Here is a 53632-nt window from a genome sequence, read left to right as displayed (position 1 = left end):
GCTGCCGGCAATTGACTTGAGGACCTTGTTTCTACTTTTGACTGTATCGCAATGTGGCTGAAGATTTGGTAGCAGATATCTTCAAATTTCTTGCAGCGAAATAAGAGGCAAGTTCGTTGAGGTAGATGTTTAAACTATCGCAGATGTCATCAATGGGTAGGGGGCCTGATGCCATGATCGTGCAATCGTCTGCATATGATGCGATCTCTATGCCATCTGAAGGGGGTGGATTAGAGGATAGGTAGAGGTTAAACAGTGCCGGAGATATCATCCCCCCTTGGGGAACTCGCGGTTTCACTCTACAGTGTTTCGATGTCTTATCTCTAAATTCCACAAATGACTGGCGACCACACAGATAATTCGCGACCCAGCGTTTCGGGCCAGGCTGAAGGGACGTATTTGGGATGTCCTCAAAGAATTTGGCATGGCTGACCGTGTCGAACGCCTTCAATAGGTCTTTGAGAGGTGACTGAAGTTTGTATAGGTCGGATGGATAGAGGTAGAATTTTGAAATTTGAATTGAAAGACGTCTGGTACAAAAAAATGAGGGTGAAATGAAAAAATAGAAAATTGGTACTGTTAACGAGAGAAAACATTCGTTTAGTACCGCAGTTGGTACAATTTGGTACTTTCTTTACAGATGGAGCTAGAGGTTTGATATTTGGCATGCAGGTACAACTAGGAAAAATATGATGAGTGACTATGACTATAAATGGTACCAACTTGATATCAATATTGTATCAAATTGCAGATGGAGTTTGAGGTCTGATATTTGCCAGATAGGTAGAACTAGAAAAAATATGGGATGGGTGACTATGACTATGAATGGTACCAATATTGGTATCAAATTGGTACCATTCATAGTCATAGTCATTTGGTACTTTCTGTGCAGATGGAGCTTGTGGTCCGAGATTTTAAAAGAAACTTAGAAATATATGATGGGTGACTATATGATTTTTCAACTATTTGAACATTTTGGTACCTAAATTGGTACTATGTGGTACTTTCTTTATAGAGCTAGAGGTCCGAAATTTGACATGCAGGTACATCAAAGGAATAAATGATGGATGAATAAATGATTCCAAATCCGTACATAATGGTACCAAAATTGGTACCATTTGATACTTTCTTTGCTGATGGAGTTAGAGGTCTGAAATTTGACATGTAGGTAAAACTTAGAAATGTATAATGGGCGACTACATGATTTTTCAACAATTCGAACATTTTGGTACCAAAATTGGTACTATTTGGTACTTTCTTTACAAATAGAGCTAGACATCCGAAATTTGACATGTAGGTACATCAAAGGGATAAATGATGAATGAATAAATGATCTACTCAAAATCCGTACATTTTGGTACCAAAACTGTTACCATTTGGTACATTCTTCATAGATGGAGCTACAGGTTTGGCATGTTGGTACAACTGAGAAATAAAGGATTGGCGACTACATGATTTTTCAACAATTCGAATATTTTGGTACCAAAATTGGTACTTTTGGTACTTTCTTTATAGATAGACCTAGAGGTCCGAAATTTGACATGTAGGTACATCAAAGGAATAAATTATCTATTCAAAATCCGTACATTTTGGTACCAAAATTGGTACCGTTTAGTATTTACTTTGCTGATGGAGCTAGATGCCTGAGATTCGGCATGTAGGTGCAACTAAGAAATATATGATGGGTTACGAAATGTTCAATTAAAAATTCGTACATTTTGGAACCGTTTGGTACTTTCTGTTCAGATGGAGCTAGAGGTCTGAAATTTGGTATATAGTTATAACTGAGAAATACATGATCGGTGGCTAAATGATCTATTGCCCATTCGCATAGTTTGGTACCAAAATTGGTACCATTTGGTACTTTCTTCTTCATAGATGATGCAAGAGGTCTGAAATTAGGGATTTAGATACAACTGAGAAATATATAATTGGGGAGATTTTACAAATGGAGCTAGAAGTCTGAAGGTTTGGCATGCAGGCACAGGAGGAGCTAGAGGTCTCAAATTTCGCATGAAGGTACAACAGAAAATATATAATGGATAACTAAATGATCCATTCGTACCTTTTTGGTACCAAAAAGTACAAAATGGTACGAAATAGCTTTTCTTCACCTACAGCCAATGGGGACTGCTAAAACTAAGCAATTTGACAAACATTATCGCAGTATGACAAAAATACGACATGTGGAAGAAAACATTCTAATTGAGGTATATTTGTTACCTTTAAATAATATATTGGGCAACTAGAATATATTGTTTTTCCTATATTTAGGTATTAAAATGTACAAAATAGTACATTCCTCATGAATAGAGCTCAAATTTGGGATTTCTTTATACCTTGACAGTTTATATTGGGCTACTTTATGATTTTCCCGATGTTTTGTTATTCTTGGTACTATTTGGTACTTTCTTTAAAGAAGGAGACAGATATATGAAATTTTATGCGCAACTATTACAAAACTTCATAATCTTATAAACTGAGTGACTACCTAGGTTTTTGGAAAGTCCTACTCTAAAAAGGGGGTATCAATAAGGGGGGTCGCGAAGCGTACAACCGGAATGCTAGTTCAATAAAAGTACGACCAACCAATGTTTGGCCCTTAAAGCCTTCTTACCTAATATGATTGGAAAGACTTCTAACCAAAGACGAAACGTGAGTGGTGAGTTTCTTGTGTTCTCCGGTTTTTTTTTTCTATTGCAAAAATCTTCGATCATAAGCTCGTCTCGAAAGTACATCAAATTTTTACAAATATAAAATTTTCAAAGGAATGGAAATTCCCCCTATTTTTCAGTTGTTTGACAATGTAAACATTCAAAATGCCGATACACTGATGTTTGCTTTTTGCAACCTCTTTTGTAATTTACTTAGTTTTTTCTGTTATATTCGAAAAGGGTAATTCGGTTTCACAATTTTATATTCGATTGTCTGCTACTTCGTCACCTCACATACTTTTAGGAGTTTCAAATACTTAAAGCTTTTGCATATGGTTTTGTTCAAAAAATATAATCTTCATAAGGGATATTTTTTTATTAACAATAACCAATTAAATATTTTCTATAGTTTACAATAGAATTTAGACATGTTCGCAATTATTTTGCTCCTGGATCACCGCCTGCTCCTGCATCACCGCCTGCTCCTGCACCACCGCCTGCTCCTCCATTACCGCCTGCAGCTGGTGCTTGGGTTGTTGTTGATGGTGTTCGGAAGGGGCATAAAGGTGATCGAAGTAGACAGGCGAAAAATAAAAAGGTTCCTTCCGCTGTAGGTGCACTTAAGAGCAACATGCTGGTGATGCCCATCATAAGTACAAAAAACTTGGATGACAGCATATCGAGTTTAAAACGTCCTGAACTGTTTACAGTTAAAGTTGATGTTTTCTCAGTGGACTGGGGAAAAGTTTGATTGACTGATATCAGCGACGATTTGAGAACTATTTATATGGGCCATAAGCTAAAATATTTTGTTGCAGTGTTTGCGCACACATTCCATATATATAAATAACCTTGAAATAAGACAGTTGTTTAATTAAAAGTTGTTAATTTACACGAAAGATGATTAATATCTTACATAAATAGATTTTGTATTGCAATTAGTAGCAGAGTTGGGAGAGTGATAATAAATTTTGCTTAAAAAAAATTATAAAAAAAATATTAAAGAACTTTTCACAGTGAAATAAATATTCAAAGAAAAAAAAATATCTCAAAAAATTTTCACAGTGAAAATTTTGGAAAATTTACTAACGAAATTGTTCACAGTGAAAATTCACTATAGAAATTGTTCACAGTGAAAATTTACTGAAGAAATTGTTCACAGTGAAAATTTACTAAAGAAATTGTTCACAGTGAAAATTTACTAAAGAAATTGTTCAAAGTGAAAATTTACTACAGAAATTGTTCACAGTCAAAATTTACGAAAGAAATTGTTCACAGTGAAAATTTACGAAAGAAATTGTTCACAGTGAAAATTTACGAAAGAAATTGTTCACAGTGAATTTGTACTAAAGAAATTGTTCTCAGTGAAAATTTACTAAAGAAATTTTTCACAGTAAAAATTTACTAAAGAAATTGTTCACAGTAAAAATTTACTAAATAAATTGTTCACAGTGAAAATTCACTAAAGAAATTGTTCACAGTGAAAATTTACTGAAGAAATTGTTCACAGTGAAAATTTACTAAAGAAATTGTTCACAGTGAAAATTTACCAAAGAAATTGTTCAAAGTGAAAATTTACTAAGGTATTAGTTTACAGTGAAAATTAACTAAAGAAATTGTTCACAGTGAAAATTTACTGAAGAAATTGTTCACAGTGAAAATTTACTAAAGAAATTGTTCACAGTGAAAATTTACTAAAGAAATTGTTCACAGTGAAAATTTACTAAAGAAATTGTTCACAGTGAAAATTTACTAAAGAAATTGTTCACAGTGAAAATTTACTAAAGAAATTGTTCACAGTGAAAATTTACTAAAGAAATTGTTCACAGTGAAAATTTACTAAAGAAATTGTTCACAGTGAAAATTTACTAAAGAAATTGTTCACAGTGAAAATTTACTAAAGAAATTGTTCACAGTGAAAATTTACTAAAGAAATTGTTCACAGTGAAAATTTACTAAAGAAATTGTTCACAGTGAAAATTTACTAAAGAAATTGTTCACAGTGAAAATTTACTAAAGAAATTGTTCACAGTGAAAATTTGCTAAGGGATTAGTTTATAGTGAAAATTAACTAAAGAAATTGCTCATAGTGCAAATTTACTAAAGAAATTGTTCAGAGTGAAAATTTACTAAGGAAATTGTTCACAGTGAAAATTTACTAAAGAAATTGTTCACAGTGAAAATTTAACAAAGAAATTGTTCGCAACGAAAATTTACTAAGGGATTAGTTTACAGTGAAAATTAACTAAAGAAATTGTTCACAGTGAAAATTTACTAAAGAAATTGTTTACAGTGAAAATTTACTAAAGAAATTGTTCACAGTGAAAATTTACTAAAGAAATTGTTCACAGTGAAAATTTACTAAGGAAATTGTTCACAGTGAAAATTTACTAAGGAAATTGTTCACAATGAAAATTTACTAAAGAAATTGTTCACAGTGAAAATTTACTAAGGAAATTGTTCACAGTGAAAATTTACTAAGGAAATTGTTCAAAGTGAAAATTTACTAAAGAAAATATTCACAGTGGAAACTTTTTAAAAAAAATTTTACTGTGAAAATTTACTAAAGAAATTGTTCACGGTGAAAATTTACTAAAGAAATTGTTCACCGTAAAAATTTACTGAAGGATTTGTTCACAGTGAAAATTTACTAAACAAATTGTTCACAGTGAAAATTCACTAAAGATATTTTCACGGTGAAAATTTACTAAAGATATTTTCACTGTGAAAATTTACTAAAGATATTTTCGCCGTGAAAATTTACTAAAGATGTTTTCACTGTGAAAATTTACTAAAGATATTTTCACTGTGAAAATTTACTAAAGAAATTGTTCACAGCGAAAATTTACTAAAGATATTTTCACAGAGAAAAATTTACTAAAGAAATTTTCAGATTAAAACGTTGCTATGGAAATTTTCACAGTGAAAATTTACTAGAGAAATTGTTCACAGTGAAATTTGTTAAAGAAAATTTCTCATTGAAAATTTACAAATTAAAATCCTAGAATAGTTTATATCGAAAATCTCACGGTTTTCCCTCAAAGGCCTATGTTTTCCTTACTGTTTTCTTGGATTATTATGGCGCTTTATGATTTTTTGCACCATGGTTGTACAATAAATTTGAGGTATAATCATCGACTTGGTGGCCACTAACGACGTGCTTAAATTCCTAAAGTTCTAGGGCAACATTTTATGAAAACATCATCACCATAATACACCATGGCCAAAAGATCGGTTTTACCGGACTTTAGACCCCCTTAACATGTTAAGATTAATGTGGGGAGATCCGATAGTATTAAGGTCCTCTAAAATTAAATAAATAAGTGATCATTTTAAAAATCTTTTAATCTATGTTTTATTCAAGATTTCTGTTTTGATGCTTTCAAATATGAAAATTGATTCAAGCATCGTCTATCTTTCGCCCATCATCATCATCATCATTGGTGCAGCGGTAGTTGTAGTTGTTGTAGTGATAAAAGGACATAGTGGAGATTGTAGAAGACAGGCAATCGCAAGAAATGTCCCTTCTGCAGTTGGAGCATTTAACAGGATGCTGGAAAGTACGGTTAGTATAATGAAGAATGACTTGGAAAACAGCATCGCGATACAGAACTGTAACTTCGATTAGCTCTTAGAGATGATCGATATAAAAACTGAATGCTGCAGCATAATCGAAGGCTTTTATATGAATTTTCATTCATGGCAGTCGCATAAGTTCGGACTGCCAATTAGGCCAAGTAAGTTAAAACAGTTGTTATGCATTGCATGTTGCATCTCTTCATAAACTATGTTATGTCAATGTTTTTATTGGAATTGTTTGAAAATTCCAATGTAAGTTATTTCACGCCTAGAATTAGCGTAAAACTTTGCTAGCTTGCAAAAAATGTAAATATTGGATTATGATGCCAATTTTGCAAAAAAATATAAATGACATAAAAAAGTTTTGTTAAATACAAAACATACATACAATTAAAAATTCAATAGATGACAAGTTAAAAAGTTAAATATAATGCAGAAAGCACCAGCACCATATTTTGCCACAATGATAAATTAAAGGTCATGTGACTGTCACCACAATGCACAACCAGGAATCAAATCGATTTTGTAGCGATTTTCAGCAGGCTTTTATATATTTCTTTAGTAAATTTTCACTGTGAAAAATTTCTTTAGTAAATTTTCATTACGAAAATTTCTTTGGTAAAATTTCACTGTGAAAAATTTCTTTAGTAAATTTTCACTGCGAAAAATTTCTTTAGTAAATTTTCACTGTGAAAAATTTCTTTAGTTAATTTTCACTGTGAACAATTTTCTAAGTAAATCTTCACTGTGACCAATTTCTATAGTAAATTTTAACTGTGAACACTTTCTTTAGTAAATTTTCACTGGGAAAAAGTCTTAAGTAAATTTTCACTGTGAACGATTTCTTTAGTAAATTTTCACTGTGAACAATTTCTTAAGTAAATTTTCACTGTGTACAATTTCTGTAGTAAATTTTCACTGTGAACAATTTCTTTAGTAAATTTTCACTGACGACAATTTCTTTAGTAAATTTTCACTGTGAACAATTTCTTTAGTAAATTTTCACTGTGAACAATTTCTTTAGTAAATTTTCACTGTGAACAATTTCTTTAGTAAATTTTCACTGTGAACAATTTCTTTAGTAAATTTTCACTGTGAACAATTTCTTTAGTAAATTTTCACTGTGAACAATTTCTTTAGTAAATTTTCACTGTGAACAATTTCTTTAGTAAATTTTCACTGTGAACAATTTCTTTAGTAAATTTTCACTGTGAACAATTTCTTTAGTAAATTTTCACTGTGAACAATTTCTTTAGTAAATTTTCACTGTGAACAATTTCTTTAGTAAATTTTCACTGTGAACAATTTCTTTGGTAAATTTTCACTGTGAACAATTTTTTTAGTAAATTTTCACTGTGAAAAATTTCCTTTGTAAATTTTCACTGCGAAAAATTTCTTTAGTACATTTTCACGGTGAACAATTTCTTTAGTAAATTTTCACTGTGAACAATTTTCTAAGTAAATCTTCACTGTGAACAATTTCTATAGTAAATTTTAACTGTGAACACTTTCTTTAGTAAATTTTCACTGGGAAAATGTCTTAAGTAAATTTTCACTGTGAACGATTTCTTTAGTAAATTTTCACTGTGAACTATTTCTTTAGTAAATTTTCACTGTGAACAATTTCTTTAGTAAATTTTCACTGTGAACAATTTCTTTAGTAAATTTTTACTGTGAACAATTTCTTTAGTAAATTTTCACTGTGAACAATTTCTTTAGTAAATTTTCACTGTGAACAATTTCTTTAGTAAATTTTCACTGTGAACAATTTCTTTAGTAAATTTTCACTGTGAACAATTTCTTTAGTAAATTTTCACTGTGAAAAATTTCTTTAGTTAATTTTCACTGCGAAAAATTTCTTTAGTAAATTTTCACTGTGAACAATTTCCTAAGTAAATCTTCACTGTGAACAATTTCTATAGTAAATTTTAACTGTGAACAATTTCTTTAGTAAATTTTCACTGTGAACAATTTCCTTAATATATTTTCACTGTGAACAATTTCTTTAGTAAATTTTCACTGTGAACTATTTCTTTATTAAATTTTCACTGTGAACTATTTCTTTAGTAAATTTTCACTGTGAACTATTTCTTTAGAAAATTTTCACTGTGAACTATTTCTTTAGTATATTTTCACTGTGAAAATGTCTTTAGTAAATTTTCACTGTGAACAATTTCTTTAGTAAATTTTCGCTGTGAAAGTGTCTTTAGTAAATTTTCACTGTGAAAATGTCTTTAGTAAATTTTCACTGTGAAAATGTGTTTAGTAAATTTTCAATGTGAAAATGTCTTTAGTAAATTTTCATTGTGAAAATGTTTTTAGTAAATTTTCACTGTGAAAATGTCTTTAATAAATTTTCATTGTGAAAATGTCTTTAGCAATTTTTCACTGTGAAAATGTCTTTAGTAAATTTTCACTGTGAAAATGTGTTTAGTAAATTTTCACTGTGAAAATGTCTTCAGTAAATTTTCACTGTGAACGATTTCTTTAGTAAATTTTCACTGTGAACAATTTCTTTAGCAAATTTTCACTGTGACCAATTTCTTTAGTAAATTTTCACTGTGAACAATTTCTTTAGTAAATTTTCACTGTGAACAATTTCTTTAGTAAATTTTCACTGTGAACAATTTTTTTAGTAAATTTTCACTGTGAACAATTTCTTTAGTAAATTTTCACTGTGAACAATTTCTTTAGTAAATTTTCACTGTGAACAATTTCTTTAGTAAATTTTCACTGTGAACAATTTCTTTAGTAAATTTTCACTGTGAACAATTTCTTTAGTAAATTTTCACTGTGAACAATTTCTTTAGTAAATTTTCACTGTGAACAATTTCTTTAGTAATTTTCACTGTGAACAATTTCTTTAGTAAATTTTCACTGTCAACAATTTCTTTAGTAAATTTTCCTGTGAACAATTTCTTTAGTAAATTTTCACTGTGAACAATTTCTTTAGTAAATTTTCACTGTGAACAATTTCTTTAGTAAATTTTCACTGTGAACAATTTCTTTAGTAAATTTTCACTGTGAACAATTTCTTTAGTAAATTTTCACTGTGAACAATTTTTTTAGTAAATTTTCACTGTGAACAATTTCTTTAGTAAATTTTCACTGTGAACAATTTCTTTAGTAAATTTTCACTGTGAACAATTTCTTTAGTAAATTTTCACTGTGAACAATTTCTTTAGTAAATTTTCACTGTGAACAATTTCTTTAGTAAATTTTCACTGTGAACAATTTCTTTAGTAAATTTTCACAGTGAACAATTTCTTTAGTAAATTTTCACTGTGAACAATTTCTTTAGTAAATTTTCACTGTGAACAATTTCTTTGGTAAATTTTCACTGTGAACAATTTCTTTAGTAAATTTTCACTGTGAACAATTTCTTTAGTAAATTTTCACTGTGAACAATTTCTTTAGTACATTTTCACTGTGAACAATTTCTTTAGTAAATTTTCACTATGAACAATTTCTTTAGTAAATTTTCACTGTGAACAATTTCTTTAGTAAATTTTCACAGTGAACAATTTCTTTAGTAAATTTTCACTGTGAACAATTTCTTTAGTAAATTTTCACTGTGAACAATTTCTTTAGTAAATTTTCACTGTGAACAATTTCTTTAGTAAATTTTCACTGTGAACAATTTCTTTAGTAAATTTTCACTGTGAACAATTTCTGTAGTAAATTTTCACTGTGAACAATTTCTTTAGTAAATTTTCACTGTGAACAATTTCTTTAGTAATTTTTCACTGCGAACAACTTCTTTAGTAAATTTTAACTGTGAACAATTTCTTTAGTAAATTTTCACTGTGAACAATTTCTTTAGTAAATTTTCACTGTGAACAATTTCTTTAGTAAATTTTCACTGTGAACAATTTCTTTAGTAAATTTTCACTGTGAACAATTTCTTTAGTAAATTTTCACTGTGAACAATTTCTTTAGTAAATTTTCACTGTGAACAATTTCTTTAGTAAATTTTCACTGTGAACAATTTCTTTAGTAAATTTTCACTGTGAACAATTTCTTTAGTAAATTTTCACTGTGAACAATTTCTTTAGTAAATTTTCACTGTGAACAATTTCTTTAGTAAATTTTCACTGTGAACAATTTCTTTAGTAAATTTTCACTGTGAACAATTTCTTTAGTAAATTTTCACTGTGAACAATTTCTTTAGTAAATTTTCACTGTGAACAATTTCTTTCTTTAGTAATTTTTCACTGTGAACAATTTCTTTAGTAAATTTTCACTGTGAACAATTTCTTTAGTAAATTTTCACTGTGAACAATTTCTTTAGTAAATTTTCACTGTGAACAATTTCTTTAGTAAATTTTCACTGTGAACAATTTCTTTAGTAAATTTTCACTGTGAACAATTTCTTTAGTAAATTTTCACTGTGAACAATTTCTTTAGTAAATTTTCACTGTGAACAATTTCTTTAGTAAATTTTCACTGTGAACAATTTCTTTAGTAAATTTTCACTGTGAACAATTTCTTTAGTAAATTTTCACTGTGAACAATTTCTTTAGTAAATTTTCACTGTGAACAATTTCTTTAGTAAATTTTCACTGTGAACAATTTCTTTAGTAAATTTTCACTGTGAACAATTTCTTTAGTAAATTTTCACTGTGAACAATTTCTTTAGTAAATTTTCACTGTGAACAATTTCTTTAGTAAATTTTCACTGTGAACAATTTCTTTAGTAAATTTTCACTGTGAACAATTTCTTTAGTAAATTTTCACTGTGAACAATTTCTTTAGTAAATTTTCACTGTGAACAATTTCTTTAGTAAATTTTTACTGTGAACAATTTCTTTAGTAAATTTTCACTGTGAAAATGTCTTAAGTAAATTTTCACTGTGAACAATGTCTTTAGTAAATTTTTCACTGTGAAAATGTCTTTAGTAAATTTTCACTGTGAAAATGTCTTTAGTAAATTTTCACTGTGAAAATGTCTTTAGTAAATTTTCACTGTGAACAATTTCTTTTGTAAATTTTCACTGTGAACAATCTCTTTAGTAAATTTTCACTGTGAACAATCTCTTTAGTAAATTTTCACTGTGAACAATTTCTTTAGTAAATTTTCACTGTTAAAATGTCTTTAGGTAAATTTTCACCCAATTTTACCCACCACCGAGGATGGGGGTATATTCATTTTCCAACATATGGTAATATCCATTTCCAACCCTACAAAGTTCATCTATTCTTTATCGTCGTAAACATCTTCAAAAATTGATATATTGAGGTGGAAATGTGCACAGGTTCTTTTTTTAACCATAGGCCGGTTAAGTTCGAAGTTGGGCTATATCGAACTATATTTGGATATAACCCCCATATATACCGATTTGGCGATTCACGGTATTAGACCCATTAAAGCTACATTTGTTACACGATTTCGCTAAAATTTGATTCAGCGAGTTGTTTTAGGTCTCTCGACCTCTTGCTCAATACGGCCCAGATCGGTTAAAATTTAAATATAGTTGCCATATAGAGCGATATCTCGATTTAAATTTTTAGGCCTATGAATGGCGCATTTGTTGTCCGATTTTGCTGAATTTTGCGACAGTGAGTTATGTTAGACTCCTCGACATCCCTGTCCAATACGGCCCAGATCGATTTAGATTTGGTGATAGCTGCCATATATAAAGATCCCCCGGTATATGGTTTTGGGCCCATAAAAGGTGAATTTATTAACCGAATTTGCTGAAATTAGTCACAATGAGTTGCGTTGAGTCTCTCGACATTCCTATTGAGTGTGGTTAAGATTGGTCTTTATTTCAATGTAACTGTCATATAGACCAATCTCTCTGTTTAAGGTCTTGGGCCCAGAACATGCGTATTTACTGTCCAATTTCTTTGAAATATGGTACATTTAGTTATGTTAGGCCCTTCGACGTCTCTGTTCAATACGGCCCAGACCAATTCAGATTTGGATGCAGCTGCCATATACACCGATATCCCGATTAAAGGCTTTTAGGAACCTAAAAGATGAATTTGTTAACCGATTTCCCTGAAATTTAGCACAATGAGTTTTGTTAGGCCGTTGAACATTCGTATTCGAGTATGGTCAAGATCGGGGTATATTTGGATATAGCTGCCATGTATACCGATCCCCGATTTCAGTTATTGCGACAATTTCGCTCAAACTGGAAACTGGACTGGCTGTGTTTGGCTCTTCGACATATGTGTTCAATATACTCCACATCGGTCTATATTTGGATATAGCGGTCATTTACATATACCGATCTCCCATTTCACGTTAACAGATATAACAGAATAACAAACACATTTGACATTTTAACTTTGTACTATTTGGTTGCTTATATTTTATGCTCTAACTCAAATTTCAACATCTATAAACTTAAATTTCAGTGGTATATTTGGAACATTTATAAGGTAACTTTTAAAAGCTTTTTCGGTGGAATAATTAAACTCCACATTGAAGTTTCTTATGAGTCGTGCTATAGCCAAATGAATTTCCATTTCCAAAACCCGTCGACCAATACAGCTGCGTGATCCATAGCCAAAGGGCAAGAAAACAAATGGATCACTGACTCTTAGAGCGTGGGGACTTTCCATGGTTCCATCATTCCTTTCCATTTCCTTTGTGGTTCTTAGCCAACGTTCTGGCAGATATTCATTCGCTCGGAGGAAATATTTATCATCCCGCAATAGCGAAGTATAAATGGTGTAGACCAGTGTTCCCTTGGGCACTCGATATCCGCTCAAGACAATATTCTCGAATTGACCACGCGCATTGCCCACCAGCAAAGGATACATTCGCATAGCTTCCCTAATGCAGGCTCTAACGTAGGGCATATTTTTGATATTCGACTCAGTAAAATCGGAGTTTTTATATGGCAGGATAGTCATGACCTCTTCACGTAATTTTGCTTGTTTTTCAGGATTTTTGGCCAAACACAATAGAATGCCAGCGAGTGCAGAAGCAGCCTGTAAATATGAAAAAAAAAAAATAAATTTGATTTGATTCTCTTTCGAGACGAGCTTAATGATCGAAGATTTTTTGCAATGGATCCATTCGTAGGAAAAGACTTTCGATCATTGAGATCATCGCGAAAGAGAAACCAATAAAAAATTCGGAAATAAAGTGACTTGAATAAAAATAAATTTTTCTTGGTTTGTTTTTCGAGACGACCTGAATGATGGGAGATTTTTCTTTGCAATTTTTTTTTTTATAGAGATATAGCAATTCTAAAATAGTCAGAAGCTACTGAAACTAGAATAACTCTCCTAGTTTCAGTAAAGAGCTTAACCACATCAGTAATTTCCCTATTGTACCTCAAACCAAAGTTTGTTATCTGTCAGTGACCTTTCCGTTACTGATTTTAAATTAGCTCCACACTCTATGGGGATAGAGTGTGTGAATAAAATGTCTTAATTCACTCACCGTATCCACTCCAGCCATTAGCATATCGATGGCCATCACAACCGCTACTCTCCTATCGATTTTGATTAATTTCTCAATAACACTTTTTTCATTTTCAGGTTTCTCTTTGATGCCATTTCTACGATCTTCCTCGATTCGAGCTATTGCCTCATCAATAAATGCGGTGGTTATATCAGTGATACTATCGAGAGCCGACATCAATTTCTTGAATGTAGCCGTCTGATAATATTTCCAAGTGGATGGCCCAAACTCGTAAACCATGGCATAGGTAAATAATATGGTCAACGAGGTAAGTAATTCCTTAGCACTTTCATTATCAGAGTGTTTGCGAAGCAGACCCAATTGCTTATCAAGGGCCACAACGGAGACAGATTCCAAAGTGAAACGATTGATGTAATCTTCGAAATTATGGGGAACCTCAAGACTATTAGGGTCGCGTATGTCACGAATTCTGTAGAATCATAAACACTTTATTAGAGAAATATTAATTGAGAGATTGATATTACCTTGCCACCAATTCTTTATTGACTGCTGACATTTTTCGAAAATACCAACGAACATTTCGCGGCTGCATTAGTACAGGATTAACAATGGTACGAAAATTGCCCCACTTTTCACCTTGTCTATAAAAAATAAAAAAAAATCAAGAAAAAACAAGTAAAAGCGTGCTAAGTTCGGCGGGCCCGAATCTTACATACCCTCCACCATAGATTGCATTTGTCGAGTTCTTTCTAACTGAATTGAATGTTGTAGACCACAGTAGAAGTATATGTGTAAAATTTCAGCCAAATCGAATAAGAATTGGGCCTTTAAGGGGCTCAATAAGTCAAATAGGGAGATCGGTTTATAGGGGAGCTGTATCAGGCTAAAGACCGATTCAAACTATATTTTGCTCGTATGTTGGAGGTCATGAAAGAAGCCGTTGTACAAAACTTCAGCCAAATCGGAAAATAATTAGGCCTTCTTGAAGCTCAAGAAGTCAAAATGCCAGACCGATTTAAACCATATTTGGCACAGTTGTTGGAAGTCATAACAAAACAACTCGTGCAAAATTTCAGCCCAATCGGATAAGAATTGCGCCCTCTAGTGGGTAAAGAAGTCCAGATTCAAGATCGGTGTATATGACAGCTATATCAGATTATGGACCGATTTGAACCATACTTGGCGCAGTTATTGGAAGTCATAATGAAACAAGTCATGCAAAATTTCAGCCAAATCGGACAAGAACTGCGCCCTATAGAGGCTCACGAAGTCAAGACCCCAGATCGGTGTATATGACAGCTATATCAAGTTATGAATCGATTTAAACCATACTTAGCACAGTTGTTGGAAGTCATAACAAAACACCTCGCACAAAACGTCAGTCAAATCGGACGATAATTGCGCCCTCTAGAGGCTTAAGAAGTCAAGACCCTAGATCGGTTTATATGGCAGCTGTATCAGGTTATGTAACGATCTGAACCGTACTAAAAACAGTTGTTGGAAGTTATAACAAAACAACTCGCGCAAAAGTCAGTCAAATCGGACGATAATTGCGCCCTCTAGATGCTTAAGCAGCCTCTAGAGGGCGCTGGTTATCAGGTTATGAAGCGATTTGAGCCAAACTTAGCGCAGTTGTTGGAAGTAAAAGCAAAACACCATGTAAAAAATTACAACTAAATCGGATAAGAATTACTCCCTCTAAAAGCTCAAGAAGTCAAGGCCGAAGATCGGTTTATATGGCAGCTATATCAGGTTATGAACTGATTTGAACCATACTTAGCACAGTTGTTGAAAGTAAAAGCAAAACACCATGTGCAAAATTACAGCAAAATCGAATAAGAATTGCTCCCTCTAAAAGCTTGAGAAGTCAAGGCTGAAGATCGGTTTATATGGCAGCTATACCACGACCGATTTCGAACATACTTCACATAGTTGTTGGAAGCAAAACCAAAACACCACGTGCAAAATCAAGAAGTCAAGATCCTAGATCGGTTTATATGCCAGCTATATCAGGTTATGTACCGATTTGCGCTATGCATAGCACTTAGCTTGGTTGAAAGTCATAACAAAACACCTCGCGCAAAATTTCAGCCAAATCGGATAAGAATTTCCCCCTCTAAAAGCTCAAGAGTTCAAGACCCAAGACACAGTTGGTGAAAGTGATACAAAAACACCACGATCAAATTTTCAGCCAAATCGGACGTGAATGGCGCCCTCTAGAGGCTCAAGAAATCATCACCCAAGATCGGTTTATATGGCAGCTATATCAAAACATGGACTGATATGGCCCATTTACAATCCCAATGTAAATAAGCCGAACTGTCGATTTTGGAATGAAGATCAGCCAGAAGCATTGCAAGAGCTACCAATGTATCCAGATAAGGTCACAGTTTGGTGCGGTTTATGGGCTGGTGGCATCATTGGACCGTATTTCTTCAAAGAAGATGCAAATCGTAACGCAACTGTGAATGGTGAGCCCTACCGCGAGATGGTATACAACTTTTTTTTTGCCCAAAATGCAAGAGCTTGACTAGCATGACATTTGGTTTCAAAAAGACGGCGCCGCATGCCACACATCATGCGTAACTATGGACTTATCGAGAGGCGAGATCGTTGAATATTTTATATCACGTTCGTGGCCTGTCAATTGGCCACCGAGATTATGCGATTTAACGCCTTTAGACTATTTACTATGTTAAAGCTCATGTCTATACAGACAAGCCCGCTTCAATTGGCGCATTGGTAAACAACAATGAAGCATTTATTCGTGAGATACCGGCCGAAACCTCGGAAAGAGTATGCCAAAATTGGATTAAGTGGATGAACCATTTGTGGCACAGTCAGGATCAACATTTTGCAAGAAATAATCTTCAAACATTGTAGCGCCGAGGTTAGCATGTCCGCCTATGATGCCGAACGTCTGGGTTCGAATCCTGGCGAGACCATCAGAAAAAGTTTTCAGCGATGGTTTACCCCTCCTAATGCTGGCAACATTTGTGAGGTACTATGCCTTGTTAAACGTCTCTCCGAAGAGGTGTCGCACTGCGGCACGCCTTTGGGACTCGACTATAAAAAGGAGGCCCCTTATCATTGAGCTTAAAACTTGACTCGGACTGCACTCATTGATATGTGAGAAGTTTGCCCCGGTTCCTTAGTGGAATGTTCATGGGCAAAATTTGCAATCTTTAAACATTTAATTATATGGACCATTCTATCGGTTCAGATAAAGATTTCATGAATTTATCTGATTTGTTTTTTTTTTTTGAAAAACTTGCCTATAGCTCTGAAAAATAACCCTTTATGTCATAAATTTCTTAAATTTCGTTCGTGATTTTATTTATAACATAAATTTTAGATTAGCTTTTTAACGGCTTCCTTTTCATAGCTTCTAAATTGTATGCAAATAAGTCTGTCTGATTTTTATTTATTTGTTGTTTTTGCGTTTACGTCATTATACCCCACACCACTACTATGATACAGGGTATTATAACTTAGTGAATTAGTTTGTAACACCCAAAAGGAAGAGAGATAGACCCATTGAAAAGTAAACCGATCGACTCAGAATCACTTTCTTGATTCGATTTAGCTATGTCCGTCTGTCTGCTTGTCTGTCCGTCTGTCCATGTTAATTTGTGTACAAACTACAGGTCGCAGTTTTCATTCGATCGTCTTCAAATTTGGTATGGGCGTGTCTTTCGGCCTAGAGACGAAGCCTATTGAAATTGGAAAAAATCGGTTCAGATTTGGATATAGCTCCCGCATATATGTTCGTCCGATTTGCAGTAATACTACAATAAAATGGTCATTTTTAAACCGATTTTCTCGAAATTTGGCAGGAAGGATTTTCTTATGACTCTCGACATTACACGTGAATTTCATAAAAATCGGTTCAGATTTGGATATAGCTTCCATATATATGTTCGTCCGATTTGCAGTAATAATGCAATAAAATGGTCATTTGTTAACCGATTTTCTCGAAATTTGGTATGGGCGTTTCTTTCGGCATAGAGACGAAGCCTATCGAAATTGGAAAAAATCGGTTCAGATTTGGATATAGCTCCCGTATATATGTTCGTCCGATTTGCAGTAATACTGCAATAAAATGGTCATTTGTAAACCGATTTTCTCGAAATTTGGCAGGAACGATTTTCTTATGACTCTCGACATTATTGGTGAATTTCATAAAGATTGGTGAATTTCATAAAAATATATATGTTCGCCCGATTTGCAGTAATACTGCAATAAAATGGTCATTTGTTAACCGATTTTCTTGAAATTTGGTATGGGCGTGTTTTTCAGCCTAGAGACAAAGCCTATTGAAATTGGAAAAAATTGGTTCAGATTTGGATATAGCTCCAGTATATGTGTTCGTCCGATTTGCAGTAATACTGCAATAAAATGGTCATTTGTAAACCGATTTTCTCGAAATTTGGCAGGAAAGATTTTCTTATGACTCTCGACATTATTGGTGAATTTCATAAAAATCGGTTCAGATTTGGATATAGCTCCCATATATATGTTCGTCAGATTTGCAGTAATATTGCAATAAAATGGTCATTTGTAAACCGATTTTCTCGAAATTTGGCAGGAAAGATTTTCTTATGACTCTCGAAATTATTGGTGAATTTCATAAAAATCGGTTCAGATTTAGATATAGCTCCCATCGTCCGATTTGCAGTAATAATGCAATAAAATGGTCATTTATTACCCGATTCTCTCGAACTTTGGCGGGAAGGATTTTCTAATGACTCTCGACATTACTGGCGAATTTCATGGTTTAGTTTTAGTTATAGCCCCCAATATATATGTTCGTCAGATTTTGGGTAATTTCCAATAATGCTGTCATTTGTCAACCATAGCTAATACAGTTTGAACATATTTTTTCTCGCCGAGGTCCATCAAAATTAGTTCAGAATTGGATATAGCTCCCACATTCAACTTATAGGGGAGGTGTAGGGTATTATACAGTCGGCACCGCCCGACTTTTGCCCTTCCTAGTGGTTTTATACTTTCGTATAGGTATTTCTATTTAATATTCCAAAAATTTGTATATCTTTGCAATATACATATTATTATTAAGCGCCATGTTCTATCTATGGCATATATCTCCGTTCGGTCAAAGTTAACAATGCCTAAAATAAATCTGCTTTAATTGTTAGGGCACAATCTCCATAATAAAACCATCACAATAATCGAAAATATACTTACGTTGGTATAAGACCTTCTACGCCTTGAAAGAAATCTGCTCGTAACTTATTACGATGATATAGTAAAAATTCCATACCCGGCCTGGCGGGCCAATTTCCCGAATTGCTGAGAGCTTTTCGAAAGTCTTGGGGATTGTGAGTTATCACAATATCAGGTCCACCAAACAAACCCTTGAAACGTATGATATGACCCATATCATCTTTGAATGACAACATCAGTTGCGAAGAATCCAATTTGGAATATTTTCCTCCAGGCAGTAAATTGCACACCATTCTCCATGGACTCATGGTGGGCATTTCATTGAAGGGTTTGGCATGCTGCCACTCTTGCAAAGTCATGGCAGCCACTGCCGCACTGTCCTCATTGAACACTTTTGTCGCTAGCTGTAGTTGATAAGGGCACTAAAATAGTAATGACTTCAATATTTTCTAGTCATTGTACGGTTTTTACTTTCAAAGAAGACCCACTCACCCTCGTATTATGAGTTTGTGAGTAGCTTAAGAGGGTATTATCACAAATGTAACACTTATTTGGTTTTATGACAAATGCTAATTTCTTAAACATTTTCTGTGTCGGTTTTTATCTGAAGAACGTTCTTAGCACAACTCTTCTGGTTGGCGAACACGACTGAACTGAGACCATTGATAATATATTTTGAAAATGTTTTCGTATGTATTTTATTCAATCTGTGAGTAAGACGCACTTGCGCTCTACGAGAGACACACTAGTGGGATGTTCACTTTCATTAACAAGGTTGTATCTTTTTAGTCTTGGATTGACGGAACCCCAGCATTGCCTTCTGGAAGATCTTGTAACACGGATGGACAGAGTGGGCCTGGGGGTATACCTTGAGAACCCAGGGACTGAGATCTGTTTTAGACTGCCTGACCATAATACGGTACTGCAGGCGGAGATCCGGGCGATCGCGGAATGTGTGAAGAGGTGTGGTGCTAACGCAAGGACGTCAAGTGTGAACATCATTACCGACAGTAAAATTGCCATAAGGGCAATAACAACCAGGACGGTAAGGTCACGAACAGTCTTGCAGTGCAAATGCAAATTTTGCCCATGAACATTCCACATGGCATAGTACCTCATAAATGTTGCCAGCATTAGGAGGGGAAAACCATGGCTGAAAATTTTTTTTCTGATGGTCTCGCCAGGATTCGAACCCAAGCGTTCAGCGTCATAGGCGGACATGCTAACCTCTGCGCTACGGTGGCCTCCTTGCAGTGTAAGAAGGAGATTAACGCCTTCTCTGAGGATGGCAAAATCCGCATCGCTTGGGTGCCGGGCCATAACGGAGTTAGGGGAAATAAAAGGACAGAAAATTTGCCGGTGAAGGCCAGAGGACTGCCGTCAATAAACTTGGTTAACCCGACGCAATCCGAGTTTAGGGAGTGGGCGAACAGCGAAACGGTCGGTAGGATGGCGAAAATCCTATGGGGGGATCCAGATCGTGAGAAGGCGTGGCTATTTCTGAAAAGTAGCAAGAAGGAGATCATTACAGCCATTGGTATCATAACGGGACACATAGGACTACGAGCTCACTTATGTAAAATCGGTGCGGCAAGTGATAGCATGTGTAGAGCATACGGGGAAGATGATGAGACGTTGGAGCATTTCCTTTGTCATTTCCCGGCTTTCGCGTCTAACAAATACCGGCACTTAGGTGGAGACACAATATCAGACATGAACCAACTTAGGGGAGTGGTATTAAAACAATTAAGGATTTTGTAAAAAGCACGGAATTCCTAACTTAAAGTCTTTTTTGAGATAATTTTATAGTTTTAAGAGCGCACAACAAACCGGATATTCTCTTAGGTGTATGTCCTTGGTGACATGAGGCGGATTATTATCTGCACCCTCTCTTCAACCTAACCTAATACCATATTCGTTATCTACCCCTGCATACCTTTTATTTGACCTCATAGTCGTCTTATATGCTAACCTGGAACGGTTTTGGTCTTGGGGTGGCCTACTTGGTTATTAACTAGGGGCGACGCCCTAGGTATTTCGTTGGAATTCTTATTCTGCTCCCAAAAACCTTTCATTTAAGTCGCATATTTTTCCGATCGGTCCATGATTTGATTTTTGGCGGTGGTTTTTGGGAGGTTTTGGGCTTGGGACAGCTTCCTAGGTTCTTGGACCCAATTTTAAATGTCATATTCATATTCTTCTCCCAAATACCTTTCATTTGAGTCCCATATTAAATACCTTTCATTTGATACCCAATATTGCCAAAAGCGGTAAAAGTGTTTTATTGGGTGGGGTTTTTGTGGGTGGGGTTTTTGTGCGTGTGGTTTTTGTGGGTGGGGGACCCCCCCGACACTATGGGTGACATTTTTATGCCATTTGCGTATTCTACTCTTAAATAGCTTTCAGTTGATACCCATGTTGTCCCAATTGGTAAACATGTCCGTTTGGGTGGGTTTTGGAATGGGGCGTCCCCCCAGGTTTTGTACCAATATCGTGTTTTTGGGGTACCATACGGTGGCATACAAAATATCGCTTAAATCTGTGTATCCATCTTCTAGATCTGGCGTTTTGATGGGGTTAAGTGAAAGTGGGTATGAATTTCGTGTTCTACTCCCAAATACCTTTCATATCAACCCCATGTTGTCATGATCGCTAAGCATATATGTTCGATTTAGGGGTGTTTTCGGGGGTGAGGTGGTCCCCCAGACACTTAGCCCTGAAGAAAATGTCAGCATTGTGCAATATTCTCAAATACCATTTATTTAAACCCCATATTGCCATTGGTTTAAGTGGAGTTTAGCCCTGAAAAAAATATCAGCATCGTGCAATAATCTCAAATATCATTTACTTAAACCCCATATTGCCATTGTTTTAAGGGGAGTTTATGGGATGAGGGGTCCCCCAAAATTTTGGTTATCAAATCCATTTTCTAATCTCAGAAACCTTTCATTTGAGCCCCACATTGACATGATCGGTAAATATGTCCGACTTAGAGGTGTTTTGGGGAGTGGGGTGACCCTCAAACACTTAACCCTGAAAATATATCAGCATCGTGCTCTACTCTCAAATATCATTTATTTTAACCCCATATTGCCATTGACTCAAATACTTCTGATTTAAACCCATTATTGCAAAACTCAGCAAATATGTCCGGTTTGGGGTATGGGCCCTAAAAACTATCAATATCGAGCTCCACTCTCTTTAAGACCCAAATTATCATGGTGACAGTTGGTCCCGAATGTTGTGGTCTAGGTCTGCCTGCCAAATACCTTTCATTTGAGCCCCATATTTACACAGTCGTCAAACATGTCCAGTTTGGGGGAATTTTGGGGGATGGAACGGCTGTTTAGTGACTTGACTCTGAAAATATATCTCTGATTCGTGTTTTACTCTAAAATGTCTCTCATTTGACACCCATATTGCAATGGTTAGCATATACATCCTGTTTGGGTTGTGTTATGCGGGTGTTGTGGCCCCATAGACACTTCCTCCCAAATATTGAAGTCAGATTCGTGCTTTACTCCCAAATACCTTTCATTTGAGCCCCATATTTCTATGGTCGTAAATTTGTCCTCTTTTGGGGGGTGTTTTTGGGGAGGGGCGGCCTCCCTAGGTCCCACATTTGGGTAGCAGATTCATATTCTACACTCAAATACCCCTTATACTGCCAGTAAATAAGTCCTGTTTGTAGGGAGTTTTGGGAAAGGGGGACCAGACGCTTGGTCCCACATTTAGATATCAGATTCGTATTCTAGTCGCAAATATCTTTCATTTGAGTTCCACATTGCCATGATCGGTAAACAGGTCTGATTTAGGAGTGTTTTTGGGAGTTGGGGTGGTCCCCCAAACACTTGGCCCGTCAATTGCATATCAGATACGTTTTCTAAACTTGAATACCTCATATTTGAGTCCCATATTGTCGTGATTGGTCTATATATATGTATATTTGCTAGGTTTTGGAAGGTGAGCGGAACCCCTAATTACCCCATCCGAAACTTAGATATCAAATTTTTATTTTTATGTTTCTATAAGAGAGCACACAAAATTTCGCAAAAATCGCACCACCCATCTCCTAGATTTGGCGATTCTAAAAATTAGAGTAAGGGGGAGGGTCCGCCCCGCCCCTTCCCTCCTTGCATACCAAAAATTAATTGGAAATTTCAAGAAAATCGGTTTTGAGTCTATAAGGAACACACATACAAACCCAGAACCAAACACAAATTGATTTTTGTATACAAGATATTGTCGGGTGACTTGAAGATGTTGGAGATCAAGCAACGGTTCAGATTGGTTTCGACTTGGCAAAATCCAAGCCTAGATTTGGATTAAGTGGAAATCTACAATCACACTCACTTAGACGTTTTCGTCCATTGTGATCTCCACAGGAACAGAAAAAGCAAGATGCCTTCTAGTTCCTACCGTTGAGCCATGCGTATATTCACATAAGCTAATTAAGATAGGTTCTGAAAGAAATGTGAACCTAAAGTGGAACTCCTTGTGACTGCTAGTGCGGGATACACACACAGCAGATGTTCTATAGTCTCTTCTCCTTCGATGTCCTCACATTTTCTGCAAAAGTCGTTGCTTGCAGCTTTCAGTCTGTCAGCATGTTTTTCGATTAGACAGCGACCTGTCATGACGAACACAATGAATGAGACATCTGTACTAGCCAGTGACAGGAAAGCAATATACCTCTTTAAGTCCAGATAAGGCCACAGCGCCTTCCTTGTGACCATCTATCATTTGTTGTCCTTCGGGCCTGGTCCTGAAAACTTAGCTTACATGTCGCTAGAGGCATACCCACAGATTCCAGTTTCCCTGGAATGTGTAAGGTACTTCCTAGTCTCGTAAGCTTGTCCGCTTTACAATTCCCTGAGATATCTCTGTGGGCCGACACCCAGAACAGGTGAATTCTGCCATCTCGTTAAGAGATCTGCAATAGTCGACTGCGGAAATTCGTTCTCCAGGGATTTAATGACTGTCTGAGAAGATATTTATGCCAATCGTCGCTCACCACTTCTTTAATTGCAACGATCTCCGCTTGATACACACTGCAATGGTCGGGTAACCTTTTCGATATGACCAGTTCTAAATCTTTAGAGAACACCCCAAAACCCACCTGGTCATTTAGGTGGGTTTTGGGGTTTTATTACCAAGGATATCGTATTTCCAAACGGTTCGATCGGGAATAGTGGTACAATACTTTTTATCAAAAGGCGGCTCAGGTATGGTGTTATCCACACTGCCTGGAACATCGGACATTGTATTGTATCCAGGATAACACAGAGTCCGTAGCCGCCACATTACAAAGTTCCCTTAACCTCACGGCAGTGGTCGCAGCGATATGCCTAGCCACAATGTCCAGAGGCATTAGATGTAGCATTAAATTCAGTGCATCAGATGGTGTCGTCCTCAGTGCGGCTGTGATGCACAAACAAGCTATCCTTTGGATCCGGTTGAGTATTGAACAGTAGGTGGACTTTTGAAGCGCCGTCCACCAGATCACAACACCATATAGAATTATAGTTCTGACAACTGTAGTAAATACCCAATGCATGACGCGCGGTCTAAACACCAAACTTTTGCCAATGGCTTTCTTGCAGGTGTTTAGGCCAAGAGTTGCCTTTCTAACCCTCTCCAAAATTTTGGATTTGAAGTTCAATTTCCTGTCCAGCAAAAGAACCATGTATTTTGAGCTTTCTGTAAATGGAAAATTCTCTCCCCCCAACGAGACAGGTGCCACTGTAGGCAACTTCTCCTGCAGAAGAGAACTACTTCTGTCTTGCACGGATTTATACCTAGACCACTTTCGGTAGCCTTCTTCGCTGTTTGCACGTAGAGCTTCCTGAAATATATCTCTTAGAGTGCCGGGAAACTTTCCCCTAACCACAACTGCCACTTTTACACCTTCTCGAGAGACAATAATATATATTGATAATGGCTACATTTCAAAGTAGAGGAGTCAGTACACTTCCTCTGCTGACCCATCTTTTTAGATCCACAGATCGCAAGCCTGCCGTAATGCATCTTTCAGTAAGAAAGTTATTAATAATCTTTCTTACGGTAAAGTTGCTGCCTAAAAACTCCAACTCCTTCATCATTGACGTCGGTTTTACATTTTTGAAAGCACCTTCAACCTACCATTTTATATTCCTTGACAGCGAGAGAAACCTCTCTTGGTCTTTCCTTTTTCTCAAATGTGGATACAAACCTCCTCGCGAAATTACCTGGAAATTACCTTTAACATGTGTTAAAGGTAGCGAGTTAAAATGTGCCACGAGTTCACCTATAGATCAATAAAATGATATGTTAGGGTAATTCGACGCCCTCACAGCCCATCACCTGGAAAATCTGAAGAAATTTCTCTGAAAAACGAAGAAGAATAAAAACAGATTCCCCCTATTTGGACGACCCCCGCAAACGTTTTAAGGACCATGATTTGCGTATCTGCTCCTGGAATGTGGCAAAGAGATGCCATAAGACCCATGATTTGGCGATTTAATTTCCATATGATTACCTGCCTATTATTTTCTTATCAAACACTAGTAGTGACCAAGGTGGCGTATGTTTGTGGGCATAATATAGAATAATTATCATACGCACCCAGGGTCAATACATTTAAATATGGAAAAAAAAATTAACTAAACTTAACTCAAAAAGGGTAAAGTTGTGCACTTATACGACTGACCTAGTAATTGGTGCAATAGATATAGTTATGAACACGATATCTGAGTCACTGAAACACCATCCTCTAGGATGTACAGCATCCTGATATGTAGAGAGTAGATTGAGCATTGGGAGCGCCAGAAAGAAGAAGTTAGTATTGTTTGGGGGCCACCGTAGCGCAGAGGTTAGCATGTCCGCCAAATGACGCTGAACGCCTGGGTTCGAATCCTGGCGAGACCATCAGAAAACAAATTTTCAGCGGTGGTTTCCCCTCCTAATGCTGGCAACATTTGTGAGGTACTATGCCATGTAAAACTTCTCTGCAAAGAGGTGTCGCACTGTGGCACGCCGTTCGGACTCGACTATAAAAAGGAGGCCCCTTATCATTGAGCTTACACTTGAATTGGACTGCACTCATTGATAGGTGAGAAGTTTGCCCCTGTTCCTTAGTGGAATGTTCATGGGCAAAATTTGCAATTTTGCATTTTACATCCAAGATGTGAATTCCGGATTTGAGGTTTGCTTTTCTGCAATTTGTACCATCGCCAGGACAAGGCACTTTGTATGTCTAGGAAGGCGGCTAGGGTATACTGTTTTATTCCATGAACCTCTCGATAGTCCTCACAACTGTGCGTAGGTTCGTGTCTGTAGAATGTCTCTTTATGTAGACATATATAGGCTTGTGGATGTGTAGTCAGAGCTATCTATCTTTTATTTTTATCGCCATTTGGACTACTCAATAGCAACTTTGCCATCCTTCAGATAACCTTATAAGAGTTTGAAAATTTTTTCTTTAATACAAATTAAACAAATTTTATTGCAAAATTTTTATTTTTAAACCATTTTAATTTCAACTAAAACTGTATAACAAAGCTTTTCGATCCTAAAAATATTCGTATACATATATTCAACATAGAACTAAACATTTCACTGGTTATGTTCTTAGAGATACTTAAATGACCCAATCTTCGGTCCAATCCTCAGTCTTTGATATCGGTAAATTTAAATTTCAATGGAATGTTTGGCACATTAATCAAAACACACTTAAAGGCATTATCAGTGGGATAGTTAAACTCAACATGGAAATTGCGTATAAGACGAGCAATGCCCATTTCTAATTCCATCTCTACAACGCGACGGCCAATGCAGCTGCGTGAGCCAAATCCAAAGGGTAAATAAATAAAAGGACTACTAGGTTTTAGAGCCACCGGACACTCATTATCATTGCCTATGGGGGTCTCTTCCGCTTGTTGCGACGGTCTCAACCATCGTTCGGGCAGATATTGATTGCCACGAGGGTAATGTCTCTCATTCTTCATCAGCGATGTTGAGATCATAATAACTTGAGTTCCTTTGGGCACACGATAGCCTTGCAGCACAATATCATTAATGGGGACACGAGTATTGCCCAGCGTCAGGGGGTACATGCGCAAAGACTCCTTAATGCAGGCCTTCAAATAGGGCATATGATTAAAGACAGTCTCATCAAATTCGGAGTCCTTTTCGGGCAGAAGTTTGCGCACTTCTTCACGTAGTTTAGCTTGTTTATCAGGATTTTTGGCCAGACACAAGAGCAGGCCGGTGAAAGTGGATGAAGTCTGAAAACAAAAATTAAACAAACAGATTAAAATATGAAAGACAAAGAAGCATTCAAGGAAAAACAAGTAAAAGCGTGCCTAGTTCGCCCAGGCCAAAACTTATGGTTCGCATTTGTCAAGTTCTTTGCCCGGTATCTCTTTATGCGCAAACAAAAGGATAATGGATAAGAATTGTTATGCTATCCCTCTAGGGCGTAATTCTTATCCGATTTGGTTGAAATTTTGCACAATGGGATCTAGGAATAGGTTTATAACCTAAATAAATATAACCGGAATAGGTTTATAACCTGACATAGTTCCATGTCAGGTTATAAACCTATTCAGGCATGGATGTTAAAGACAATAGTAGATCCCATTGTGCAAAATTTCAACCAAATCGGATAAGAATTACGCCCTAGAGGGAGTAAAATGTAATATGGGGAGATCGGTTTGCATGGGAGCTATATGAGGTTATGGACCGATTCAGACCATATTTGGCACGTATATTGAAGGGCATAGAAGAAGTCACAGGGCAAAATTTCAGCTAAATTGGATCGGAGAATTACGACCTCTAGAGGCTCAAGTAGTAATATCGGTTTATATGGGATCTATATCAGGTTTAAACCCGATTCGAACCATACTTGGTACATCCATTAAATGTCATAGAAGACATCATTGTACAAAATGTCAGCCAAATCCGATATCAATTGCGCCCTCTAGAGGCTACAGAAGTCAAATCGGGAGATCGGTCTATATGGGAGCTATATGAGGTTCTGGGCCGGTTTGAACCATACTTGGCGCGTAAGTTGGAGGTCATTGCGGAATTCATTGTGCGAAATTTCAGTAGAATCGAATAAGAATTGCGCCCTCTAGAGGCTCAAGAAGTAAAATGGGGAGATCGGTTTATATGGGAGCTATATCGGGTTTGGACCGATTCGAACCGTACTTGGTACATTCATTAAATGTCACAGAAGGCGTCATTGCATAAAAATTTAAGCAATATCGGTTGAGAATTACGTCCTCTGGAGCCTCAAGAAGTAAAATCGGAAGATCGGTTTATGTGGGAGCTATGTGGACCGATTCGGACCATATTTGGCACGCTTGTTAGAGATCATGGATTCGGTGACTGTGCCAAATTTCTGCAAAATCTGATAAAAATTGCGCCCTCTAGAGGTTCAAGAAGTAAAATCGGGAGGTCGGTCTATATGGGAGCTATATCAGGTGTAAGACCGATTCGAACCACACTTGGTACATCTATTAAATGTCATAGAAGACGTCATAGTACAAAATTTCAGCCATATTTGATAAAAATTGCGCCCTCTAGAGGCTCAAGAATTCAAATCGGGAGGCCGGTCTATATGGGAGCTATATCAGGTTTTAGGCCTATTTGAACCATCCTTGGCACATAAGCTTGGAGCTCATTGGAGAGTCATTGTGCAAAATTTCAGTAAAATCGGATAAGAATTGCGCCCTCTTGAGTCCAGAAGTCAAATCTGGGGATCGGGGATGGGAGCTATATCCAAAAATGGACTGATATGGCCCATTTACAATCCCAACCCATCTTCACTAATAGGAAGTATTTGTGCAAAATTTCAACCGCTTAACTTTAGTGCTTCGAAATTTTTACGTATTTTCACGAAAAATTTCAGCGGTGGTTATCCCCTCCCATCGCTGGCGACATTTGTGAGGTACTATTTTTTTCACGTAATCAACATGCAGGGGATGTCCCCTATATATGCAGTGTATTGGGTTGGCAATTAGGAAAGTTAAGGGTTGGAGGGAGGAAAGAGGAAGTAGTGTTTATTGATATTCGTCTTAAATTTCTGAACATCAATGTCGGTGGGAAAGACATTAGCCGGAAGTCGATTCCACATAAGAATGGTTCGGCCGAAAAATTAATTTTCTCGGTAATGCATGAATCGGTCGACTGGCCAACAATTACAAAACGGGTGGGAGTATTCCTTGTATTCCTGGTTATCATCCTAACTCCAGGGATAAGAAAACGAATATCCCTGGAACACACGCCATGAAAATAACGATAGAGCAATACAACGCTACCCACATTATGAGAAGCAATAGATGTTTAAGAGAAGCAATAGAGTTGGATACTCGACTGTCCCTAATCAACACCATCGCTCTCCGTTGAAGCCGGTCAAGTAGCTCCAAGGATGGTTTTGAGCTTCTTCCCATATATGAGAGTAATATTCCATCCTCGGCCTGATGTAAGTAGTATAGAGTATAGATATTGAGAAGATCAGAAGAGGTGCAATACTTTCTGCACCGCTTAAGAAGCCCAAACACTTGAATGCTTCTTTCGAAACTTCGAATATGGGTTTTGAGCAATGGTCATCACATTTTATCTTCATGCCCAGAACATCAAGATCATCTGACTGCTCAATATCAATACCGTCGATAGATATCGTCGATTGTAGTGGGTCAGTGAATCGCTTGTGAGACAAGAAATAGCACTGCGCGTCTTCTGTGCGTTAAAGTCTACTCTGTTCATTCTACCCCACTCGGAAACGGCCAACAAATCCTGGGAGAGCATTTGATCCATAATGCGCCTCCTGCCACAATTTCTTGAGGACTGTGCCTATGGTCGAATGAATAGGAATGACACAAACTACTGTCATCGGCAAATGAGTAGACTGGATTCGAAATCTGACCAAATAGATTGTCAATGAAAATAATAAAAGGGAAAGGACGGAGCCTTGTGGCACATCTGCTGTCAATGTATACTCATCGAATGAGAACGGCGAACATTTCTGCGGCATATTCTGAAAACCAAGTTTAAACCTTTTACATACCGTATCTACACCAGCCATCAGCATATCCATGGCCATAACCATGGCAATTTTCTTATCGATCTTCACCAATTTCTCCAGCACACTTTTCTCACTTTCTGGTTTTTCGGGTAAATCCATTTTCTGTTCACTCTCAATGCGTTCAATGGCCTCTTCAATGTATTTTTTCGTTATCTCTGTTATGTGATCCAAACTCTCGGTGACCTTTTTCATGGTAGGCGTTGTATAGTATTTCCATATGGATGGTTTAAGTTCCAACTCCATTGAGTAGACAAAAAGCTCAGTTAAGGATTTGAATAAGAGTTTTGCTTCGGGGTTATCACGATTTCTTCCAATGAGACCTAATTGTTTGTCCAAAGCCACCACAGATACTGATTCCAGGGTCCAACGATTCATTTCCTCCTCGAAATTGCGGGGTACTTCAAGAGAGTGGGGATCACGTATTTCGCGTATTCTATGTGATGAGGGGAAGATGAAAGAATTGTTATATTGGGTTGCCCAAAAAGTAATTGCGGATTTTTCATATAATCACAATCAACCAATTTTTTCACAGCTTGTGACTCTGTAATTGCATTCTTTCTTCTGTCAGTTATCAGCTGTTACTTTTAGCTTGCTTTAGAAAAAAGTGTAAAAAAAGTATATTTGATTAAAGTTCATTCTAAGTTTTATTAAAAATGCATTTACTTTCTTTTAAAAAATCCGCAATTACTTTTTGGGCAACCCAATATTTCAAACCGTTGAACTGAAAAAGTCACTCCAAATTCAGTCATTTCCATTTTTTATATTTGTTACTTATTACTGTTGCTCTAAATTTGAATATTTACCTTTCCATGAACTCCTTATTCACCTGCGACATTTTGTGAAAATATACCCGTACATTTTTGGGCTGCATAAGAATGGGGTTAACGGCTGAGCGAAATGATCCCCACTTTTCACCTTGCCTATGAAAAAAAAAATGTTCTTAAAATATTTTCAAAATTTTTGTACGAAAATTCCATTAAAGAATATAGAAAAAAAAATTCTGTCGTATCAATGAGGCCTTGCTCGAACGGCGTCCTGCAGGGGGGATTCATTTTTTACAGAGAAGTTTTACATAGCTAAGGGGTCATTGAATAGACACCAACATGCCCAAACTAATAACAGTAACCTTTCAGCCAGTAGAGCAAATAGGGAATAATAGGCATCATGCCCCTAAAGATTGTCAGCCCAGATTTTGTACTCCTGTATCTAATTTCGAACGGATTTTTCCATATGCACTTCCCAAAGAAACATCTGGGGCAAATTTCAAGCCGATTTGCCTTATTATGCAATTATTGATATTCATTATCTCACGTTGAAATATACATTTCCAGTATAACTTTTGTAAATGGGTCACTCTGGTCGTTCTCTGGTTATTGACCCTGTTTTTGGAATACACTGCTAATTTTGTTAAGGTTTCCTGTTTAAATAATTGCTTATCACAAAATGAAAGAAATATATTTTCAGATTTTCGCATGAATGCTGTAAACATTTCTTATCAAATAATTTGTCCAAGAAGAAAGAATTGATTATCTTCACAGAGGTAAAATTAATTCCTTTAAAAAGAATTATTACATATGAAAATTTTTAACAAAATAAGGAAAATTATTGTTTTCATATACTTAAGAAAAAATCGTGAATTATGGATGTTGCATGTCATGGGAGAACTTCAAATGAGAGATAAGGACCAATTTGGCCCATTTACATCCCAATGAAGCCTGAATAGAAGTATTTGTGCAGAAATGTATGACTAACAGGATGACTTTAAGTTTAAAATTCCGTTTTGAGACATTACAGGCAGAAAAATGAATATCGGATGAAAGGGGTTTTCCATAGGCTCTTGGATCTTACTTTCTTTTCATTGGTGCTCTTTATTTATTTTTACTAGCTGAACCTGGCCCGCTCCGCCTTCTTTTACTTTATATGAAACAAAACTATCTTTGCAAATTTCTTTTCAACAATTAAAGAGCTTTTAGTAAAAAACCATGCTCTACTCCCAAATACCTGCCATTTGAGCCCCATATTGCCATGATCGATAAATATAAATCCGATTTAGAGGATTTTTCGGATGTTAGGTGGTCCCCCAGACCCTTAGCCTTGAAAAAAATATAAGCAGAGTGATCTTCTTTCAAATACCATGTATACCAATATTGCCATGGAGCGTCCCATGGATGAAACGTCCCCCAAACACTTGGCCACAAAAAAGGGTTATCAAATTCGTTTTCTAATCTCAAATACTTTTTATTTGAGCCCCATATTGCCATGATCGGTAAATTTGTACTCACTCTAACTACTAACCGCCCCTTCCCCAAAACGCCCCCGGGGAAGGGGCGGTGTCCCAAATACATGGTCTCACATTTGGATATCACATTTGTATTCTACTCCCAAATACTTTTATTCGAGGCCAATACCCCCCGCAAATATGTCCCGAATGTGGGACATATTCATTGGAAATGGTTGGTAAATATGTACGATTAAGAGGTGTTTTGGGGAGCGGGTGGTACCCCAATCACTTTGTCGTGAAAATATATCAGCATCGTGCTCTACTCTAAAATATCATTAATTTGATCAAATTTGGTATCAAATTTGTTTTCTTATTGCAAAAGTCAGAAAATATGTCCGGTTTGGGGTATGGGACCTAAAAGCTATCAATATCGAACTCCACTCTCTTAAGGTCCATACTGTCATGGTGAGCAAATACGTCCTATTTGGGGATTGTTATGGGGGAAGGGGCGGCCACTCATTGATTTGCCCTGAAAATATATATATTAGGTTGCCCAAAAAGTAATTGCGGATTTTTCATATAGTCGGCGTTGACAAATTTTTTCACAGATTGTGACTCTGTAATTGCATTCTTTCTTCTGTCAGTTATCAGCTGTTACTTTTAGAAAAAAAGTGTAAAAAAGTATATTTGATTAAAAATGCATTTACTTTCTTTTAAAAAATCCGCAATTACTTTTTGGGCAACCCAATAATAGATTCGTGTTCCACTCTAAAATACCTCTTCCTCTCCATATTGCAATAGTCAGCAAATACTTCCTATTTGGGTGATGTTATGGGGGTGAGGTGGCGCCATAGACACTTTTCCCGAATATTGATATCAAATTCCTGCTTTACTCCCAAAGACCTTTCACTTGAGCCCCATATTGCTTTGTCCTCTTTGGGTTTTTTTTTTTTGAAGACGGGTGGCCACCCCAAAACACTTGGTCCCGCATTTGGATATCACATTCGTATTCCATATAGTCATGGTCAGTAAATAAGTCCTGTTTGGGGGGTGTTTTGGGGAAGGGGTAGACCCCAGAATCTTGGTTCCGCATTTGGATGTCAAATTCGTATTCTACTCGCAAATACCTGTCATTTAAGTCCCATATTGCCATGGTCGGAAAATATGTCCGATTTAGGTGTGTTTGGGTCCGAAAATTGGATATCAGATATGTTTTCTAATCTTAAATACCTTTCATATGAGTCACATATTGTTGTGATTGGTCTATATATATATTTGATAGATATTGGGGTGGGGCGTCCCCCCTAAGTACCCCATCCGTAATTTGGATACCAAACTTTTGTTTTTAGGTTACTTTAAGAGTTCAAACAAAATTTCGCTTAAATCGCACCACCCATCTCCGAAATCTGGCGTTTCTGAAAATAAGGATAAGGGGAGGGTCCGCCCATCTATCTAAAACGATCTAGCCATGTCCGTTCGTCTGTTGAAATCATGCTACAGTCTTTGAAAATAGAGATATTGAGCTGAAACTTTGCACAGATTCTTTTTTTGTCCACAAGCAGCTAAAGTTCAAAGATGGGTTATATCGGACTATATCTTGATATGGCCCCCATATAGACCGATTCGCCGAATTAGGGTCTTCGATCCATAAAATCCACATATATTTTCCGATTTCGCTGAAATTTAGGACAGTGAGTTGTGTTAGGCCCATCGACATCTTTCTTCAATTTGGCCCAGATCGGTCCAGATTTGGATATAGCCCCCATATAGACCGATCCGCCGATTTAGGGTCTTAGGCCCATAAAAACCACATTTATATCCGATTTTGTTGAAATTTGGGACAGTGAGTTGTGTTAGGCTCTTCGATATTCTTCTTCAATTTGGCTCAGATCGGTTCCGATTTGGATATAGCTGCCATAAAGACCGATCTCTTGATTTAAGGTTTTGGGGCCATAAAAGGCGCATTTATTGTTTGATTTCGCCGAAATTTGGAACAATGAGTAAAGTTAGGCCCCTCGACATATTTCTGCAATCTGGCCCAGATCGGTTCAAATTTGGATACAGCTGCCATATAGACCGATTTCTCGATTTAAGGTTTTGGGGCCATCAAAGGCGCAATTATTGTCCGATGTTGCCGAAATTTGGGACAGTGAGTTGTGCTAGGCCCTTCGATTTCCTTCTTCAATATAGTCTAGATCGGTCCAGATTTGAATATAGCTGCTATATGGACCGATATCTCGATTTAAGGTTTTGGAGCCATACCAGGCGCATTTATTGTCCGATTTCGCCGAAAGTTGGGACAGTGATTTGTGTTAGGCCCTTCGACATTGTTCTTCAATCTAGTCCTTCCGTTAGCAATTTGCAAATTTTGGCCATGAATTTGTGTTTGTTTGTTCCGTATAGAATCACAAACTGCTGCTTGAAATTTTCATAGATTGTGTAGATTGGTCTGGAGGGAAACATAGGCTATACAATTTTTTGATATCGACAGGGGGTTCGGACCCTCCCCCTTACCACAAAGGTACTACCCAAAAATAAATATGTACCGGTCAGGACAATATGGGACTCAAATGAAGGTATTCGGGAGTAGATTACGAATATAGTCAGGAAGAAAGAATAGGCTTTATAATTTGTTGATATCGGAAGGGGCGGTCCCTCCCCAGTCACCATCCCTCCCCCACCACCACCACCATTGGATCGATAAGGAGAATATGGGCATCAAATGAAAGGTTTTGAATAGTAGAATACGAATTTAGTATTTAAAATTGGTTCCAAGTACTCAGGAATTCGCCCTAACCTTAAAACTTCTAAAAGCAGACAAATTGAACGTCCATATCAATATGAGGCTCAAATGAAATGTATTCGGGAGTAGATTACGAATCTAGCATACAAAGTCAGATGGAAGTGCAAAGTGTCGAGGGTCAGCCCAATCCCCAAAAAACGACCCAAATGGGCATATGACCCATCATGACTATATGATACTCAGTTTATTTGCTCGTTTCGTAGAATCAAAAATGTTGAAATCACGATAAAGGTAGAATGCATAAAGCTAGCCACTTGAAATTTTGCACAGATACATCTTATTGATCTTCCGATTTTATACATTTAGCCCCTGTAAGCCCAATTGTTATCCGATTGGGCTGAAATTTAGCATGTAGTGTTCTATTAGAACTTCCCATATCCGTGCCAAGCACCGTTCAAAACGTTCTATTACCTGATATAACTTCCATATAACCCGATTTGACATCTTGAGCCCCTGCAGTCCGTAATTTTTGTCCGATTTGGCTAAAAATTGAGCATGTAGTGTTCTGTTACGACTTCCGACAACTGTGTCAAGTGCGGTTGAAATCGGCATATAACCTGGTTTAACTCCCATATGAACCGACCTCTCGATTTCACGTCTGGATCCCCTGGAAGTCACAATTTTTGTCCAATTTGGCTAAAATTCTGTAAAGACTCCCAACAATTGCGCCAAATACGGTTTAAATTGGTTTTTATCCTGATGAAGTTCCCATATAAACCGATCTCTCGATTATCCTTGTGCGGTGCCTAAAAGCTTTTGGTTCCTAGAAGATTTGAATGTAGAAGAAAATTATTCCTTTCAACTAATTTCATTTTGTGTGAATTTTACACAGAATCCATGGTGGTGAGTTTCAAAGATACGGCCAGGCTAAACTTAGCACGTTTTTACTTGTTCAAATTTAAATCTCAATCGGTCAGCACTTAATGATATGACAAAAATTACAAATTTATTTACTTACGTTCCCGATAATCCCTCCACACCTTGAAAGAAATCCTTACGTATGACATGGCGATAATGATAGAGTATCTCCATACCCGGTCTTGTAGGCCAAACACCCTCATTGCGATAGACTTTTTCAAAATCCTGAGGATCATGGCAAAGCACAGTATCAGGTTTGCCAAACACACCCTTTACCAGGCCAATTGCCCCCAGATCTTCTTTAAAGGCCAACATAAGTTGGGCAGAATCGAGACCATGATATGTGCCGCCGGGTAAAAAATTTCGTAATAATTTCAAAGGGCTAATGGTAGGCATTTCATCTAAGGGTTTTGCGCGACGCCATTCCTCTTTGGCAATTGTGTTCTCTTCAACGGTGGGGGCCTTAGGTTGAGTTGGAATGCGGCCCTGAAAATTCAAATGAGAATGTAATGATGATGATGTTGTTTTTGTTTATATTCATAACGTCATAGATGTAATTCATTGTTTGTTTTGCATTTCTTTAGCTTTTTAGATAGTTTTAGATAAATTTACTCACATCTTGTTGTTGCTGATGAGTTTGTTGTTGATATTCATATTGTTGACGACTGACACTTGTTGCTATAGATTGCCTCCATAGTTTATTAGTTAACTTTGCTACATTTTTCACTGTCAACCCGCATTTGTTTATTTTCAACATTTTTTCTTTTGTTTTTTGCGGTGCCCGTTGTAATTTGTACCCTCTAGTCCAAGTTGACAATTCAAATTACACTGAGTACATTCGAACCATTTGTGTACATATGAAAGTTCGCCTATGAGCAGATTTTAGCCGAGTATTGTTCGTATTCATTGCTTCCTCATTGCCTTATGTCGTCTATGTTGTCAACAATACGATAATACGAGAGAGAAGCTGAGAAAGCCAGAGGCAATCGACAGATTCAGTATACCTACTTGTTTTAGTTTTGCGTCATAGCAAGAGGGGAAGATCTCAATTACACTCAGAGAGCTTTTTTGCCGATGTTTGAGAAGGCATAAATCGCTTTTTCTGCTAGAACCCATGTGATGTAAAGTGAACATATTACAGAGTGCTGCTAAATGTTTGACAGTGTGTGTGCGTAGATTAAGAATATTTACATAGATATTCATGTTAAACAGAATGGAGCTTTTTTCGATTCCCCTGAAGGGCTGCTATTGCTGTACATAAGAGGGCTTCTATATGAATTTCTAGTCTAATAATGACAAGTAAAAGCGTGCTAAGTTCGGACGGGCGGATTCTTGGGAACCCACCACCATGGATTCTGCTACTTCTAGGAATCGAACAAGGATGATCGAGAGACCAGTTTACATGGGAGCAATCTCAGGTTATAGGCATATGTAGACCATATTTTTAAAAGAAAGTAAATGCATTTTTAATAAAACTTAGAATGAACTTTAATCAAATATATGTAATTGCCATTTTGTTCGATAACCTTTTGCCATCTTCCTGGCAAATTTAGTATTCCACGCTCATAGAACTTCTGGCCTTTATCTGCAAAAAACTGAACCAAGTGCCATGTTATAGCCTCATCATTGCCGAAAGTTTTACCATTTAAGGAGTTCTGCAAAGATCGAAATAACTGGTAGTCTGATGGTGCAAGGTCAGGGCTATATGGTGGATGCATCAAAAGTTCCCAGCCAAGCTCACTCAGTTTTTGGCGAGTGACCAAAGATGTGTGCGGTCTAGCGTTGTCCTGGTGGAATATGACACCTTTACGATTGACCAATTCTGGTCGCTTCTCCTTGATGGCTCTATTCAATTTGTCCAATTGTTGACAATAAACATCCGAATTAATCGTTTGGTTCCTTGGAAGCAGCTCAAAATATACCACACCCTTCCAATCCCACCAAACAGACAGCATAACCTTCTTTTGGTGGATATCAGCCTTTGAAGTGATTTGAGCTGGTTCACCATGCTTGGACCATGATCGTTTTCGACTAACGTTATTGTAAACAATCCATTTTTCATCTCCAATTATGATTCGTTTTAAAAACGGATCGAATTCATTGCGTTTAAGGTGCATATAGGGGCATAAGGTGCACAAGCGTTGATTCGGTTTGTTAAATGAATTTCTTTCAATACATGTGGTACCCAAATATCAAGCTTTTTCACCAGTCCAAGACTTTTTATGTGATAATGAACGGTTGATTTTGGTATATTTAACTTCTCTCCTATCTCACGCTCAGTTACATGACGATCCAATTCGATTAATGCTTAAAATTTGCTTAAAATTTGTCAACGCCGACTATATGAAAAATCAGCAATTACTTTTTGGGCAACCCAATATATCAGGTCATAGACCGATTTGGACCGTTCATGACACAGTTGTTGAAAGTCACAACAGAACACTACATGAAAAATTTGAGACAAATCGGACGAAAATTGCGGCTTCCAGGGGCTCAAGAAGTCAAATCAGGAAATGGGTTTATATGGGAGCTATATCAGGTTAGAGACCAGGGTCTCAAGAAGTCAAATCGGGAAATCGGTTAATATGGTAGCTATATCAGATCATAGACCGATTTGGACCGTACATGACACAGTTGTTGAAAGTCATAATGGAACACTACATGCAAAATTTCAGACAAATCGGACAAAACTTGGGGCTTCCAGGGCTTAAAAAGTCAAATCGAGATTCGGTTTTATGAGAGCTATATCAGGTTGTAGACCGATTTGTACCGTACTTGGCAAAGTTGTTGGAAGTCATAACAAAACACTACATGCTCCAATTTAGCCAAATCGGACCAAAATTGCGGCTTCCAGGGGCTCAAGAAGTCAAATCAGGAAATGGGTTTATATGGGAGCTATATCAGGTTAAAGACCCATTCGGACCGTACTTGGCACAGTTGTTGGAAGTCAAAACAGAACACTGCATGCAAAATTTCAGCCAAATCTGACAAAAATTGTTATATGGGAGCTATACGAGGTTATAGACCGATTCGAACCGTACTTGGCAAAGTTGTTGGAACTCATAACAGAACACTACATGCAAAATTTCAGCCAAATGAGATAAAAATGGCGGCTTTCAGAGGCTCAAGAAGTCAAATGTTACAAATGGGAATGAGTCGATTAGTATACCCCCATCCTGTGGTGAAAAGTATAAAAATGCAAATTTGATTTTGCTAGACAATATTAAAGTTTCCAATGGCAATGTCAGAATGCACCTGGTAACACTGAGTGTCGCCTAGGCCAGTAACTTATACAGTAGCCCTTGTACATAAGACTCATATGTCATTGAATATAAATTCGGCATTAAACTGCAACAGAGATATGCAGCGTTCGAATGCAACTCATGCCTCAACGCATCATGTTTTAATCTTTGAATGACTCAAACAGAATATATCTATGTATTGAAAACAACGCTACTTGAATGAACACACAAACACACGACGTTTAGAGTGGTGGGTTTTTTTTTTTTTGTATGTTACCGCATGTTGCTTGTGAGTGACGTTAATTTAGCTTTTTTGCCTTTTTGGATGTCGAGTACATGATTCTGAGTGCGAGTTAAAAAAATGCAGAAACATCCAAACCAACGCTAAATTGTCATAAAATCTTATTTTGTATGTACTCGTAAGAGGCTGAACCGAAAGTTGTCATAAAAATCTTATTTTTCATGAGCTCATGAACGGGTAAACCGGGTTTCTTGAATATTTTACAGATCATGTGGAATGATAACATGATCTAAGAATGGTAATTAATTTTTTGTAATTTTGCCCTTTTTAAATTGCCACTGGGTAAAGAGATTTAAGCGAATTTTTCGGATGGGTCGATTTTCTTACCCAAAAAAATTATTCCAAATTTATATGTGGTCATGTATATGAAAGGCCGGTCCACCCACACATCATCCTAACCTAAACATAATTGTTTATAACCTTTTATTAACCGATTTCCCTAAAATGTACTTCCTTTTCAAAAATCTCAACGGTAACCCTGTTTTAAACTATCAACAAAACTACCAAGATAACAATTTTCCATCCCTGACCGTTTCTATAGCAACACCGCAACACCATCACTATGATTTGATTGAATGCTTATACTTTTTTGTGCTATTTCAGGTGTTAGCTGTCTCTCTACTGCTCTCATTCTTTTATACCTAACAACGCCTTTGACGAAATGGATGAAGGCGAACGATGTTACACGTCGAATCATTCAAACGAACAAACATCCAAACGTGCAAATGAGTGTCATGACTTTATTCATATGCCTCATGAGAGTGTGCCGAGCGCTGTTGCTGAGTTGATCTCAGTTTGCGTTATGTGTTGACATGTGCAAGCACACAGTCATAAATTTAGCAGCACTTTGTAGCTAAAATACACTCAAATATTCAAAGATCTCTTACAAGGTTACGAAGGAGTAATGCATATCGATTCGCCTTACAGTGGTGAGTTGATTGAAGTTCATCGGTCAAAATTCCATGATTTTAGTCATATTTCATATCTCTTAAGGATATATCAAACGACCGAGTTTAAATCCTGCCTACGATAATACCTTAAAACTTTTGTCAGCGGTGTTTATCCCCTAAATAAATGCCGGCAACATTTGTGATCATTTCAGTCATATACAGCTTCCCAAGAAAGATGTTTCACTTTTCAATGGCACCCCGCACAATGGGATAAAATCGAAAAAAAGCTAGTAATAAATATGCCATTTGAGAAGGGATTGAGATAACTCTTTGATATGAAGATTGCCCAAAAAGTAATTGCGGATTTTTTAAAAGAAAGTAAATGTATTTTTAATAAGACTTTGAATGAACTTTAATCTAATATACTTTTTTACACTTTTTTTCTAAAGCAAGCTAAAAGTAACAGCTGATAACTGACAGAAGAAAGAATGCAATTACAGAGTCACAAGCTGTGAAAAAATTTATCAATGCCGACTATATGAAAAATCCGCAATTACTTTTTGGGCAAACCAATATTATAGAGATCATGTGCAAAATTCCATGGCACTAGATGGGCGTCTCTTGGTGGCACCCTAAAGTTGGTCACCTGCTTCCGCATTCGATAATTCAGTTAAGAGTCATACAGTTTCAAATTTGGCACAGACATCTTTTTTGACCTAGAGACGAAGCCAAAAAATAAATGGCAAAATAAAAAATCCTATAAGAAATTGGAAGAAATCGCTTCAGATTTGGATTTGGCTCCCATATATATGTTCGTCCGATTTGCACTATACTGCAATAGTATTGTCATTTTTGAACCGATTCTCACAAAATTTAACACAAGAGAGTATCTTATATGTTTAAAATTATTGACGTATTTGATAGAAATCGGTTCAGATACAAATATAGCTCCCGTATATATATACTGCCCGATTTCAACTTCTAGAGCATTTGCAAGCGCATGTATCTACCTATCTTCTCAAAACTTTGCACTACGCTTTCTTCTACGAATATCACGAAAAATTCGGATTTTAGATCGAATCGGTTCAGATTTGGATATAGCTCATATATATATGTTCGCCCGTTTTGGACTAATACTGCAATAGCATCGTCATCTGTGAACCGATTCACATAAAATTTGGCACAAAAGGATTTCCTTTTGATTCCCGAAATTGCTGTTGAATTTCATATAAAATCGGTTCATATTCAGATAATGGCCCCATATAATATCACCCGATTTTCACTTTTAAAGCCTTTCTCACCCTATTTCTTAACAGATTTTCTCTACATCCTTCTTTTCTATAATTTTAACTATGTATACCGATTTTGGTTAAAATCTGTTAAGATTTAGATATAGTTCTCATATATATTTTCGTCCGATTTTGACTAATATTGCATTTGTTGACCGATCCTCACAAAATCTTTCACTAAGGTTTCCCATATGAGATTTCTGATCACTGGTTAATTTCATAGAAATCTGTTCAGATTTAGATATAGCTCCCATAGCTGTAGGTTTCTCATGGTAGGTCTCGTCATTCTGAGTCGAATTAGCTATGTCTGTCGGTCTGTCGAAATTACGATAGCGGTCGAAGTTCATCTGATTTTAAAAGCCGAGTTTTGTTGGTGAACATTGTAACCAGTTTCCTAAAAATTAAAATTTTTTAAAAACATACCCTTCGTACATCTTTACCAGCCCAAGAAAAATAAAACTTCAGTTTATAAATATAAAAACGTAAAAAAACAACTTTTATTAAAATTTCAACAACATAAAAATAAATAATTGTCTAGTAATCGTAGTAGACCTCTTGGTAGAATGTCTCATCAAAATACGCATCAAGATATTTATCTTCATAGAAGGGATCTTCAAATTGAAAATACTGATCGAGTACCAACGATTTGCTATCTCTATGATAAGGAGGCGGTGGTATTGGTTTTGCAATCACCCATGATGAAAAATTCAATAACACCAAGAGAATGCTGGAGAAAAATCCTAAATAAAAAAGAAGATATAAAAACGGATTAACAATATCATGAACATTTTTGTTTAGTAATTTATTGGTATTTATGTTAAAATATTAGATATAACAAGTAAAACGGGCTGAGTTTTTCTGCGGTGAATCTTGGGTAGCCACCATTACAGATTGTGCTAAGTTAGGTTATAGTGGTAGTGATTCAGATTCGCTTAGCCAATTATTTCCCCATTGTGATACCAAGGTAGTGACAAAGCAAAGGGTCTGGGTCTACATGTATTTATGGACCGATCTGATCGGCATTTAGTGTGAGTGGTGGAGAAAGGGTGATCAATTAACTGGGTTTTGCCCAAAGCCGACTTTTGAACAAATCATAAATAAGATTTTTTTTAAAACTGGTTAACATTTTTTAAAATTGTAAAAAAAACATCTTTTAAAGCGGTTCTTTCTTATAACAGTAGTCCATTTTATAGTCGCTGCGGTAGCCGAGGTGGTAGCATGCTCGGATTACCACCACGCGATAACTATGAACACCACAAAAATTGGAACTTTTAGCTCCAATCTGTGAAGCTTAGCTGGGTGCTACTCGACGCGATAGTGGAATGATCCATGCGGAGTAGCGAACGATGTGATAAGGCGAGTTAAGGGCGCCTTGAAATAACCAATGGCCATCATATTCCCTCGGCGAATGGTCGTATAGACCCGTACGAGCTTGATCACTTATAATATTGGGTTGCCCAAAAAGTAATTGCGGATTTTTCATATAGTCGGCGTTGACTAATTTTTTCACAGCTTGTGACTCTGTAATTGCATTCTTTCTTCTGTCAGTTATCAGCTGCTACTTTTAGCTTGCTTTAGAAAAATAGTGTAAAAAAATATATTTGATTTAAGTTCATTCTCAGTTTTATTAAAAATGCATTTACTTTCTTTTAAAAAATCCGCAATTACTTTTTGGGCAACCCAATATATATATTGTGGATCCTCTCGATATTCTGATTTGATTCAGCCATATCCATCCGTCTGTCAAAATTTTCAATTTTCATTCTATTTGGCCTTAATTTTCCGCGTTGTGTTTTCTTATGATCTTCAACAACTGTGCCAATTACGGTTCAAATCGGTTTATAACCTGATATAGCCCCCATATAAACCGATAACGCGATAACGGTCAAACGCGTAAAGCTAGCCGCTTGAAATTTTGCGCAGATACTTCGGTCGTTGGGGATTGCAAATGGGCCATATCGGTTCAGATTTGGATATAGCTCCCATATAATCCTCTTTGACTTCTTGAGCCCCTGGAAGCCAAAATTTTAGTCAGATTTATCTAAAATTACCGATAGTGTTGTGTTAGGACTTCCAATAATTGTGCCAAGTACGGTTTAAATTGGTCTATAACCTCATATAACTCCCACATGGTTAAAGGGGAGCTATATCAGGATCTCCCGATTTGACTTCTTGGGCTCTTATAAGCCGCAATTTATTTTCCAATTTCGCTGAAATTTTGCATGTAATGTTCTGTTATGACTTTCAACAACTGTACTGTTGTCCGATTTGGCTTACATTTTGGATGATTTGGCACTGCAGATGGCATTTTGTAACTCCATCAACTGTAAGTTGTAATGATTGGTTATTAGCCCAAATGTATAGATGTGACGAATAGATCTTCTTACAGCTTGCCGATGCCATTACTTAATATTGATAACCTATGATGCAATTGCAAATTTGCCCATGACCATTCCATTAGGGAACAGGGGCAAACTTCTCACATATCAACACATATCAATGAGTGTTGTCCGATTCAAGTTTATGCTCAATTATAAGGGACTTGCTTTTTAATAGAATAAGTTTTTATATGACAAAGTACCTTACAAATGTTGCCAGCATTAGGAGGGAATAACCACCGCTAAAAAAATGTTTTCTCATGTTCTTGCCGGGCGACCTATGATGTAGTGTCAGGTAACTTTCAAACCCTGAAAGAAGCGAAGATAGGACTTCAATCCCTTTTGACGAAGTAGCATCTCTGAATCACATCACTTTCAAAATAGGCGGCTGCTTCGTTAATTATGTCTCGGGACTATGTCTCCGCTACACGTACATATGTTTGGGAGAACAGTTCATTTGAGCCATTCCTATTGGATTTTGTCTGATTGAGGTTATGAGTCAGTTGATATATGGTCAATGAAATTACGGGCGCGAGGTGTTACTGTACAACACAGAATGGTGCGTCATGAATTGCAATTCCCTACCACGACGACGTTTACGATCGTTACATTGCATCCATGACAACTGTTGCTGTTATTTAATTGTGTGTCCTGGATCGTCGTGATAATATTTTTATACCCACCACCGAAGTATGGGGGCATATTCATTTTGTCATTCCATTTTGCCTGCCTGTAAAGTCTATATATTCTTGATCAGCATTAAAAATCTAAAACGATCTAGCCATGTCCGTCCGTCTGTCTGTTGAAATCACGCTACATTAAATGTAAAGATATTGAACTGAAACTTTGCTTGTCCATAACCAAGTTAAGTTTGAAGATGGGCTATATCTTGATATAGCCCCCATATAGACCGATGCGGCGATTTAGGGACTTACGCCCATAAAAGCCACATTTATTATCCGATTTTGCTGAACAGTGAGTTTGGCACAGAGAGTTTCGTTAGCCCAGTATGCTTCTTAAATTTGGCCCAGATCGGCCCAGATTTGGATATAGCTGCCATATAGACCGATCTCTCGATTTAATGTCTTGGGCCCATAAAGGGCGCATTTATTGTCCAATGTCGCTGAAATTTGGGACAGTGAGTTGTGTTAAGGCCTTAGATATCTTTCTGCAATTTGGTCTTGATTGGTACAGATTTGGATATAGCTCCATATAGAATGATCACTAGATTTAATGTTTTGGGCCCATAAACGGGTCCTTTATTGTCCATTTTCGCCGCAATTTGGGACAGTGAATTGCGTTAGGCTCTTCGACAACTTTCTGCAATTTGGCTTGTACTTATTAGACCACTCAATATCCGAGTCGAATTTGGCCCAAATCGGACCATATTTCGATAAAGCTGCTATGGGGGCATAAACTACGCATTTTTAACCGGATAATGCCGAAAGGTGGTTAACATATTGGGTTGCCCAAAAAGTAATTGCGGATTTTTCATATAGTCGGCGTTGGCAAATTTTTTCACAGCTTGTGACTCTGTAATTGCATTCTTTCTTCTGTCAGTTATCAGCTGTTACTTTTAGCTTGCTTTAGAAAAAAAGTGTAAAAAAAAGTATATTTGATTAAAGTTCATTCTAAGTTTTATTAAAAATGCATTTACTTTCTTTTAAAAAATCCGCAATTACTTTTTGGGCAACCCAATATATACCGGTGGTGGTGGGTATCCAAAGTTCGGCCCGGCCGAACTTAGTGCCTTATTACATGTCAGAATTCACTTGGTATGTGGTTATCCAAAAGGATTCCTATTTATATTTTGAAGAATGTTAACCAAGATTATATTTTTGTTATTTATATCAGTTTGTTTTTGAATTCACAGTAGCTTTTTTCAATTTATATAACCAATAATTTTAAGATAATTTTCAACTGCTTTTAATGAATCCCAAATCACTTCTAAAGCAGTTTCTATATTAACCATTTAATTTTATTATTTTTATTTATTATTTATTTTTTGCTCAAAGAGATAAAAATGTAAAGCTTGGCTTATCTTATTTTGTTTTTATTTATCATTACCTCCAAAGGTATCTAATGCATATGACATTCTTTTGGTGATATGTCTTAAAATATTTGATTTCTTCATATTGTTTGTCTTATAACTTTAATCTCATTCCACAAAAAGTTCTGCTTAATACCGCCACACAATTTCCGCACTTTAAACACAACAACTACTTCTCACTTGTCTACTCCAAAGGTAACTAAGCTTTATAAAGTCTCAGCAACGACCTTTAAGTCCACACCCACAACGCATTGAATGGCTTGAGGTGTTATGATATCGGCCTATTTTGCACAACGGTTAATCTAGAAATGACACAAGCCATTAACCACTGAAACATTGTAACTCGTGTAAAATTTTACGAAAATTGCTGATTTGGTTTTCTAAAGCTTTTTTTGAGAAAGTTTATTCAACTTGACCCTTGACAACTTAGTAAGTCTTGTGTATTATAGAGTTTTTACCATACAACATTTATCAATGGCTTATCACCGCTGCAGCCATAAATGGGCCAAAACGCGTTGTAATGCAAAAAACACATTCGCCAAAGCACGTTTTGAAGATATGAAAAGAGTATTGCACTATTCTTCTTCAAATGTACCAAATGGTGTGCATTGGAACTGTAAACGACAGTGTGTGTTGATTGGAGCTAAAGAATGTGTTTAAAGTTCAAATTCTTGAGTTAGAAAAACAATAATTTTTTTTGTTAAAGACTTGCTTTAGTATTTTATTATGGTCTGTCTTTTTTTGTTTGATATGATTATGATCTTGAAGAATAGTAAAAATTTTTTTTGAGGAATTTTGTTCATGAAGAAATATGTCAACATTTGATGCTGAAGAATTTTTTGACAACATTTTAACAATTTTTATACCCTTCACAAGGAAATCAGTTGTGATATACCATTCAGTTTGTAATAACTCGAAATGTAAACCTATAAATGTATAATACTAGCTGGATCGGGCCCGCTCCGCTGCTCCTTCTTTTACTTTATATGGAACAAAATTCTCCTTGGAATATTTATTTTCGACAATTAAAGAGCTTTTAATGAAATGTCATGCTAAGAAAATAGTATTGGGTTGCCCAAAAAGTAATTGCGGATTTTTTAAAAGAAAGTAAATGCATTTTTAATAAAGCTTAGAATGAACTTTAATCAAATATACTTTTTTTACACTTTTTTTCTAAAGCAAGCTAAAAGTAACAGCTGATAACTGACAGAAGAAAGAATGCAATTACAGAGTCACAAGCCGTTGAAAAAATTTGTCAACGCCGACTATATGAAAAATCCGCAATTACTTTTTGGGCAACCCAATACATCGCTTGAAAAACAGTTTAACAATATAAGTGCCTTTATCTGAATCTCTTCTGATCTTCATTGGCCTACGAATTTAAGTTTGGATGTAAGGTGTACTCCATTCTTAAATTACCCGATATTCTCATAATGTCTAATTAGGGGTGTTTTCGGCGGTCGTCCAGACACTTGGCCCTGAAAAAATATCAGCATGGTGCTTTTCTCTCAAGTGCCATTTATTTAAACCCCATATTGCCATTGGTTTGAGGGGAGTTTACAGAATGAGGCGTCCCCCAAACACATGGTCCAAATATTAGTTATCAAATTCCTTTTTCTAATCTCAAATACCTTTCATTTGAGCCACATATTGGCATGGTCGAAAAATTTTTACCCTATGGGGGGTGTTTTGGGGACGGGGGGATGCTCTAAATACATGGTCCTACATTTAGATATCAAATTCGTATTCTACTCCCAAATACCTTTATTTAAGCCCCATATTGCAATGGTCGGTAAAAAAATTGCTGTTTGTGTTGTATTTTGGGAAAGGAGAAGACCCCCAAAAGTGGGTATCAATTCTTGCTTTACCCCCCAAAACCTTTCGTTTAAGCTCCACATTGACATGGTCGGTAAATATGCCCGATTTTGGGGTGTTTTGGCGATTGGGGTGGTCCCCCAAACACTAAGCGCGGAAAATATATCAGCAACGTGTTATATTCTCATATACATATGTATATCATTTATTTGAACCCCATATAGCCATTGCCCTTAAAATTGGATATAAAAATCCGTTTTCTAATCTCATTTAAACTCCATACAGCAAAAGTCAGCAATTATGCCCGGTTAGGGGTATCGGCTCTAAAAACTATGAATATTTAGTTCCCCTCTCTTTAAGACCCAAATTGTCGTGGTGAGCAAATACGTCCAATTTTGGGGTTGTTATGGTGGTGGAACGAAAGCGGAGGCCACCGTAGCGCAGAGGTTAGCTTGCCCACCTATGACGCTGAACGGTTGGGTTCGAATCCTGGCAAGACCATCAGAAAAAAAATTTTCAGCGGTGGTTTTCCCCTCCTAATGCTGGCAACATGTGTGAGGTACTATGCCATGTAAAACTTCTCTCCAAAGAGGCGTCGCACTGCGGCACGCCGTTCGGACTCGGCTTTAAAAAAGGAGGTCCCCTATCATTGAGCTTAAAACTTAAATCAGACTGCACTCATTGATATGTGAGAAGTTTGCCCCTGCCCTATTTATGGGCAAAATTTGCAATTTGCATGGTGGTGGGACGTCCGCAAAACAGTTGGCCCCTAATGTTGATATCAGATACATGGTCTACTCCCACATACCTTTAATTTGATCTCCATATTTCCATAGTCGGCGAACATGAGCGGCTTGGGGGGTGTTTTGGGGGATGGGTGGCCACTCAGTGAGTTGGCCTTGAAAATATATATCGGATTCGTATTCCACTTTAAAAACCCTCTTATTTGAGCCTCATATTGCAATAGTCAGAAAATATTTACTATTTGGGTAGTGTTGTGTTGTGGTAGCCCCATAGACACTTTTCCCGAACATTGATATCAAATTCGTGCTTTACTCCCAAAGACCTTTCATTTGAGTCCCATATATCTATGGTCCTAAATTTGTCCCCCTTGAAGGATGTTTTTGGTGAGAGGCGGCCCCCCAAACACAAGGTCCCACCTCTGGATATCAGATTCGTATTCTACACTCAAACACCTTTTATTTAAGTCCCATATTGCCATGGTAAGTAAAAAAGTCCTGTTTTGGGGGGTGTTTTGGAGAAGGGGAGGACCCTCAGAAACTTTGTCCCAAATTTGGATATCAGATTCGTATTCTACTCGCAAATACCTTTCATTTGAGTCCCATGTTGCTATGGTCGGTAAATATGTCCGATTTAGGGGTGTTTTGGGTGTTCCCCAAAACACTTGGTCCGACAATTGGATATCAGATACGTTTTCTAATCATAAATACCTTTCATTTGAGTCTCATATTATCGTGACTGGTATATACATATAATTGGTATGTTTTGGGGTGGGGCGCCTCCCCTAGGTACCCCATCCGAAATTTGAGTACAAAATTTTTGTTTGTTGGTTACTATAAGAGAGCCCAAAAAAATTTCGCTTAAATCACATCACCCATCTTTGAGATCAGGCATTTCTGAAAATAAGGGTAAGGGGGAGGGTCCGCTCCCCCTTCAGATATCAAAAAATTTAGTACCCTATTTTCACCAGTTAGTTTGTAAGGGCTCCAGAAGTAAAATTGGGAGATCGGTTTATATGGAAGCTATATCAGGTTATAGATCGATTTGGACCGTACTTAGCACAGCTGTTGGAAGTCATAACGGAACACTATGTGCAAAATTTCAGCCCAATCGGACAAAAATTGCGGCTTGTAAGGGCTCATGAAGTCAAATCGGCAGATCGGTTTATATGGGGGCTATATCGGGTTATAAGCCGATTTGAACCGTACTTAGCACAGATGTTGAGAGTCATAACAGAACACTATGTGTTAAATTTCAGCCAAAACGGACGAAAATTGTGACTTCTGAGTGCTCAAGAAATACAATCGGCAGATCGGTTTATATGGGAGATATATCAGCTTCTTGACCGATTTATACCATACTTGGCACAGTTGTTGGAAGCCATAACAGAACACTATGTGCAAAATTTCAGCAAAATCGGATAAAAATTGCGACTTCCAAGGGCTCTGGAAGTCAAATCGTCAGATCGGTTTATATGGGAGCTATATCAAGTTTTTGACCGATTTGAACCGTACTTGGCGCAGTTGTTGGAAGTTATAACCGAACACTATGTGCGAAATTCCAGCCAAACCGAATAAAAATTGCGGCTTCCAGGTACTTCAGAAGTCAAATCGAAAGATCGATTTATATTGGAGCTATATCAGGTTATAGACCGATTTAGACCGTACATAGTTGTTGGAGGTCATAACTGAACTCTATGTGCAAAATTTCAGCCGAATCGTACAAAAATTTCCGGTTCCAGGGGCTCAAAAAGTCAAAACGGAAGATCGGTTTATATGGGATCTATGTCATGTTTTTGACCGATTTGGACCGTTTTTGCGATAGTTGTTAACGGTCATTACAAAACACCGTATGCCAAATTTCAGCCAAATCGGACAAAATTGCGTTTTCCAGGGGCTTAAAAGTCAAATCGGAAGATCGGTTTATATGGGAGCTATATCAGGTTTTTTACTGGTTTGGTCTGTACGTGACACAGTTGTTGGAAGTCATTACAGAACACCGTATGCCAAATTTCTGCCAAATTGGGCAAAATTGGGGGTTCCAGAGGCTGAAGAAATCAAATCTGGAGATCGGTTTGTATGGGAGCTATAAACGCGTGCATGACCGATACCTTATATGCACGTAACAACGAACTATGGCACCCTACCCCAGACCTAACATACCCCAGAGAATGGTTCCCTCCGCCAAGTATACCTCCTTTTGGTACCACGTAATTGCAACCTGTCTCCATATATATGTATTTAAAACGAAATAAAACTACTTTTGCTTAGTAGTAATCAAAATAATGACAATATTCAAAATTTGCAAATTTTGCCCATGAACAACATTCTACTAAGGAACAGGGGCAAACTTCTCACGTATCAATGAGTGCAGTCCGATTCAAGTTTAAGCTCAATGATAAGGGGCCTCCCTTTTATAGCCGAGTCCGAACGGCGTGCCGGGAAAACCACCGCTGAAAATTTGTTTTCTGATGGTCTCGCTAGGATTCGAACCCAGGCGTTCAGCGTCATAGGCGGACATGCTAACCTCGGCGCTATGGTGGCCTCCATTATTCTTAAAGTTTTATATCTCATATCTGTCTCTTTTCAGGTCTTGGATGTCTCCTCGCTAATCCAGCTAAATCCCAATCCTAAAGCAAAACCTGGCCCTGGTAACGGTCTCAGCTGCCTACAAGATGCCTTAAGATCTCGTGTTTGTTCGTCCTTCCGTCTAGACTTTGGTAAATGTAGTAAAATTTTTCTCGTCATGAATTCTTTTTTGTTTCAAAAAAGTTTTTTTTAGATTAAAAATTTTATGCTGTTTTCAACCGTCTTTGTGTGGAAAGCAACCTCACATCGTAGTTTCAAAACTAAAGAAACTACGATGTGACCCAATGGGTAAGTAAAAAGAAATGCGCGAATGTTGTACCTGCCTAATAGTGTATGAATTATTGGGTTGCCCAAAAAGTAATTGCGGATTTTTTAAAAGAAAGTAAATGCATTTTTAATAAAACTTATAATGAACTTTAATCAAATATACTTTTTTTACACTTTTTTTCTAAAGCAAGCTGAAAGTAACAGCTGATAACTGACAGAAGAAATAATGCTATTACAGAGTCACAAGCTGTGAAAAAATTTGTCAACGCCGACTATATGAAAAATCCGCAATTACTTTTTGGACAACCCAATATAAAGATATAACTTTATAGGTATCTTACTTTCCCTATCACCGAACAATGGGACGATTGTAGTACTTCAGCCGGAAACGAGGACCCCGAAGTCAGCCAGGCTAGCGCTCAATTAACACATTGTTGGCACCCGACAACAAGGCATCCTGCTATCAATCCCAAGAAACATTTTATGTTCGCACCTACAACTGATGCCTTCCACCAAAGCCCACCCAAAAGTTCTCAATCATCTATAAATCGGCTGCCGTGGGTAATCGTATCGACCAAAAGCATTAAGACAGGGGCTTTGAACCGTCGAGATTAATCCAACCTAGCATTATTAAAGCACACCAAAAGTTTCCGATCAACATTATACGGACTGCTGTGGGTCACTGCATCGATCAAAAGTATCATATATACCCCTCATATAAACCCATCTCCCGATTTGACTTCTTGAGCCCATGGAAGCCACAATTTTTTTTCGATTTGGCTGAAATTTTGTACATGGTGTTTTGTTATGACTCTCAACAACAGTGCCGAGTACGGTTCAAATCGGTCAAGAGCATGATATAGCTCCCATATAAACCGATCTCCCGATTTGACTTCTTGAAGCCGCTATTTTTAACCCATTTGGCTGAAATTTTGCATGTATTGTTCTGTTATGACAACAACTGCGCCAAATGCGGTCTAATTCGGTCTATAACTAGATATAGCTCCCATAAGTTCAACCAGGCCGAATCTTGGGTGGGTTCCCAAGATCCGGCTTGGTTGAACTTAGCACGCTTTTACATGTTTATTCTCTTTGTTTCAATCATTGCTAAGAAAGCAATGAATGATCATACGCAAGGGTATACTCATCGTCTTTATACCCTCCACTATAGGATGGGGGTATACTAACTTCGCTATTCCTTTTGTAACGTCCCGAAATATTAATCTGCAACCCCATTATGTATATATATTCAGGATCGTCTCATCATTCTAGGTCGATCTAGCCATGTCTGTCCGTCTGTCTGTCTGCCTGCCTGTAGAAAGCACGCTAATTTTCGAAGGAGTAAAGCTAAGCGGTTGAAATTTTGCACAAATACTTTCTATTAGTGTAGGTCGGTTGGGATTGTAAATGGGCCATATCGGTCCATATTTAGATGTAGCTGTCATATAAACCGATCTCCGGACTCTGACTTTTAAGCCTCTAGAGGGCGCAATTTCTATCCGATTTTGCTGAAATTTTGCACAATGCGCCATGTATGGTTCAAATCAGCCCAAAATCTGATGTAGCTCCCATATAAACCGATCTCCCGATTTTACTTCTTGAGCCTGTAAAGGGCGCAATTCTTATCGGCTTTGATTGAAAATTTGTACTATGATGTCTTCTTCGAATTTGCGAAAATAATGCTGGTGGTTGAACATATGAAGGCAGGGTTGCCATACGTATTTTTTTTGCAGATTTATTTTAAAACAAATATTCTTGTTTATTTTTAGAAAAAATCAAATTTTCAGTCCAAGATATGAATTTTTTCCCACAAAGAGGATAAAAAATCTTAAAGAGAGTATCTCACGCATACAATAATATCTTCAAAACGCTTAAAGAGAGTATCTCACGCATACAATCATATTTTCATTTTGGACATTGCTAAGCTAAACAAACAAATGCTCCAAAAGACGGCACTACAAACATGCATTCAAAGACAAGAACCGAAGACGATAACCTACTCACGCCACGCCACATTATCCTACACATATACTTATAACACAAGTAGACTGTAACATAGAATTAAATCAATAAAGTCACCTTATTGTCAATCCTCAATTCAAATTAACTTGTGTTATCACTTGGGGATTGTGGGTCATGAAATTGGGAGTTAATATTTAAGGTCTGTTTCACGTTCAAAAACGCAGTATTTTTTAATTTTTTCGAATTTCGACCACCCAAAGGCATTCTTCGATTCAAAATTCCAAGAGCAATCGTAAAATAATCGGCATATCTTAAATTTTCACAATTAATATTTTTTTGCATTTTTTTAGCAAAG

At 36.8% G+C, this 53632-nt stretch overlaps 3 protein-coding genes and 1 long non-coding RNA gene across 6 annotated transcripts; 1 reads left to right on the top strand and 3 right to left on the bottom strand.

Moving 5' to 3' along the window:
* Positions 1-3011: 3011 nt before the first annotated feature.
* Positions 3012-3387, bottom strand: LOC131995113 (uncharacterized). Its single transcript, XM_059363080.1, has one exon. The coding sequence runs from the start codon at positions 3330-3332 to the stop codon at positions 3093-3095; it is 240 nt and encodes a 79-aa protein (XP_059219063.1). The 5' UTR covers positions 3333-3387; the 3' UTR covers positions 3012-3092.
* Positions 3388-12566: 9179 nt separating this feature from the next.
* LOC106087116 (cytochrome P450 CYP12A2-like) lies at positions 12567-13671 on the bottom strand. Its single transcript, XM_013252037.2, has 2 exons — positions 13636-13671; positions 12567-13178 (listed from the first exon to the last, which is right to left on the bottom strand). Exons 1-2 carry the CDS (start codon positions 13669-13671, stop codon positions 12567-12569), a joined length of 648 nt encoding a protein of 215 aa, XP_013107491.2.
* Positions 13672-13737: 66 nt separating this feature from the next.
* LOC131995155 (uncharacterized) lies at positions 13738-53418 on the top strand. 3 transcript variants are annotated; one of them, XR_009397212.1, is made up of 4 exons: positions 13738-13924; positions 51050-51179; positions 51242-51336; positions 51648-53418. It is a non-coding gene; the product is annotated as an uncharacterized LOC131995155 (long non-coding RNA). The 3 variants fall into 3 exon arrangements; XR_009397213.1 differs by having other exon boundaries at positions 13738-13903; positions 51050-51336; XR_009397211.1 differs by having other exon boundaries at positions 51050-51336.
* LOC106087117 (cytochrome P450 CYP12A2) lies at positions 26283-36656 on the bottom strand. Its single transcript, XM_059363269.1, has 5 exons — positions 36371-36656; positions 35855-36240; positions 30676-30792; positions 29855-30305; positions 26283-27068 (listed from the first exon to the last, which is right to left on the bottom strand). Exons 1-5 carry the CDS (start codon positions 36509-36511, stop codon positions 26451-26453), a joined length of 1713 nt encoding a protein of 570 aa, XP_059219252.1. The 5' UTR covers positions 36512-36656; the 3' UTR covers positions 26283-26450.
* Positions 53419-53632: the final 214 nt, after the last annotated feature.

Source organism: Stomoxys calcitrans, chromosome 2, assembly GCF_963082655.1.
Source record: "Stomoxys calcitrans chromosome 2, idStoCalc2.1, whole genome shotgun sequence".
NCBI lineage: Eukaryota > Metazoa > Arthropoda > Insecta > Diptera > Muscidae > Stomoxys > Stomoxys calcitrans.
Note: the sequence above shows the minus strand (reverse complement) of the source record. Positions and strands in the feature narration are given on the sequence as shown.

Excerpts from the sequence above, each read along its gene's own strand:
- LOC131995113 (XM_059363080.1), bottom strand. The coding sequence starts at position 3,332 with ATGCTGTCATCCAAGTTTTTTGTACTTATGATGGGCATCACCAGCATG.
- LOC106087116 (XM_013252037.2), bottom strand. The coding sequence starts at position 13,671 with ATGGCCATCGATATGCTAATGGCTGGAGTGGATACG. Across the intron at positions 13,179-13,635 it reads TAATGGCTGGAGTGGATACG|GCTGCTTCTGCACTCGCTGG; the intron begins GTGAGTGAATTA and ends TCATATTTACAG.
- LOC106087117 (XM_059363269.1), bottom strand. The coding sequence starts at position 36,511 with ATGTTGAAAATAAACAAATGCGGGTTGACAGTGAAAAATGTAGCAAAG. Across the intron at positions 36,241-36,370 it reads CTCATCAGCAACAACAAGAT|GGCCGCATTCCAACTCAACC; the intron begins GTGAGTAAATTT and ends TTGAATTTTCAG. Across the intron at positions 30,793-35,854 it reads GTGGAGGGATTATCGGGAAC|GCAAGGTGAAAAGTGGGGAT; the intron begins GTAAGTAAATAA and ends TTTTTTTCATAG.